Here is a 58,800-nt window from a genome sequence, read left to right as displayed (position 1 = left end):
ATCTATCAATCAAAACACATAATGCCACATCCCACAAGATCACAATTTCAACATTCATTGTGAATGGCTTGGCCATGCAAATAGAAAGAACAAAACAGGACACTAAGGATGACATTGGAAAGAGACCTACAGGACAATCCTGCATAAGATGGGCAAGGAATGTAGGACAGGTTGCAGGGAAGAAGAAGGGAGTGGATCGAGCCTTTTCATCCACTGACATGTATAAATGGAAATGATACCAAAAGAAACAAAAATTCTGTGCAGATATTATATGGTCCCCCTTCCCTGCAGAGCTTCAATGTTCACAGTAAGGTTGCAGGCACTGCAGTGACACACTGCTTTTCGTGATTTGCACCAGTATACGTCCAGACTGCACTAAACCTGTCAGATATAACCTCAAAGTCTTTACAGTGTTAACATTTTTGTAACTTATGACATATTAAACTGCTTTTATACAGGTTTTGTACATATGTTTATGACTGAGTACCCTACAAATTACATTTGGAATTGGACTTCAGATCTTATTGTACAAAGGGCTACTATGATACCCCAAAATCACTGAGGCGGTACTATCGTCAGTATTCAGGAGTCCCTATGTTTGAGCCCACCTGTTATACTAACATCAATGTACAACTTCAGGTTACAGGGCTTAGTTGCATCTTATGTTGAAGCCCTTCCATAGTTTCGGCACAAACTTCTGTTGCCATCTTCAGGGTATGTTATGTTGAAAGGTGAATGGATTGACTGGGTCATCTTCTCTGTCCTGCCCTGCACTCAAGCTGAAGATGGTGACTAGCAGCACATGTCAAAACATTGGAACAGCTTCAACATATGATCCAGCTAAATCCCTGCAAGATGAACTTAAAACATTAGGACACAGGCTCCCAAAACCTGAAGATGCGAACAATATGACGATCAGTGTTACCAGTATCTTATCAGTACTGCTATGGAGACTAAAACAGGGGATCACAACACTCACTGCCACCTTGGGGACGGGGTACCAACCTAGCAGAATGATCTCCTCGAGATTGGAGCACCTCCAAGCAGCCATCACCAGAGGATCCGGCTGCTCCTCAGTGGACGATTGCATGAGGGAGTAGGCAGCGGCCGACCCTAGCGAGTCGACCCACCACAGAGAGCGCAGGCTGTGTGTGTACCAGCTGGAGAGGCGATGCAAGGCACCACTGTTCAGCTGAAACAGTCACTCAGCTGCTCAAGAAATTACTCGCCTTTTGTGGAACCCAAAGGTTTATCACTACATTCATAAAAGCCATTCAACGGCCAATCTAATCTATTACACATTCTCACAGCCCCCTTCTCTAAGAATCATATTAGCATTAACCTCCCATCCCAGAATAGATCTCACAAGCTGTTTCTTTCTTTGTGTGTAACTTCTCATTTCTTCAAGGTGTGCCAGATGTCCTGCCCACTCCAGCCTCCTTATTTTGTAATTCTCTCTATTCTCCTGCTACTTCCTCTCTTTTAGATGCACATACTCTCGTCAGAGCCCTCTTTGGTCTTCTTCCCCTTACCTAAGTGACAACAATGTTCAAACCCCTTACACAAATACAGTTCTGTGCCAACGTACCTGCTCACAGAAGAAAGCCTTCAGATGGGTGAGTGGCATTGATGGTTTCAGAATGTCGGAATGCAGGATGTCCACAGCTTCATAAGAGTGGATGAGCGTGAGTCGCAGCTCACAGTTTGCACTGCAACAAGATGCTGCCTTAGGACTCACCAGACAAGGTGTTCACATCTAGGTTCAAGATTTGCCAGATCAGGCAATGATTCTCAAATACACCTTCCCTATCCTTCCGCGAATGTAACACCAGGTACCCACCCTCCGTTGTTCATAGTGAGAATGAACCTGTTGTAATACCTTTTATGACAAGTAAAAAAATAACAAATGTATGGACATGTTCTGTGAATGAGTGGAAACAGAGAGTCCAGAAGAATGTGCTGAACGTGTAAGTAAAAGGAAGATGCCAAAGAGGAAGACATACATCAAGATGAGGCAGAGGTTAGGAAAAATGTCAACACAGAAGGAAAGCAAAACATATGGGAAAATTGTGGAAGATGGAGATAGATGGACAGGTAGGCAGAAGGAAGAAGAACACACTCCAAACAGAAATTGGCCAGCATGTTGTACCACACAACTGACTGATTTACTGATGGGCTTACAACTTAACTAGTAAATAAGGCAGCTGTCCATTTATCTGCTCATACAATTAAAAGGTTTTGTGTGCCAATGGGTCCCCTCCAAACTAATGCCAATCATTCAGCTCAACTAGCTCAAGAGAGTGGAATCCACCTTGCGAAGCTGAAGAGTGCCTCGCTCGGAACCAAGAAATTCCAACCTGACAGTTCATTATAACATGTTCACAAGACTCTGCATCTGTACCCTATTCTGAGTTATGACACCGTGTTGTAGACTGGTAGGTGGGTACCCTGAAGATGGAGGCAGTATATTCCTTCAAAACATTTGTAGCCACCTCCCAGTCCACAAGACAGAATCCATAATTTAAAAAAAGTGCAACATGAATCTTCACTGTTATGAAATGTCAGCTCTTACAGATATAGTCCACAGCCCATTTCCTTAAGACTCCCCCCTGAGCAGTCCAACAACAGTACCTCATGATAAGTACAGATTATGGAGCTCCTCATTATGCTTTCCTCGACTCTTCTGTCACCTCCTCCCTTACTTGTTGGTCTATTTAATCAATCTGCTTCTTCTTATGAAATGAGAAATGGCATGACGATTATTAACAACAAACTAGGAAATACGTAACAGTGCACATACTTGCCAACTTCTGTTGATGTGAACTGAGGAATACCGTGATATTTATTCTAACAAACGTGGCAGTCCTTTGTTAAGATTTTGCTAAATTCGTGCTCTAGCAACAAGGAATATGCACAACTAATGGCCACATGATGGCTACTCACTTTTGGTGCACAAAGTTGGTCCATCCTCCATCAGAGGTCCCAGGATGAGTTTCCTCAATCCCGTGAACATGAATGATGAATCGAACCAATCGAACTTCACTAAGGGCTGCCAACATACTATCACTCACATAGTCATAGTCCACACTCAGAACCTAAGATAAAAAGGCAAATATTGTCACTAGGACCAGTGCCAGCCCACGGCACATTACATGTAGTTTCATGCTGGCACCTGTCATGAATTTACTTTGCAAAGATGGGAAGGAACGACCGATTCTTTTGTTATGAGATCTGAAGCTGTAACGATATTAAATATTAAGATTATGGTCTCTGGGTTGTGACATCATGTTGTATGGTAGATGGCTGCTACAGTTTGAGAGGGATCTGCTGCTTCGATCTTCAGGGAGGAGGCAGTCTTCCTTGAAAACTGTGTCAAAAGTTGTACCAAATGTATTTGTTGCCATTTTGATATGTCACTGGTCTTGAAGACAATTTACTGCAATTAATGATCCACTGTCGCAAGCAATCGCATCACAGATATCACACTGGACAGTTGGAAATTGTTCATCTTCATATTCCGTTAAACATTCACCACACTGAAACATGGTGTGGAAATGTTCCAAGTTCAGTAAGCTGTAAATTTTATTGTGTGATTACATTTTTGCATGACATGATTTCATGAGAAAACTTAATTATATTTGAATTTTGTGATAAATATACCTGAACAACCGAGGGAGAACTACTATGCCCGATGTTGCAGCTTATCATCTTGTTGTTGGTATTAGAATTTATTTTTCAGTTGTTTGCCATCTACCAAGCAAGAGTATCAAGATTTAAAGTTTATCACTGCATGAAAACACTGACTGCAGTGGTGCAAAAGGCCAAGCAGCTCCCGTGAATGTAAATGCACCTGATAATGGCCACATAACCCAAAGCATGTAGTGCAGTGAGATATTTTAAAAGGACTTAATATTAAATGTTGATATTGTTGCATGGTGGACAGTAAACAAGTGAAAAATAAATTCTACTACTGCTTCCAATCATGTTCTGTATAGAACTCAATTGTGCACTGTAAGGGATGTGATGTTAAGACACACATATACAGGTGCAGCACAAGTCCCAACGTTATGCACTACGCATGAAACAGACATATAAAAGTGGCCCCAGGGATCTAGTCACAACAAAGAACAGCTACTTGCACTGCAAGAAGCCTACCTGCAGCATCTGAAAGGAGCGGAAGAGAGCTGGGTCCACATCCAGCAACAGGTAGTCGTCAGGGTCGTCCTTAACAGAAGCAAGACCCAAGGAGCGCAGTGAGCAAGCTTGGTGGCGGGCCAGCAAATCCAGGAAAGCACCAACGTATACCGTCAATTCCTCTGAGCAGCCCAGGCTCAAGGCCTCCAACCTCCGACACTGCTCTATGAGCATTCTTACTGGCTTCAGCACATGTCTGCCAACATAATGTAACAATGGAGTGACAGGTTACAGACACATGCAAATTTTGAGACAGCTACATTCATTTCCAGTTTCACCTGGGTTTTCTTGGACTTTCCTAATGGTATATTCTAAAGTAAATTAAAAAAGCAATGACATTAAAGCATCCACTTGTTTCAGACTATTCTCGATTGGAATCGTATCAGACAAATTTTACAAGTATGGAATTCAATAAAGGCTTCATTTCAATACATTTTAATTAGCATAACCAATTTCATGGGTATACCAACATAAATGAATACCATACATTACTTCATTCCTAACTGAATGATGGGTTTTCTTGAAATCTATGAATAGTGGATGTGCTGTCTCACTGTACCCTTATTTTTCTCTGGTATCTGACAAATCTAAAGAATTTGATCAATAGTTATCTATCATATCAAAGCCCGTGATGATGATCCCCATTATAACAACAATAATAATAATTTCATCTATGCATGAACTTAACCTTCAGCAAGGGGCACTGAAAAATGATGCATGAAGCTGTTTAAGTGATATGTCTCAATAATTACTGCACTCAGTTTTATCACCATTTTTGTAAATCTGTACAATAACAGACTTCTATGCTGAGGCAATTTTTCCCCAATTCCAAATAGAATTAAAGAGTTTATGGACCTCAGAACATAATATTTCACCTCCTGCTTGAAAGAGTTCTGCTGGGCTTTGATAAGCACCAGGCTATTATACCCTTTCAACATTGTAATAGGAATTTCAAGCTTAAAGGACGAGGCGCAGGTACTAGTGGCTCGGCTATATGTATTTTCTTCAAATGTGGAGGCAGGTTAGAATACCTCCTTCATCAGAGCCCTGTGATTCATAGAAGGCAACAAAAAAGGGACCCAATGCAAGGGTGCATAACTGTGCCATCCTGTCACTAGGGGCATAAATACAGGGACTTGGTTCTCCAGGTTGGGGGCTTCATTTCATTTATTCACCTTCCATAAATCCTGTCGAGAATACATTCTCATGCGGATGTGGAGATCATCCTAGTTACAGTCGCAACTAAGAATTACAGTTGTCATCCAACAGCATACACATTTGTAATAAAATACTGATAAACGTACACAATATAATAAATAAGCTAATTTTAGTAGTAAAAGTAATGGAAAACCATATACAATTTGTATAGTTGTATACAAGTCTATTAATTAAAAATTAAAAAATGAAGACAAAAACAACTCTGTCCAGTGTGACTATTTAAGTTTTACCACTTGAAAACTCAGCACCTCTACATGTTTCAATCCTTACGGATCATCTTCAGAGGAAACATCAATACTTATTCGGAAACCACTATCACAACAGGTGTTCTGACTGTTAAATTGCATATCCACACAATGCCTGAAATACACAATATACACAATATTCAACTTTTCGCAATCACACAAGTTCTTTAAAAACTTTGTTGTTTAAGTGCAAACAACACAGCAAGTCATGAACAAACACAGACAATACTAAGAATCTCCTTCTCAAGATAAACAGGCGACAAAGGTTCAGACAATAGAACCTGCTTGGTTTATAAATTTTAACTTAAACAACAAATTAAAAAAAAAAAACTTAAAAGTTTTAATACCAGGAACGCTGCTGTGATTGTGAAAAGTTGAATATTGTGTATATTGTGTATTCCAGGCATTGTGTGTGTATGTAATTTAACAATCAGAACACCTGTTGTGAACTCTAGATGATCCGTAAGGATCGATACATGCAAGGGTGCTGAGTTTTCAAGTGGTAAAACTTAAATAGTCACACTGGATGGAGTTGTTTTTGTCTTTGTGATTGTTAGTGTGACGGGACCAGAATGAAATAAAAAAAAAATTCGATAGTTAAAACACAATGTCATTAATGAGTTCTGTATAGCATACATTACTTATATAATAAATTGAAATAAAGACTAGTACACAGTGATATAAAGATTGTGTAATCTAAAATAAGCAACTAAAAACCATAACACAGACTGACAATCTTGTCTTCTTTTAATTGTAAAGCAAGACAGTTACTCGCATCTTAAAAAGATTTATAACCAAATTATTCCTATAAAGAATAAAAAGAATGTAAATATAAAAACTGTTTTAATTGTACCTCAAAACTCTTAGTGTCACTCGATATATCCTTAATATGTTGTGGTAGATTATTGTAGACCTTTGTTCCTAAACAGTAAACTCCCTTTTGGTATTTACTCAAATTTACAAGAGGCTGATGGATATTATTTTGCTGTCTGGTATTTATTCTATAAATCTCTGAATTTAATATGAATTTGTTTGTTTTTTATCACAAAGAGCATAAGAGACAGTATGTACTGAGATGTCAGAGAGGCTGGATGCAGGGATCTGCTTGAGAAAATAGAATTGCTGTGAATTGCAAGGAAATCAGATGGTCAATTCAACCTGGCAAACTAAAAGGCCTGGTTTATTTTGAATTGTTTCATTTTGGTCCGTTACACTATTATACATAAAATCAATACAAAGTCCGTCGAGTGTAACAATGTTTTTTAGGTCACTTCTTTCTCACTCTTGCCTTACATGTTTCGGTTTTAGTAAAACCATCTTCAGAGGCACATGGTACTAACAAGAAAACACTGGCATTGTTTAACTGTACACAGTATATATGCTGTGTGGGCACTGCTACAAATGTCGATGTGTAAAAGCACAACACTAGCTTGGAGTACTGAATGCACGTACAGAATGCACGTTCAACCTTCGCATTCAATCCGAAGTTGCCCTCGCGTTAAAACATCACTATTAAAATATTTAAAAAATATTTAAAAGTTTAAGACTTTTGAAGTAAAATATAAAAATGTTAGGCTGCTTCTTAATTTATCCCGATGTTGGGAGATGCCTTGAGGTTGTATTGGCTTGTAGTTGGATTATTGCTGTGCGTTGTGTGTTGTGTACTGTACATTTTTATATTTTACTTCAAAAGTCTTAAACTTTTAAATATTTTTTAAATATTTTAATAGTGATGTTTTAACGCGAGGGCAACTTCGGATTGAATGCGAAGGTTGAACGTGCATTCTGTACGTGCATTCAGTACTCCAAGCTAGTGTTGTGCTTTTACACATCGACATTTGTAGCAGTGCCCACACAGCATATATACTGTGTACAGTTAAACAATGCCAGTGTTTTCTTGTTAGTACCATGTGCCTCTGAAGATGGTTTTACTAAAACCGAAACATGTAGGGCAAGAGTGAGAAAGAAGTGACCTAAAAAACATTGTTACACTCGACAGACTTTGTATTGATTTTAGGCCTGGAATAGACTAATCTGGTGGAATTTTCTAAGGAAGGTTAAGGCTCAAAAACGGCTGTTTTGCAAATGATAATAATGATGATATATGTATTTTCATCTGCCTAACATCACTGATCCATGAATATTCAACATCTGAGGCAGCTGTCTCCCCTTTTATTAAAAATGTTGAGGGAATCTGCAAGAAAAGTAATTTGCCACCGCAGTTACTGAATAACTGACAGCAACTCGCGCTAACATCAAAGCACTTTAATGATTTTGTCGCCACAGCACCTTTACAGCCTGACATATGTCATGAAACAACTGTCAAAAACTTACTTTTTGAAGAACTGTTTTTGTTCATCAATTCTTCCAGGACATTCAAAACGACAGTGGCTGGGCATTAACATGAGACGTCTCAAATGATCATTATCACAAATCTTCTGCAAAACTCTTGTAGCTTCTTGAACACATAACGGGTCCATCGAATCAAAACTAACAATGGCATTGCGTAACTTCTTTGCAAAACAATCAGTAAGATACCGTGTCCGTGACAAACTATTCTGATCCTTTGTTTTGGCTTTGAAATGTATCGTTTGCCAAAAATTTGGGTGATATAATGCATATCTCCAATGCTTGCATGTTGACGACGCTCGAATTTTGTCTTCTTGGGGTAAATAAGAAAAGACCTCTATTAAAATAACACTAGGCAAATTATCCCAACAGCTGCCATCGGCCGCCATACTAACCCAGTGCTCACAATCGCCCATAATGCCACTGTAAAATTGTTGTGGTAGACTTGGTAGTTACCATGGATCACTGTATTCACGCAGAATTACACATAACTGTGAAATGGATTAGTTCAGTCCTTGGCCTTCGGAGGTATTTTCGTACATGGTCAATGCTTCTCATTGGCAATTTCATCGCCATCTAATGGCGAGGGCAAATCAAGGAAACTGGCAACCGCAACGCAACCGCAGCGGTTATCATTCGGAGTTGAACACATGTTACTGAATGGAGCGGTGCAAATAGAGAAAACTGCGTTGCCGTAACAATTCTCGGAAATTCCGATTGCGTTGCGGTTGCCAGTTTCCTTGGTGTGACCTCGCAGAAAAGCCATAGAAGTAACACATCTCTTCTACTCCCAAGCACATTCTCGAACGTTTGTCCACATTGAAAGTATTTTTTTTTATTGCTAATGGGGTGGGACTAAGTCCCATGTACTATGGCCACTTCTGGCCTATTGTACCAGCCCCATAAGATAGGTGAGGGTGATTGTGGAGCAATTGGTGGAATCAAGATTGACAGGGGAAACCGAAGTACTCGGAGAAAACTTGCCCCAGCGCCACTTTGTCCACCACAAATCTCACTTGACCAGACCCGGGATCGAACCCGGGCCGCCGCGAAGGGAAGCCACCGACTAACCGCTTGAGCTATGGCGTGGCCACATTGTAAGTAAGTATAGTAAAGTCTCGGTGTGTAAATATTTAAGTTTGCACGGATCTTGTGATGAAAACCAAGCAGCGCCAAATACGTCGGCAATGGTCAGGCCGCGGCAATACAGAAGTGGATCTTTCCCTTTTCTTCTCTCTTGTCAGCTGATGGCAGCAACAGCAGTGTTAATGTTTTGTGGAGTAGTGTCTATAAAATAGGCACGTGTGATGATTTTGTTTGGGTGATACATGGATGAACTTCAAATAGCTGCTTCAAGCTCCCACTAATTACAGATCGTTACAGATGGCAGTGGGAGTCGAATGTATTGGACGTTCGTGGAGAAGAAATGGCCTCTAAAAGGGCAAGGGGTATACAGCATCCCTTATGCTGCCACAACCGACACAGCTAACTGTCAAAACTACAAAATTATGTGGGCAAAGAGCTGATGACGCTCATTCACGCGAATTTAGTGATTGCAACAGTTACAAACCAACAGGTTTCTTTCCGAGTTTGGTGATGTGTTCCTTACATGCGCGGTGTACGTGACAGGTGGATGCGGTGTAGAGGCTTGACGAATTGCGTGTAGTTGTGTAAGAAGTTGATATTCCCGTTAGCGGTTATCTGACTAGTAAAGAAATATATGAAGAAGTGAATAAGATAAATGTTGAGAGCTAAGAAAAATGCGTTTGCATTCCGGGTACACAAATGTGATGTGGATAATTGTGTTATGTTTCTTGGTACAGTGTTTAATTATATCCGAGAACAAAGTTCATGGTAAAGACAACTCCGCAGAGGAAAAGACGGATGTTAAGAAGCATGAAACTGCAGCACAGAAGAAAAAGCAAACTGAAGCTGCAGTGCCACAAAATAGGCCAAGTAATGGCATTGAATCAACAAATCAGAGTGCAGGTTTGCCAGTAAATGGTATAGATAGGGCGAGGGTCACAAAAAATAGAACAAGCATTAATGCGGGAGTGTCAGAGCAGGTTGATAATTCATCTTCAAGGGCATATCAAGAGACCGTGCAGCCTTCTCGAAAAATTATCAGCACTGGAGCATTCGTCAGAGCATTTTATGTGTTTGTTGGTGTAGGAGCTATTGTTGTTATGTACATCGTTGTGAGAACTGTCAGGTGAGTGAATCCATTGAAATACCGCGTTCATAACAAAATACTGCTATCAGAAATGTTAGAATATTGTTCATTCAAATATGTATTCCAGTTTAAAGTTTTTAGAACTGTAGAAGTTTATTTCCAAGCAGTGACGTGACTTTAGTGCAGCGGTTGGATTAATTTTACAATTTGATTATAAACCAGTTGGGTGTCTAGGTATAGTTTTCACTTATGAACCATTCTGCTCAATGTTTTCAGGCCATGTGCCCATCTGTACCACAGTGAGCAGGATGTGCTGCGTTTTGCCTGTGACACTGTGACAGGAATTATTTTGAAAGGGGTTGGCTTTTATGCTTTTTTTTTGCATGTGATGGAAGAAGCATAATGCTTTACATAGTAAATGAGACTTCTTAACTCAGGCTTACTCTATAGATGATTTTACCTCTGTTGAAAAATTATTAAGGTTTATGAGTATCTGTATATGAAATGAGATTCTGTTTTTGTATTATGGGCTACATCTTTTGGTTTAACTGAAAGAAGGATCTATGAAATTCAACCTCAACTGTGCTCTATGCTAGCAATTTATGTGCCAGGTGATAGCATCTCCCTTGAAAATTTGTATTCCTTTGATGCCTGAAGTCACTGTCCTTTGAAAGGTTAAATACTTTACTATTTTTGACAAATATTATGATAGAATAGTACCCAATATTACATTGCAGCATCCTGTTGCATTGTGTAGATCCTGTGCTCAAACCAAATGACATACCTGTTACATTTTTGTAATACAGTGACTGACCCCTTACTTATGTCACTCGTGGTTACACTGCTAAGACTCGAGACGTTTGTAGTTGTATTACTTACATTGTAACAAACTTTGCTGTCATTTTGATGTACTTATATGTTTCTGTGGGGAGTCAGAATAGGTCGGTCAGTAAAGTGATGGGCTACAGACAGGACAGTCAGAAATTGAATCCCCACAGGGGCAAGAGTTTGTTTCTTCTTCACAGCATCCAGACTGGCTCTGGGGCCCACCCAACCTCCTATCGAATGGGAACCATTGGCTCTTTCCATGAGGTAAAGTGGCCAGGGCATGAAGTTGACCACCCAGCATCATCTGGTGCTGACAAGAATGTTGGAGCTATACCTTCACTCCCCCAAATGTTTTTATGGCATAGTGCTTAATTAATTAAGCACAGGGACAACTTTTTTTCAGATTTGTTTGAACAAGTAAGTTTGCTAAGTGGTAACACTTGTGGCTTATATCTGGAAGGTCCCCAGTTTGAATTTCACCTAGGACATTGAGTATCAGAACAAGTTTTTGTGGTTTCCTGAATCCCTGCAGGTTAATGCTGGGATAATCCTCATTTTAGGCTATGGCTGCTTCTTTCCAAATCCTTTCCTGTTTATTATTCAGCAGTCATCCCACCACTCAACACTGTACATTCTAACCTACCGACTGCATTGTTAAATAAGCCATGAATACACTAAAAATGTAAAGCTATTTCTGTAACAGGCCATGGAGGCCCATAGGGTTGTGAGACATCAAGGCTCCCACATTTTCTATACAGTTGGCTCATAGATGGCGGTGAGGTTGTCAGCCTTACGTGCTGGCCGCTCTTTGCCGGGAATGTTGCTGGTACCCAGTTCTGTTAGAGGCTGAGGTGACCCCAGAGGATGGTGTGGCTGGAAGGATTAGGTCAATTGGAAAATATAATGACTTCATTGGGAATTGAACCTGTGACCTTCCGACTTGTAGTATAGTGCCACAACCAACTACGCTACCGTGTGTGCTGCCATGAGCACAGTAAGTGAATTATTTCTGTAAGAAATGTTCATTCAGCATGAGGTTGAGTTAGGTTAGGTTATGTTTTGTTAGGCTCATGTTGTTTACTGAACGCCTCAGTGATCCGCTGTATTGCAGAGTTGTTCTGAAGCTTGAAGTGCCACATCACACTGAACTGCAGTGTCATTTGTACTTTCAGACTGAGACGTAGGAAGTCTGCTGTTAGAAAGTATGGGATCCTGGCGAGTAGAGAAGATGTTGAGTTGACGCCATTAGGGGCAGAGGAAGAAGAAGAAGATACAACTTTGTTTGAAATGTCTTCACACAGATCTCGACCTTGACAGTCAGAGCACAAGATCATGGCCTACCCCTAATAAATCTGCTTGCACAAACACAATGCAGGATGGGCTTTAAGCAAGGCATTCCAACATTGTGACCTACTTTGAAGATGCCTTGTTCAACGTGAATGGAGTTTACATCATCAGGGAAGCCATGAGAAAAATCAGATGCCCTCAGCACTTCAACTCTGAAGACAGGTAGAAACTGAGTGAAGTTTTATTTCACCAATTTTCCTCTAGCCCTTTTTTCTTTAACCGTATGGTCCCTTCTCATTGGTTTAGCACCACTTATTGTATATAAGACAGTGTTTTCCATTGGGCTTATTCACCCAGAACGTGGCAGCTTCAATTGCAGGAACAGCTTCAACACATGATGCAGCTAAACCTTGAAAGCTGAAGTGACATATCAGTTACAGGCCATGAGAAATGAAGCACAACCCCTTGGGCTGTATAAGTCAGGCATTTGTTTTTCAGGAGAGTGGCAAATTATGTGTCTGTGTCATTAAGTTTTGGGTGTGGGAATTTTGGTTGATTGCGGTATGTACATATTAAAACTGCTAACATACAACTGCAGGTGGCTCATGACATTACATTACATTGCATTCCATTCCATGGATCATTGGATGGTGCCGATCACATGCCTTCCCAGCTATGTCTCTGTTGTCTAGCAGTGTCACATCCAATATTATGGCTTTAATTGAAGCCTGTTTCAAAATGTCCACTTCTACAAATGGCCACACATGGTTTTATTTAGTTTCTTATTTTTTTACGCATTTATGCCTAGCAGCAATGTGATTCTTGCAATGTTTGCTGCATTTATTTACTGTGTACATAGCTTAAGTCCAGCGTTTAACACAGGGAAGTCCACACAAAGGAGAGATTGTGGCAGTGGCACTGGAAAATGTAATGTGGTCTCCAATTTGAACAGTAGAGAGCTTGAAATGTAGGCAGGTGTCCACATTCAGAATGTAGTGCCATGGAGCCTGTAGAAGTTCATGACTGTTTTGGAGAAATATACCGCTTCCATCTTCAGGTTGAAAGAGTAAGATGAGCAGAGTTCTGGTGGCTCCTTACTTGGGTCACCAGTTGGTCCTGAAGATGAAGGCCATATCTTCACAGCCACATCTTTTTTTTTTCTTTTTTGTAGTTGACCGAAAAGCAGAATTGTTTGTGTTAAACCTTGCTTTGATTGTATTTTTACACCAGAATTAAAATATCCTTTGTCAGTTAATTGGAGCTGACTGTGCTTTTGAGTTGTGTCATTTGTCCACATTCTCCTGTCTTTAATTATTTACTCAGACGGCTTTTGTGACAGTTCAGATGTTTGGTGGTACAGTGGTTCCCACAGCAGGCCAGTGGACCAATAAGGTGGTGTGTTAGTGGGTTTCCTGCCACAGCACCTCTCTTCCTTTATGCAGAAGAGTCCCCAAATGGGCTTAATTTGAACTATCCTCATGTGTTATATGCGAGTTTCTGCTTCATAAAGAAACAAATTGAGGTATAGGCGTGTCATTATTTAAATGTCAGAAAATCACTTCTGAAATTGTTCCCAGTCACAACAAATAGAGTGACTGGTTTTGTTTTGTGAAACAGACTGTACTGTGTTTGGATACTGTGTGATAGGAGAGGGGAGAGTCTACATCCTATGGTGGGGGGCTCACTGATACACAATTGGTAATGGCTGTGAGACTGCATTTATATTGTTCATGTGACTTGCACTTGCAAAACTTGTTCTTTGGATGAACTATATTTTACACAAGAAGGAATGTGAGATGTTATGTAAGTGCTGTTCTCAAGTATGGAAACATGAATGACAGCTACCAGTATTTTTGTTGATGTGCGAAATATGTAATAGCATTTCCAGTTTGTTCTGGAGACAGGCAAGCCATTGCTTGACCTCTGAATGTTGATCACACATTCATGCATTTTCAATTGCAGCCAGTTGATGATGGTGATGTATGAAAACTGTCACACTTTTATAAAATTTTCATCAGTTTATGAATTACTGCTTTTAAGAAAATTTTGGTAAGATGTAATGTATTAGTCTTAGACCTAAAGCCCTTATTTTGCATGTTAATATGTGTACGTCCACCTGCCCCCTAATATCTCTGTTGTCTGCCTCACATATATGTGCAGTTGTGATGCTATGTAGTCTGTTAGATTGTTACCATTTTTTGGAGCCATGTGCAGTGAGTTCCTGTAAAGCATTGACGATGATCTACCAGACATCACTGATGCAGTAACGCCACTGTGAGACCCTCAGATCTTGCAAGCTTTTGGGCTTGTTTCTGCTTCATACAGAAACAGTTATGGCACTATTTAGCTTGCTGCTTCCATCTTCAGGGTAGACAAAATGACCACATGGCATTACACCCCAGAAGACCCTGATCTTGGTATTGACCACTGTGGAGGGTAGACAAAATGACCACATGGCATTATACCCCAGAAGACCCTGATCTCGGTATTGACCACTGTGGAAACTTCAGCTGTCATGGGAAGAGTTGCCGGAAACCGGCGAGCCATGCCACCACAGTTGGTATTTCGTTCCACATTGGGAGCCCATGTAAATGTGTGGATACTGGGGTCCTGCCTCCACGGTTACCCCTTGCATGCAAGACCTTACCATATCCTGTAATACCCTTATTCAAGGGTTTGTGTTGTACTGTCCCGGTCATGTGAAAATGTTTAAAATAATTGTAGGCTAACCACACCAACCAACTGTTACTGTGAATATGCACCCTGATTGTAACAACTAAGTTACTCCATCAAGCAGAGTCCTACTTGGCAAGCTAATAGTTGCTTAGCTAGTCATATAACCCACTTCATGTGGAGTCTGAAGGTCCATTGCCCTGTATTCACAAGAGCCCACCATTGGAACCCATCCTGAGCCAGATGAGTCCAATTCAATCTGTCACACTCTTTTTCTTTGCAGTCTCTTTTAGTGCCATCCTGTTTATGCATGTTTCCTTCCTGCATTTCAGTTTCCCCCCATGCATGCTACATGTCTTGCCTAGCTCATGTCCCTTGATTGGATTATCCTGATAATTAATGAAATGTATAAGTTATGAACAGCTTATGATCAGTGTATCAGACAAGTGCGTCTTAGGAGACCCAGTGGTCGGCAGACAAACAATACCGGTGTAACGAAGTAGTGTCTGATGGGGCCCCAGACAGTGTACAAGGGTATACAACCCTTATGTATCTACACATGATCACATTTTTATTCTTTCTTCAGTTTTCTGTTCGAAAAGATGGGTTGCATTTGTTGGATCACTCGTACAACTATACAGGATGCAGGCCAGTTGCTTGCCTGCGTCTTTTTTTGCTTGTGCTGTTTTCAACTTGAAATTAAATGTTGTCTGGAATAAAGTGACTGAACGTGACTATGAAGATGGTCACTTTATTCAGCCAAACATGAACATGATGTGGTTCTGTTCTGTTGCTTCTTTGAACGCTGACATGTTCTCATTACTCGTATACTGCTTTACTGCCACAAGGTGCTAAAGCACGGTGGGTGGTGTACCTTAGTATGCTGATAATGGCGTTTGATACAGGTTTTGTCACTGGCCACTGAAATACATATAAGCATCTGTAGCCAAAATCACATATATACAGCATTTTTGTCATGTGGGTACAGCCCTGAACCTGACACTTCTTCCATACGTCTGTATTCCTTCTTTACTTGCTTTGATTACTCTTATACCTTGAAGATGGAGGCAGAAAGTTCCTCTAGAATGTTAGTGCCTCTCTGCCATACTGCATGTCCTCTCTTTCCGCGTGTTCTCTGGAAAGTTCAGTTCCCTTGAATGGCCGACACATCCTGTGGCTGGCAAGCAGAATGTTGATTTAACGTTGAAAAATTCAGTTCCTGTGTCACAGGAAACACACTGCATCTCCATAACGAAGACTAACTGGTTAATGCTGTTTAGGGAAATAATCAATTTTTACTGTGAGACTCATACAGAATACATAAATACACTCTATGGTAAAAATTCAGATTTTTTTTTATGTTAAGAGTGTGGTGCATATAGTTACCAACAGTGTGCTTAAATGGTCGCAGGAGGGTGTGAAGTCTTCGCAGATTTGTACCATGCATGCGATCCAAATCTGAGATTTACCCACGGGATATCTGCAGTGGAATCTTTCATGTTGGCGTGTAGAAGGGACATCATCCAATGTTTCGCAATTTGGATACTTTATTACTTCTGGTATATCATATTTTCAGAATATTTTGTGTGTATTTAGTTGTTGATGAAATTCCCCATTGTTTTGTGATCCATTTGTCACCAGATTACAGAATGTCACCTTTGAATCCAGTCCTACAAGCTGTGATTTTCTTTGCAGCCTACTCCTTGTAGGATTCATGTTAATATCACCCTCCAGTCTATGCCTGTAACTAACTCCAGCAGAGCCATTCTTGAGAAGCAAATAGTCAGATAATCGAGGTTTTACTTGGCTTCTGTGGAGCCCAAGGGCTCATTATTGCATTGCCTCATCTGAATGTTCCGTTTGCATGGAATTATGGTCAGCATACATACTACAGACTTCTTGATTTAGCTATTCTGCAATATTAGGTAGAGTTCTTCTGTAGAAGCTTGTAGTTGCTCAGGGACTTTCCAGAATTATATGCAACTGAAAGGCCTGTTATTGTGCTTACAAGAATGTGCCACTGGTCTCTAATCTGTGCCAGCTGAATCCAGTCGACACCTTCTTATCCTTTCCCTCAAGGATCCTTTGTAATAGTACTCTCCCATCCATGCCTAGGTCTTCATAGTAGTCTCTTCCTTCCTTCCTTCAGGGTTTGAACCAAAATTTTATGTGCATGTCTCCCACAGGTATGCTATATATGTTTACAGTGCACACTGCCTTACATGGCCTTTCTCATACTTAACACTGGACTGGATTCAGCTGGCTTAGGACAGTACAGTTTCCCGCTGTTCTGAATAAGGTATTGAACCTTCTGGTTCTATAAAAGGTGGACATTTTCTTGACCAACGAGCAACTGGTGACTGCTGAGGAAGCTCGTGGCTCCGTGCAGAGTTCACAGTATGTATCTCTGGTATCCATTTCATTATCGCCCAGTGTGCAGACTGATGCAAAATTGGCATTACAGAAATGTTAATATATTTATTTATTTGCTTATTCATAAAGTTTAGCAAAGCAGAAATACAAAATTACAGTTCACACTTATCCAGAGGTGAGAATCGCTTGCTTCAAGCAAAAGATCCACCATTGTCTATTTACATTCACGCAAATGTTTAGAAGCACTTTTTGAAGTGTTTGTTACAGAATGTCTGCAGTGTTGCCACCTTGCATGTCTGACATGCTCTTGCCAGCTCCAGGCAGCACAGACTGTTATGTTGGCAGCAGCGTGGCCATGCACTAGCATGCATCTCATGGCAGTAGTCGCAACCTTCACAGTCTCCTGGAACATACAATACTTCTGTTCTGTACTGTACTCAGGCCATTGGTGGTGAGGATAACAGCATTCAAGGCTTCCACCATTCTGAGTTATAATGCTGTCTAGTCCACAGAAAGTCAAGTCGGATACCATTTTGGAGGAAGAAGTTACCTCCGCCTTCAGGGTCAGAGAATAAACCAAGCAAGAAACCAGCATGAAGCAGGTTGAAGGTTGACTTTCAGTGGACTCCATGGTATTATATTCCAGAGGATAGACCTCTTCATAACCACCGCTGTGAAAACCTCAAATCAGACAATGAATATTTGTGTTCTGTAAATGACAGAATTTCTTGACTAGCAAAGCAACTATTAGTTTCTCAAGGACATGGGTAGATAGTTATTGCAAGAGAGTTTCATAGCTTGTTAATAAAAATACTGCTAAGCATCGTTAGCTACTTAAAACCAGTTTTATAGTGGTTTCAACTCTCGAAATGAGTCAGTCCTTCAGAAGAGGGAGGTGAGTATAGGAGATGGTTACTAATGAGGAACTTTGAGATCTGTAGTACCTCCAGCTCAGTGGAAAGGTAAAGTTGTCCCTGTGCTTAACTATTTAAGCACTACACCATGAAGGCGTATGGGGGAGTGGATGCATAGATCCATATTTTTCTTGACGTCAGCACTTGTTGGAGGTGAGTGGTCAGCTTCATGACCTGGCCGCTTTACCGCCGAGGAAAGAGCCCCCGGTGCCCACTGAATAGATTGGGTGGACCCCAGAGCCAACCTGGACGAGATCTAGAAGTGAAAATTTTTGACCCTACCGCGATTCGAACTCCAGCCCTTCGGTTGTGCAGCCCGTAGCCAGTCGCTGTACCGACTGCGCTGTCCCAGTTCAACGGAATTGCTTGGTATGAAGTTCAAGAAAGGATGGGCCGAACATGTAGGTCGGAGGGGTAAAACGGAAAAGAATGCATATAGAATTTTCGGAGGACATTTCTGGGACAGATGTTGGTAATCTGCATCAGATTTCCGCTCCTGTTACTGCAGTCGCTATCTGCCTCCAGAAATGTGTGGAGTGGCCAGTACACTAAATATTTCATCGAGTTTTTTTGACACATTTGATCGTGAGTACGTGTCTCATTGCACACCTTCAGCTGCTTGAATTACGCCATGGCCTTCGAAACCCGTTACTCCAGGGCTGTGCGTATTCCGCAGGTGTGCCAACGGCGTCAGATTACGATGCATCGTCACCGAGCTGCACTTCTGAATTATAAAGCGACGTAGCGGTTGGCTCAGCAGAGGTTCCGGGTTTAAATGCCGACTCAAACACGAGCTGTCCTGATGAGATATTTTATGGGGGTTTCCAGTCCCAAGGGACATAAGTGGCGGTACTGAGACCACAGGCGTTACGTTGATTTTCGTATAAAGTGTTAGAGAATCCGTTAATTAGTAACGGTAGATTGAGAGGTGTGGTTGAAACGGACACAAAAACCACAAGCATGCCCTTGCTTCTTCAGAATGCTAAACGTCTATTAACAAATTTCAATTTCAATGACGGAAAGAAAATTTTATGTCAGTAACATAAGTGAAGTGTGAATATTGGTAATAAAATTGAGTTTTGTTAAATATTTTTAAAAATAAACCCCCAAAATAAATTCCGAAATGTGCTTCCAGTTGAAACTTACACTTCATCGCGTTAATAACGACCAAGCTATCTNGGGGGGGGGGGGGGGGGGGGGGGGAGGCGAGAAAGTCTTACTGAAAGGAAGAGACGTCGAGGAAGAACTAAGAATAGATGATAGGCTGATGTTAAAATGTATATCAGAGATAGGATGGAAGTGTGTGGATTGGATTAGTCGGGATTAGGTTATGGAGCAGTGGCGAGCTCTTGTGAACACGGTATTAAACCTTTGGGTTCCGTACCATATAGGGAATTTGTTTAGTAGCTGAGCAACAAACAGCTCCTCAAGACGGACTCCTTAGCTCCATGCAATTTCTTACCGAGTCCATATTCGGCAGGTCCTCTGTTCAAATCTCGACCGAAGTAGGTATTTCGATTTTTTCAGCTCTCGCAGACAAATTCACCAGTCGCATTAACTTACAATTACACGTCACAGTTTATAATCTGAGCCACTGCCACCGAAATGAAATGAACCGTAAGTGAATAAATCAAAATAAGCAGACAGAACTGGCATGCACTGTTGCGTGCCTTGGGACGCCCCTGCTGCTCTGGTATCCCGTGTTTCAAGTGACTTAAGGTCACGGAGCCAGACCGGTCTGACAGGCCCCGCACCAGGGACAGACCCAATGCCACCGAGAGCAGCAACCTCATTCTCGGTTCATACATCACCTGCTTGTTGTCCCAGCGCGCTTAAGGCGTATAGGGGCATGGAGGCATACGTAACAGTGGTACTAGATGGAAGCGAATGGTGAACTTCACGCCCCGACCGCTTTTTCCTGGGGGAGAAGTCCCCGGTACCCACCGGGTAAGAGCCTCGGTCTGCCCCACAACCGGTCGCGATCCAGTGGAGAAGAGATAACTCTTGTTTCTGTAGGGAATCGAACTCAAATCCCTCCGTTTTCCATCGCATATCCTAGTCTCTTTACTTCCATCTCAAGAATGTCGTGGCTGGTCCCCAAAAACCAAAAATACATGGAGAAGTTGAGTCAACCTTGTGAAGTTGTATTCGCTCACGCTGATTGGGAGCTGCCACGGCGGAGACGCATGCATCTGAGATGTGAGGCAGGCCTGCCAACCCACGCGATTTTTCCCCTCGAAACCTCAATACGTACTTTGCATTCTGTTCGATATTTCCCAGCATCTTATGGAACCCGAAGGTTCATTACCGTGTTCACAAGAACCCTCCACTGGTCCCTATCCTGAGCCAGATCAATCCAATCCATACCATCCCATTTTATCTCTCTAAGATCCATTTTAATATTGTCCATCCACCTACGCCTTGGTCTTCCCAGTGGTCTCTTTCCTTTTGGCTTTCCCACCAATATCCTATATGCATTCCTCGTCTTCCCATTCGTGCTAAATGCCTTTCCCACCTCATCCTCCTCGACTTGATCATTCTAATTGTACTTGGAGACGAGTACAAGTTCTGTTCGATATACCCCTGGAAATTCCATTGGTTGTTGTGATTTTCTGGTTTTCTCCTAACGTTTGAGGACAGAAGTTCGTTTCATAACAAACCCATTAAACAGAGTCGTTCAGAAGCTAATAGTTGCGTAATTGGTAAAGAATTTACCCAACTTTTGTGGAACCTGAAGGTTCAGTGCCATGTTCGTAACACCCTCCCAACTGGTCCCCGGCCTTAGCCAGATGAATCCACACCCTCACACTCTGTTTCTTTCAGATCAGTTGCAATGTTATCCTGCTGTCTGCACATTCTAGGTGGTCCCCCCCCCCCTTAGTGATCATACTGTACTTATTTCCGTGTGTGCTACATGCACCGTCCACCTCATCCTCCTTGATCTGATCATCCTAACAGTATTTAGTGGAGAGTACAAATTATGAAGTTCCTAACGTAATTTTCTCAATTCTTATGTCAGTTCCTCCTCTCTTAGTTGCAAACATTCCCCTCAGCACCCTGTTCTCAAACAGCCCCAGACACGAGTTCGCCTCGTTATACATGCAGTGAGTGTAGCGACTACGTTATTCGCTGGACAGTCGAGGACTCGGGCTTCGATTCCCAGGTGGGGCAAAAAGGTGCCTCTTGTCCGCAGCGTCCATGCCTGCTCCGAGACCCACCCAACCGCTTATCGTATTCGTACATGGGATTCTTTACTCGTGATAAAGCGGCTGGGGCTTGAAGCTGACCACTCACGTCTACCGAGTAGTAGTAGTAGTACCGAGGCTAAGATTGCCTGGAGCTACTGTTCCACTTGTCCACACGTCTACGTGTTACTGTGCCTGATTAAGCCCTGGGACAACATTACTTACCTCCTGGACAATTGTCAATGACTCGCCTCGCCTCGGCCTGTCGGCAAGTCAGCCCCTCTTCACCCAATGGACATGACGTCACTTCCGGTGGCGGATCGAGCTGTCCGCCAAATACAGAATGTGTCTGAAATAATGAACACGACTGTACGAGGGCTGTTCTAAAGCGGCTGGAGTGGCGGCCATGTTGGTGACCGATCTGAGATATTCATATAACCCCCTGTAGCATGTCCCTCATGCAGAATGCTCACCTTGTTAAAGGCGCCAGGTCGAGACAGGGCGAGGACGAATTTGGCGAGCAGAGATGATTCTGCTGGAATATTGTCGCCTTCCGAGCAGGCTGCCAGCGCCGCCGTGGCCAATATCAACAGTGCTTCTGCCCGCATTCTTATCTGCAACAACGCAGAACTGCAAGAAGTTCTGTGAAGAACTAAACGCCCACTTTAATTTGTTACGACGCATAGAACACGAACAAATTAAGGGGGTGTAACACAGCAAGGTGATCCCATAAGCCTCCAGACAAAATTTATAAGGGGATATGCAGATAGACAGCAAGGTGATCTCATAAGCCTCTTTTTTTTCCAAAATAAGGAAAGTAGGGTAATGAACATGGTGTCTCGGCAGTGCTAATTAGCTGTCGAAACGATCAGCCACACAACTTGTCTAGGCGTGTCGTGTTGCTGCGACACATGTCAGGGCTTGCCCACCGCGGTCGCCTTCACTCCGGCCAGCTCCATCCAGTGCCGCTGGCATCATTGAACTTTTGCGTGCTATGTGTTCCGCTCATCTCATATTTTCTTGATATACTTCCCCTAACAAACAGGATGAAGAGTTCGAACTATGGAATGGATATTTGGCTATGCAGTTCTCTCCATTTCTTTATCGTTGCCAATTTTCTTTTTCTCAGAGAGGCGGGAGGTTATGACGTATGTCTACGTGACAAGCTGCCTCCGCATGGCAAGTGCCTCTTTACACTTACTGAGGCGGGGGGGGGGGAGCTTCAATTTGTCTGCCGTCTCTAGGAGCAGACCAAACACCAGCAGCTGGAAAGATATACGTTTGTTACTTATCGACACTGAAGCGGCCTCCGTGGTCTAGGGGTAACGTTCCCACCTCATGACTCAAGGTACGCGGGTTCAAACCCGGCGAAGGTCGTGGAATTTTTAAGGGCGGAAAAATTCGGGGAACAAGTCCTCCGGGAGGGACTTCAAGCCGTGGGTCTCGTGTCGTAGCTTTACGGCACGTAAAAGAGCCGCACCAGTACCAGTAGGGTATAGAGACTGGTAGAATATCACAGGGGGACGTACAATAGATCAAACTGGTCGCGGTGCATGGGGAAACCCACCCCCTCCAATAATAATAATAATAATAATATCGACGCTGTGATAGCGTTGATGATAGGATGGTCGATGGACACGTTAGCAGCTGGCGGGGTGAGAATTGGTAAGGGAAACAGAATTACTCAGTGTCACTTTGTCCACCACAAATGCCACATGACTTCACCTGGGATCGAAACCGGACCGCCGCTGTGGGAAACTGGCGAGTAACTGCCTGAGCTGTGACACGGCCTGGAGGTACGGCCCCACTATTGCCAACGGATGTGAAATCGGCAAACATTGAATAATTATGCAGATTAGGGTGAAAACTGCGTTTCGCATTGTTTTAGTGGGTCGTGCTGATGTGAAACCATTCGGCCACTGTACGCCGTCTCGGCACCCAACCACAGTGGTTGTCCCCCTGATTCTGAATTTCGTGTTACTGAGGCATTCAAGTTTGGGAGGATGGCCAGTTCCACGTTCTGTCTACCTTGGCGCCTCGGATCTCTATAAATATCAAGCGACTTGTGTAATCATGTGTTGCGCTGGACTCCGCAGACCTCTGAACCTCTGAACCGTCCGGAAGTTCGGGCAATGCGGAGTTTCATCCGCGCAGGAGGCTCAACACGACTGTCGTGAACGGAAGAATTCTTGAAATCTTACACGGAAGAATTCTTGCCGACGCCGGGAAACGAATCCCGGCCGTCCTGCTTCACTTGTTCGATTCCCTGGGAAAGCTGTGACGTACACAGGTCGCCTAGTTTCAGGGGCGGAGTGCTGGGGGCTGGTTGTAGGCTTCCAAGAATACATGCTTACAGAATTTTGATGAGGAAACGCCTTCGAAAATTGCCAGATCGAAGGTACAGCGTTTCTAGTCGAGATATCTCGTGAGCAGCATGGAACTGGTTAAGAAGCTCCATGCAGCGAATTTTAAGCCAAGTTTCAAGAGTTCTCCGTCTTGTAGACCCTAGCTGTGTGTTTGGTGTGAAGTGGGGTCCTTGGGCAGGTGAAAGTGAACGCGATCCGTTACTCGCTTGTTTCCCGACAGCCCTCCCACAGCAAGCGCGCGCGCGCCTAATTGCTGCTCCTTCGTGTTCAGCAGGTATCGGGTTCGAACTCGGTCCGAAGCCGGCTGGGGTTTGTCGTGGATTTCTTCAGTTTCTCCAGTGACAGTGCCCAAAATTAGGCCACAACCGCTTCCTTCACGTTCCTTCCAGTTCACAGTTCACTACTCGACGCTACACAGCTGCGCTACTGACAGCGGCAAATGCGAAGCTGTCTCCGTACCGCGCAGGGGCGGTGGGGCACGCTCCGGCCCCCCGTATCTATTGGATAGGAAGCTGGCTGCAACTTTGATTCGCTCTGAACTCTGAGGAGAGAAGGAAAATGGCTGTTCCTTTCGGGAAGTGAACTCGGTGATCCAGCAAGTAGTCTGATTACTATACTGACTGAGCTATCCCGCCTTTTGACAGCGTCAATAAATAAATAAATACAAGCAAAGTGACCATGCTGGCACTGCAGTTGCAGGTCTAGCCCTCAAGCCAGAGGTACGTGGTTCGGTTCTCAGCTGCCCAGGCAGACGGACGTGGACTGGTTGTTAACATTCGCAGTCGCTGTACAGGCGGCCTGACCGCACAGCCATGAAACAGGGCGCAAACATCGCCACGTACTCCGGACGGCAACAGTAGGCACAGCTTCGCGGTCCGGCTGCTGCAGCCACAGAGCCATTCTGGACACAACTGTTAAGTGCAAGTGGCCAACGTCCTTGTCAGGATGCGAATGCCGGACACCAAGACCATCGCTAGTCATTTCATCGCCTGAACGGGATACGAATTAAGAATTATCTGCCTTATTTTAAGAAACCTAGCGAAGCACAAGCCGGCCGCATGGCCTGCTTCGTTTCTATGTTTCTGTAACGCAATCAGGCACGGCACAGACACAGAAAACACTGTCTACACACAAGACATGATAAGAAGTCAATCAGTAATCATAGATCTGAAGCCGTGCAGTCTGATAGATACATGCTGTCCATATCTCTACACCCTAGAACGGACGCAGAAAGCGAGAGCCCCAAACTTCACAAACAAACCTACAGACCAAGTAAGCAAAGTGTGCTGACAGCAGCGACCTGCCGCGTGGCTTCATGCACTTGGCAATGAAAATTCAACCTTTCCTTTCAGTTCCACAAGAAGAAGTTAATTAACAAGAAATATAATTCCGTGTTTTGAATCTCTGAACACATATTGTAGCCGGAAATATTACGTTTGTGCTTACACGCAGTTTCCGCTGTTCCTGTGCTTCCCATTTGAGGTAAGAAAAGAGTAACAATGAATGGAAACCTACTCACCGCGCGCTGATGTTCTCTTGTCAACGGTCGCCGGTACACTGAGTCTCTGGGCACGCGAAAGTCCTCGGTTCACTCGGGACTGGTCAGCGGCTCGGCAGTGAAGAAGTCACTAAGAGTACAGAGCGTTCCAGTTTACTCGAAACGTCCAATGTATTGGTAGGCAGCACAACAACACAGTGCGGCAGTACCCGGGTGTAAGGTGTCGCGAGGAAAACAAGGAACGAATTCAGAGTGTTGAATCAAACTTTAACTCCTTAGGAAAGTCCTTACTGTTTGCCTCCTGTTGTGTATCATGATTTATGGTATTCTGACCCTCAACACAACAGTAAAAATAAGTCGAATTGTTTACATTGGTTTTATTTAATAACTGCGATATGTTTCGGTCCACAATTGGAACCTTCTTCAAGCAGTTTCATGAAATGATTCTCATGCTGTTGAAACATCCTAATATTGATCCATATTAGTGCTAGTCATTATAATCATCATAATACATGTAACTATTATGAAATTGAAGAATGCCGTCTTCTGTGATGTGACGCCATGTAGATCCTGTGTGAACCGACCTTACGGAGGACCATATCGCCTCCATCTTCAGGGTAGAAAAATCCGCGAGCGAGGAACCAGCTTGAGGAGGTGGCTGCCGTCACCGCCGTGAAAACCTCAAACCTTATTACCAAGTTGTAAAAGTATTTCTTTAAAATCTTAAAAAGTCTTAATTATTTTTAAATTAAAAAATTAAAATTAGGAATAGTTTTTCAACTTGTAGTAGCTACCTGTGTTACATGATTATAAAGTTTCACGCTAATAAAAGTTGTTTAATTCTGTAGTGAATTCGCGTGCAAGAGTGGAGTAGACTGCATGCCGGTTGAGAAGTAAAGCGATATGTTTATTTGGAGGTAGGCAGGAATTGACAGCTTCCATGAGTAGCTGTGGTTTCCATAGAAAACCCTTCGAGAGAAAATGAGACCACGCTTTCTCTGAATACTCACGGCAAATCAGCACAGAAACATTGCTTTTATCTTCTGGTTCTGTTATTTATTGCTACAAATGGTCCATATCCGTGCATAACACACAATGTCACTCACAAATCATACCTTGTTACCGAACGGACATTGGCGCTCGGCGCCACTCTTGAATCGCTTAACAATCTAAGAAGCCTTGCTATTAGGCTACACATTTGACACGTACGTCAGAGGGGTTGCCGGATGAGCAAGGTGTTCCTCCAACAGCGGCGCAGCTACCACACGAAACTGAGGCTGAATATCGTCATGTGCGTCAGAAATGGTCTTACGTTGTGTTGATTTACAACAAAATTGCATATTTGCATAATTTAAAGGCAGGCCTACCGGTGTTCGTCAATGCTTTTTATTAGCTCCTCGTCAGTAATGACACACGTTTAAAGCCTCAGTATTCGTCTGCACGTCCCGTGTTCCCGTATTGCTGTTGTTATGAGACATCTGTCAGTGAGTCGAGAACAGTCGAGAGCCAGTCCGTACGCGGCCCCGCGGAGAGCGCTACGCCGTCTCAACTTCCGGTTCCTGTCGCTGCCTGCCTAACATCTGTCGCGTAGTGAAAGTGACTTGTAGAAGTTCCTAAAATTAGGAGATTTCGAGATGCTGTCCGGGACTAAAACGGAAGGAGCGTGAAGCTGAGACACGAAATTCATTCAGTGTGTATGTGGTTTCACTTTCTGCCTAGGCAGAGAAGCTCCATTCCGGAAACCGAGTGCGTGACGGGTGTTTTTCGTGATTGTCCTTAGACCCTCTACGCAACTGTAGACCACGACCTCTTGCTTCCACATACCTTACTTCGTTACGTGAAGTATAAGCAAGTGAAATGAAACACAGGATGGTTATGCTGAGGGCCGGGGGTCGCCTGAGTGTGACGACAGCTTCAGCTGAAGCGGGTGCAGGTTCCTCTGAACACGGCAATGAGCTTTCAGGTTCCGTAAAAGCGTGCAGTTTCTTGACTAGCTCAGCGTCTGACAGCCTCTGGTCCATGACATCAGCAAACCGGCGTCTCCCTCCCCGCAGGATGCCGGAAGTGTCGTCAGGATACGTTTCAGTTCTCTTAATCATCATGTCTTCCACTTTTCTTCATGATTTGTTTTTGTTATGGCTGTAAGCTTCCACGCCCCCCACATACGATTTGGTGGAGTGGAACATGAATATATTTAGTATTAATTGGATCTAAAGTTAGTCAAAATGACCCTAAGATGTGGAATAAGCTATAAAATGTAGAGCTATTCTTGTAATAGGCCGTGGAGGCCCATAGGTTTGTGAGACGTCGAGGCTCCCACACTTCTACACAGTCGACTCACAGATTGTGGTGAAGTTGTCAGCTTTACGCGCCGGCCGCCCTTTACCCCAGGAAGAATTCCTGGTACTGGACACTGTTTGCCCCTCCCGGGAATCAAATGCCGATCTTCCGGCCCGTAACCACGGCGGTTCGCCCGTTGAGAGCAGAAGTTTCAACACTTCTGGAGGCTGTAGCATCCGTCGTGGCCGGCAGATATGTCACTTAGTACTGAATCTTTGCCTCACATCGGACGTAAGCCACTGTTGTCCTGAAACGGAGCCAAGCTGTACAAACAGCTGCAAGGAAAGTGCGATTTCAATTGTCATTCCTGCCGCCTGGAGACGGCGCAGAGAATTGTAATGACCCTTGCGCCATGTGCACATTAGAGCGTGCGCTTTCTCTGCACACTCATCGGCAAGGGACAGGATATCCCGCACAGGTTGTCCACAATTCTTATTAACTATTTGTAGGAACTATCTTCCATCAAAGTATTCATAAATGTCAAAGTGACTTTATAGGACGCACCGTGGACATGTAGTTCCATTTGCAACATGTGGGCGACACAGTGGGTCTGTGGTGCGTTTCTCTCTGCGTTCGTCCAAAGAAAAACTACCTTGGAATTCAGTACCAGCCAACATTTTTGCATTGTAATCGCACAAACAAACAAGGCTATAGCGTCCGGATCATGCCAGTATTTCTAATTTGTGAAGGAGCAAATACTACCGGTGTTCCAGCTGAAACTCGAACCAGGCCCTTTGAAATAAGAGTCAAGTTGCTGGGTTAGGGAGAAACAGACGTTATGCCTGTGAACTCAGTGAACCATCCGCCGATCCAGATCTGTAGCATCTAATCAACACAACAAATTCGTAATCGGACGCTAGTAGCTTTACTGTTCCCATTATGTGGGCCTGTTTGTACCAGTATACCCACAGAAGGGCAACAGCCGCTAGCCGCACCCCTATGCAGGATAACTTTACCATCATAACATAATTTCATATACATGCGGAAACCCGCAACGTAATATGCACGATGAATTGAAAAACAAACGCAGATTCCCAGAAACCCCCATTAATATTTAACCACGTTATAACGTTTTACATTGTAAGACTGATATCCAAAATACAATGAAACAGGTACTGTAATGAAATTCATATTAATGATTAGTAATATGGATCCTCATTAGAAATACATATAAATACAATCCAATAACGAGCACTATACGAGTATTTCATGAAAAATTTCCTGATGATGATCCAGCTGAATCGAAACACGTAGCAAATGTCCATAGTAAAACGAATAATAATACAATAACACTGACTGTTTATTACGAATTTGTTGTGTGGACGCCTGTATAATAATACTATACATATAAAATGCACAATAGGACGTAAACAGTAAAGATGATCCAGATCTATTTCCATTTTATAATCTTGCAAACCAAAGGCAAGAATAACAACATGACAACTTATATTTTACGGCGTGAAAGTAATTCATTACTGAAATACGTTTTACATGACTGAAAGGCGAATAAGTCGCTCGTGTTCCAGATGCGGCGAAGAATTATGAGTTTCAGTTGCGGGCTTACTTACAGATGACAGCACTTACCGCATATCATTGTGCTGCCATCCATCCGCCGCGAACTCGACCGCTCGATCCGGCTCGACCGGCTCGACCGTACTTCATTTAAGCGTGAAATGTGAAAATGGCGTCTTCACAGGACGCTTGGTATTTGTCGTTACTAGGTTTAGCAGAAAATTTCAGGACGTCCAGTCCACCAAATATAAAGTTGTGTATACAGTGTTTACAAGCAGTTTTTAATTTCAAACCTCCGCCTAGAGTTGAAGCTCGGACACACCTACAGTTGGGAAATATTTTGCTGACCCATACAAAGAACATCGATTTGGCTAGGACTCATTTGGAACAAGCGGTATGACGTTTTGACATATATAGTCATTGTTTTGAGTCTTATAAATGCAGAGTTGCATGAAGTGTTATTCTAGCTACAGTCTTCGTCTTATATTCCATAATTTAGAATGATTTTTACATGGTGTACAAGTCTGGAAACTAACGTGCTTCTTGTGTCGAATGTTTGACAGTGGCTGCTTTCGCAAGTGATAAACGCGTTTGACGACGTGAAGTTCGAGGCGGCTAGTGTCCTGGCGGAGCTGTATGAACAGCAAGCACAGTCTAGCTTGTCAAAACCCATCCTGAGGAAGGCCATCGAATTATCGCAACACAGCGTTTACTGGCATTGTAGACTTATCTTCCAGTTAGCAGTGAGTTCACGAATATAAATGCCGTTACAGGACGTGACTCATGAAAAAACTTCAGAGTATGGTGATAAGTGCACTCCAGAAAGTGGTGGGAATATTGACATTAGAAGTGTGATTGTAGTAGAGGTCTCATGCTGAAATGTTGACCTGACATGAAACTAACCTAACCAAACCCTTGTTCATACCATATATGTTCAAGTTCCAGAAGGCCACCATGTGGCTAGGGTTAGCTTGATTTGTTTTATAAGTTACCAGTGCCATAGTCATGGCCCTGGTGCTTTCTAGAGTGCAGGGCACCATCCTGCTATATATTTTAAAGACTTTGATGTCAGATATAAAGATCTTATAACTTTGTTGGATTTGAGGTTCTCACAGCACTGACATCTCTTCTGGCATGTAATCCGGTAGTTATCCACTGATGTTCCAGAGGAACATATTGTGTCCCATCTTCCAGTTCAAAGATGAAACTGAGTAAGCAAGCAGGAATAAGAGCCTACACACCTTAAACTAAGCCACTGTTTATGTTGCAGCAAATTCATGCGAGTGAACGGGACTATGAGCTCGCGAGCAGTCTGCTGGGGGTTGGGGTGGACTATGCCCATATTTCCAATGCAGCGTACACCAGGGTTCTGTTCCTACTCAGCAGAGGCATGGTGAGTCCACAGTTAACTTCTGGGCCTTGTCAGGTGACATCCCGTATGTCTCGACTGTGGCTGAAAGACAGTTCATGTTGCAGCTCCTGCTAATTGACAAGAAGTTCCAGGAAGTGCACCCCCTTCTGAACCAGGCCGGCCACCTTGTGGACGGCTGGCAGGGCAATCAGTTCCAGAAGGAATACCTGAAAGTGTTCTTCCTTGTGCTGCAGGTGAGCTCATTTCTCCCGCTTCACCCACTCATGAAGGAAGTACCCAGTATAGCTGAGTAGCATGGTTCTAACATGTGGTTTCTGTTTTGGAAGTTACCTCGTTTAATTTATAGCTTTTTGTGATGAACCGTGTATGTTGCAGGTGTGCCACTACCTCATGGCGGGGCAGGTGAAGAGTGTGAAGCCATGTCTGAAGCAGCTGCAGCAGAGCATCCAGACAATCATGCAGCCCACTTGGCCGTCAGATGAGAGTGAGTCCGTCATGCCCAAGTATCTCAGACAGCTTATATTCAGTTTTTCATTATGGTTGTATCCAGCCATATGTGCTGTAAGGAGTTGCTTCCCTCAGGAGGCATTCACTCCTTCAGCTTTGAGACTGGAAAACTGTCTTTAACTGCAAGGTCTTCCTTGAGAGCCAAAGTATCCAAAATCTGAGGGAACCTGGAAGTGTGTTGTTATATTCCAGAACACCCACCAGTTTAACCCATCCTGAGTCAGTTGATTCTTCTATTCTCCCCACCCCATTTTTCTAATATCCATAATCCTTTCATCTACGGTTGATTTTCGAATGTTCTCTTCTTTGATGTTTTATGAGCAAGCTTTTGCATTTTTTTTATGTTAAAGGATTGGCCAAAGTCCAAAGCATGTTGTGACATTTTATAGTATCCTGGGTTTTGTGGTGAGGGGTGGTTACCTCAAGGCACTGAGGCACTGTTACTGTAGAAACTTCTTGAGTAAGTCAGGTGGCACTCTTGGCTCTAGAGGGGGTGGTTACCTCAAGGCACTGAGGCACTGTTGCTGTAGAAACTTCTTGAGCAAGTCAGGTGGCACTCTTGGCTCTAGAGGAGGTGGTTTAGCTTTTGAAAGCTGCAGCGTCTCAGTGTCTTGATCTTCCTGTGATGTGCGGATGGGAGGATGATTCAGTCTTAGCAGTCATCACACCCCTGTTACAGGTGTGAGTGGTCCGAATGTGGGGGACATGTTCATCTGGATGCCAAAGGAGCACCTGTATGTGTTGGTGTACCTGGTGACAGTGATGCACAGCATGCAGGCCGGCTACATGGACAAGGCGCAGAAGTACACGGACAAAGCTCTCATGCAGATCGAGAAACTTAAGAGTGCGTGTCTTGACTGAGATCGGCACAGTGATTAAATTATCTGATGACGCTGTCAGTAGCTGAGACTATATTGACTTGAATGCTAGGATCATTAGTGAATAATGTATTGGAAAGAAAGTGGTTTGTCCCAGCATTTGTCTGGAGGGGCTGTGGAACATCACAGGAGTCCCCACTCAGCATAACCAATTTTCAGACAGATTTTAACCCAGGACCTCCTGAATACAGAGCAGGAGTGCTCCAAACTTCACTGCAGCATTCAGTGTCTGCACTTTAAATGTTGCTGAATAAGCAGTCAGTCAGAATTCATATTGTGATGAGAAATGTAGGTAGGATGTCTGTTGGTCCGCTAAGTGTTTGTTTAGAGTGGTCGTTTGTGTTGTTCCAGTTGTGGACAATAGACCAATCCTGTCAGTATTCCAGTTGATGCTACTGGAGCACATCATCATGTGTCGGCTTGTGATGGGCAACAAGTCCTTGGCCCTGAGTGAGATTTCGCAGGCCTGCGGTCTCTGCCAGCAGCAGCCACGACTCTTGCTCGCCCACCGGCCCCAGTTGCATACATTGCTCGGCCTGTACGCCATGAGCATGAACTGCATGGAGGCAGCCGAGGCCCAGTTCACTGCTGCACTTAGGGTCAGGTCACTGTGAGGCATCCAGTTCCACTCTGAATTTCCATTACGAAGACCCCTTATTTAATGCTGTTCAGGGCGATAATTGCTGTTTATTGTGAGGATCATTCAGAATGTGTGGACAGAAGCAGAGGTATTTTGGTGTTGAAGTAGGTGGTACACATATTTACCGCTGTGCTTTGAAGGGTTAAGTCGCAAAATTCAGCGTCTCGGTATGATGATGTGGCCCTCTTGCTGTGTATTATATCTACCTTTTGGTTGAGTTCAGGAATTTGCCATATCATTCATATGGCCTGTGTTAGGACAGTAATTACAGGAGTGACTGAATTCAGTCAAGTCAGTCAAGTGTGATCGACTAAGGTGCTTTAAGTGCAGATTATTTTTTTTCGTTTGAGTGAGGGAGATGATCTGCCATTGCAGTGTTTTGTGTCACACCTGACTGCACGCACCTCACTTACTGTGCCCGCAGCATTTGTCAACAAGTAGTTATACCGTATTTACGCATGTATAGGCCGCACATTTTTTGCCAAAAATTCAAGAGGAAAACTGGGATGCGGCTTATATTCGAAATATTCGAAATCACACTTCATTAAAAAAAATGATATTCATAATTAGTAATACAGAGTGTAATACTCCTGAAATAATATTCCAAGAAAATTATTTTTTCTATAATTTCTGTCTGAAAATTGTGCTGCAGCCTATACATGCGTAAATACGGTAATTTTTTCCAAAAAGCAGTGAGGTGTGCAGATGGACATTTTGTATTTATGTAATTCTGTGGCGCATCTTGTAGCAGAACTGTGGAAAACTTGAATTTCAACAGATAATATTTTCTTTAGGGAGTCAGGATAGCTCAGTCAATATAGTAGCAATGGGCTGTGGGCTGGAGCTCTAAGGTTCAGTTCCTGACAGGGACAAGAGGTTTCTCTTTTCCACAGCATCCAGGCCAGCTCTCAGGCCCATCCAACCTCCTGTCGAGTGGGTAAAGTGGCCTGGGTGTGATGCTGAGGTCAGGAGCAGTGGCGCTATGCCTCCACACCCCTGTACTTGTTAATGACGTAGCGTTTAATAAATGAAGCAGAGGGACAACTTAACTAATATTTTCTTTGTAATTCATGAAGAAGGCTGTGGTCGAGATGCAGTGTGTGCATGAACAGGGAAGAAATTCTCCTTAATACATCGCAGACCCACACAATGGACTGTAAGCCATACAGGCAGAAACTGGATCCTGAAAGGATTCGTTGCTAGGATATTTATTGCACTCCTAAGTGGGAAAAGTTATTATTTCAACTTGTCTGGCCACTGAAGCAGACCCCAAGATGATGACCAGTAGAAGGAGCTTAACAGTTTTGTGAGCACTTTGACCACTCATTCAGGCATGCTATTCCTTACATTAGTGTAATCTGGGGAGTGACACCATCCAGTCTGGTTGATATTTACCAGTGTTTTGAAAGAATGCACTGCCTCCAGGATGGCAGCATCACCTTCATGAAAACATTGGTAAATATCTACCAGACTGGATGGTGTCACTTCTCTGAAGACAGTGATCTTCATAGCCGCCAATGTGAGAACCTCAGTGTCACGCAGTGTAGGAAACCAGAAAGGCATTTGGTAAACCCCACACACAATGTTGCCAGTCTTGAACCTAAGGCTTCCGACATGGAGGTCCAGTTCCTTAGTCTGGCCATCAGGTCTCCTTAAGTACAGATATTTTTTTTCTTTCTAGGGTAGACTTCAGCCCACATAATTAACTGCTGCAGAATTTTGTGGCTAATATGCATTTCAGTTGTCATTGATGTCTGACTTCCAGTAATTAAGTAGATGAAGAAAATTGGGGATGAAATTTCAGAGTAACCGTCATTGCATTGCAGACATCACAGGAACGAGAGCTGTGGACATTTGCAAACTTAAATCTGGCCATTGTTTACCTGCGAGCAAAGCGTGAGCAGGAGTTTTCTGCCCTTCTGGAGAGGATCAACCCTGAGACCTTGCCATCTCACTCACACAGCCTGCGGGCTGCGGCATACTATGTGCAGGGGCTCCAGTCATTCTTCCAGGCTCGTTACAATGAAGCCAAGTAAGTCCAGAATTGTAGCTGAATGTGAAATGCAATACAAGTGTCTTGTGTTGGATCTACACATGAATGGATGTTTGATGTTCAACCCCGCAGGCGGTACTTGCGAGAGACGCTCAAGATGGCCAATGCAGAGGATCTCAATCGCCTGACATCATGCTCCCTAGTGCTCTTGGGCCATATCTTCCTGTCATTAGGCAACAGTAGAGAGAGCATGAACATGGTGACGCCTGCCATGCAGCTAGCAAGCAAGATTCCCGATGTGCATGTCCAGCTGTGGGCCTCTGCCATCCTGAAAGGTAATAGTGAATTCCAGGTTTCAGACCTTAGGTGGAGGAACGTCTGTTTGTACTGATTACTTGTCATTTCAGATGACAAAAAAAATTCACTTAGTGGGGGGTGGAGTCCAACTGGGTCCACTTGGCACGGCGGCCACTCATTGGCCTATTGTAGCCTGCCCCAGGTGACTATGATGATGGAGAATTTGGTGGAATGAAGATTGGTAGGGGAAGCCGAAGTACTCGGAGAAAACCTGCTCCAGCGCCACTTTGTCCAAGATAAATCCCACTTGACCAGACCTGGGATAGAACCTGGGCTGATGCGGTGGGAAGCCAGCGACTAACTGCTTGAGCTGTGGCGTGGCCTCAGACAACAAAACCCTGGCAGGAGATCCTGTGTTCAGTCTAGTTCAGTGAAGAGTGTGCGCACTGGCACTCTCATCTCTGTGTGCACGCTTCATCTACTCTGTTGTTTGTATCTTCCTTCTCTTGGTCTTTACTGTGGTGGTTTATGTCTTCATTTGTGATCCCCTTGGCTGCACTGTCTTCACAAAATCTTGACTTCCTTTATGTCAGGTGCACATTCTTCTCCTGTCTGGCATCTGTTAGTTTTCTTAACATGTTCCCCGTGAGGTGAGGCTGTTAGCCTCACGGTGAGCCTTGGGCCTGGAGAACCAGGGGCTACCTTTCATCTGGCCCCTATCCTTCAATCCATCTAGCATGGATGGTCCTAGTAGGAGCAGGTTACACTCCCATTAGCGTAACTCCCCAGGTATTCAGGGCATGCAAACCTGCTCTAGCTGAAGGGAAGCATTATATTGTCACCCATATGTCTGTAACATGTGCACCTCTCCAGTCTTAATTTGACTGGCTCTTTTGTGAGTTTTGAGATTTTGGTGTCAGTTAAGATGTAAACTGTGGTCCTCTGTGGTGTGACACTGGATAGTCTGGTAAGTAGTTGGCAGTGTTTCAAAGGACGATCCTGCCTCTGTCTTCAGGGTAGGAGTTCTTGGTGCCAATGGACCGCATTACACGCTGTCACCCTCACCCATGTGAGGCAACTCTGGGCAAGACTCGTGACATGTAATGGCGATCCACTTGGCAATGGGGTATCTCACCCATAACGTGTTCAGTTTTCCATGATGTTTCATTATCACATCATTATGGCATTATTTAACTGCAAATGGGTTTTTACCCAGTGGCAGTGGTACTACAGTAAGACACAACATACAAATAACACACCATGCTCAAAACACAGAACACAGAACTACACAAACAATAAAGCACATGCTATACACAATGAATATAATGCAAATACAGGTACAGCTACAACAAATACAGGTACAACTGAAATTATATAAATTAATATTAATAAAAAATATACCTACTATACAGTAAACAGTAACAGTAATGAAATATGTAATGTTATGAACTGATGCACTCGCATTTCAACGTGACCTTCCCTTCATTCCACTTCACTACACTTGCGTACCCTTCACATCCTCACCACAGTTTACTTCACTCGATGTGTTGTATCTCGTGTTTCTGTTCTTTGATTTTTAACTTCATGTGCTAACCACCTATGAAAATGGTGGTTCAAAAGCCATAGCATAGACAAAGGCAGTGCACACATAGGGGGTCAATATTCACTGCTGTGAGAACATTACATCTCACTCACAGACCTGTACCGGATGTGCGGCGACCCAGTTCGAGAAAATGAAGCTTTCCAGATGCACTGCAACTTCTCTCAGATGCTGCTGAAAGACCACTTCCAGGCCTCGCAGATGGCAGAGCACAATCTGATCCAATGGACAGAAGGTAGCTTCCCCATGCTGGTTGGCAACCCTCCCAGCACATCTGACACACTGCTCTGAGCTGCATACTTGTCTCAGGTAGATCAAAATGAGCATTGATTCTGTGGGAAGTGCTGCACAGTTAAGTGATAGTAACGAGGCATTATACCTCATGACTTCACATTCAGAGTTAAAATCCCAGGAGTAACCTGCTGTTATAATTTTGTTTTTTTTCCAGGTGTGTCCGTGCATCCCGACTGAATGACGGGATAGAACTTAAGTGTACAGGTGATTACGTACATTGGTTCTGTGGATGAGGGCGCATGACCTCTCTCAGGACTCTTTCACTCTAATGTTCTGTACATTTGTTTGGACCAGAATGCTTGCAAGTCACCCCTTTCAAAATCCTATCATGGGACGAATGTGCAGGGGTGAATGTACACAAATGAAAACGTTGCTTGGGGTGGGCACAGTGCAGAAAATTACTTTGTTTATAAGAAGGCTACTTCAGAAAAAGGAACTGTCCAGCACAGTGAATTGAACTGCCTCTGCTTTACCCAGTAACAACTCAGAATGGTCTCTGTATTATATTTACTGAGGAGGAAATCCCTGTATTAATGTGCATAATGAAATATTTAGGCTTTCCTAATGGTTTGTTGAGATGTGTGCTGTGTTGGGCTGATTTGCCAAGGTTTCGGAGTGGGGTGATCAGACTAGCAACAGGTCTGCTCCCACACCAGTGACGTGGAGAAATCTTATGTGCAGGCAGTTTCATTGCCTCATCACTCGGAGTGTCAGGGTCCTGTCTGCAGATAGTAGAAGCTGCCCCACATGCACAGTGAGCTGTGTAGGCAGTTTCCCTGACTTGCCCCACAGAACTGAGGCAGTTAGATCACCAGTGTTCTCCAGTCAGTTAATGTAACAGCTGTGAAAACCACTTGTTTTTGTGTGTGCTTTGTTTTACAAAGATTTGTATCATATTGGTACTAATATTATGAAGGCTTATCTGCTGGTTAGAAAATACTGTTGCTCTTGTGGCAGCCATGTTGCAGCAGAGTAGACTAATACAGGTTGCCCAAGTACAGTATAGATCACAAGTTAAATTTACTCTGAGCATGTGAACAAATTTGCAGAAGGTTGCCTGTCAGTTTATTGCCAGCATGAGGCTGTGAATACCAACACAATTTATTGCAGAGATGTTACTACTTCTCTGCAGATTGAGGCTCTTGAAATGTATAGCTTCCAGCAGCATTGCCTGCAGTCAGACATATATTTCTCTTGCAGTTTTTATCGAGAATATGGTTTGAATATAGAGCTGGGGCTGCTTGTTCAGTAGAGTGACTAGGCTACAGGCTGTAGACTGGGGAATCTTGGTTCAATTCCTGGCAGAGGAAAGCGTATCCAGATGAGCGTGGGCCCACCCAGTCTCCTAGACAATTCTTCGCGTCATCAAAGCTTTATCCTTGGTGGAGGTTAAGATTTCAGCCTGTGAGAAGATAAATCCACACACAGATTGAACTGGGGATCAAAATCACCACAACCATGTGAATGAGGGTCCAGCATTATACCTCAACACAAAGACCCCAATGGTTGAATCAGGGGACAGTCCTAGTTTGCTGTAGTAGGCTTTCAAACAAATATTCCTCATTCATAACCCCATGTCTGCGGTTGGCTGCATCACCCTGAAGATGGAACTTGCTACTACTCAAAAATGTTGGCAGACCAGTCCACCAGTATACTTTCATTATTTAATGCACACAATGGTTCCCTGAACTACAGCGGAACCCCTGTTAAGATTTCTTTGTGGAACAGTGGATTTGAACACTAGACTGAGGAAAGGCATAGATGGAGTTTCCACTATGCTCTGCAAATTCTGAGGTGAACGGAACATGCTGTGATGTGAGGGTTCAGCGAGATGTACTGTGTCTGCAGACTGCTGTGTGTGACAGTGAACTTGTGCAGATAATAAAGTTTTATCATTATTTGACTGTCATTTCTGTTCATACCATTAGATCCCAATCATTTGTGTACCTGTATGGACATTATGAGCTCTATTTGGCTTCCTGTTTGTCACGAACATTTTGTGGTTAAACTGTTCCCTTCAAAATAGATTTTATCACAGTTTCAAATCAGGTGAGTTGGCATAGCAGTAAGGTTCTAAATTTCTAATCTGAGCCATGATTCTGGTTATCATGACTATTTCATGGCTCTTCGCAGTCCCTCCGGGTAAATGGGATAGTGCCTTGATTAGGCTACGAACACCCTCATACAAACCTTTCCCGATTCATCTGTCATCCTGCTGTTTGATGCTAACGGCTTTATTAAATACATGACACCAAAAAGGAAAAGAAATTTGAAGACCTGGTGTGTATCTGTCATGAATGAATAATGGAGAAGGTGAAATGTGAAATATATGGCATTAAAGCCATTGACATTTCAGTGGGAAACTGCTGAGCATAACATCAACTGAAAAAAGCAGATGCATGTACAGCATTTTTCCCTTTAAAAGCAAACGTTTTCAGAAACTCCAAACTCTGTAAAGCAAGATTAAGGTGCTGTGAGTTGTAACACCATGTTCAGAAAGAGCTGGAAAATGCCTCTATAGTTTCGGGGTCAAAATGGAGGCATGTGTTTTTCCAGGTGCTGTTTCTTGAGTTAATCGTTTAACCTGAATATGGGGTCACATGTTCTGAAATGTCTGCCTCTGTCTGAACTACATGGCATTACGGCCTGAACCGTACCCTTCAAAGTCACCGCTGTGAGACACTAAACTTATTGCAGTACAGACAACTGTTGGGTACTTTAGTGTACTTAACTGTTGCTATATTGTGTTCCTTTTTGTTACTGCTATCAGCTTGCAACATAAAGAAAACAGCAAGCATTTGGTGCTGTCTTGTGGCTCAAATTGTAACCTCTTGCTAACCTACATGCTGAACAGGCACAGTGACAGAATAGCAAGTCATAGGTGCTTGTATGTACAGACAGACGTGGATATTCATAACAGCAAAAAAGTGGTACATCAAACCAGCCTACAGGCCACACTTTGAAAACTCCAGACTTAAGTGTGGTGAAGCTGAAGTTGTCTGTGTGCTTAAATAACCATCCTGCCAGGAGGGTGGAGGGAAATGGAGGTTTACTTGTGCATATTCCAAATCTGGGCACTAAATGGAGGTGAGTGATCAGCATCATGCCCTAAATGCTTTCACCACATGGAAGGAGCCCCTCTTACCCATCAGATGGGAAGCTGTGTGGGCTGAGCTGGTTTGGATGCTGTGGTGAGGGGGGGAATCTGTTCTCCCCCCCCCAAAAAAAAACATTAGCATGGTTCCAGGTTAAAATATAGTTTTCTTGAAGTATACATAAAGGGATGGTAATGCTCTAAGACAAAATACAGAATATACTTCCTCCAGGTTGGAATTTGGGTGTGGGGCTAATGACCCAATCCCAAAAAGACTGTTCTGAAACCATGGAGGAGGTGGCAAAAACCCACACAGGATTGTAGTGCCAGTAAAGAAGATGCTTCTTGGAGTTGCAGTCCTCTAAGAAACTTGCACTGCTTTATGGCAGATGCCCATTCTTCTCTGTTGGCCATTTGCTTCCATCTTTACATCTTCAGGTCTCTTAATTCATGCGCTCCATCCTCTGGCCATCTCAGTATGGGCCTTTCCATGTTTCTTCTCCCTTGAGGCTTCCTTTAGAAAATTTTCCAGTTTAATCCATTCTAAATACATTCCTCACTGCCTCCAACTTTCTCTTTTAAATATTAACTTCCTCGGTTCAAACCTTGAATGTACTCATTTATAGTTCTGTTTTGTCTTCACACAAATGATGAATACACATATGTCATTTATAATTTATCTTGTAATGTTTTTAAATATATTTCTACTAATTACTCTTTCATACTTAATACCACAGAAAGATATGCACATGAAACTTGCAGTATTGATTTCAGTTCTGTGGATTACCTATTTAAGATTTATGTTGGGTAGCAGTGGATTTTAAGCATTGAACTGAGGGAAATTTAACACTGAGACAGCTGAATTGGAATCATTAAAAGTGAATGCTAATTATAGCTCAAGAAGGAATTTATTTATTTATTTATTCACTTCACATCCATGGATCATTATACATGACATAGGACAAGTCAAAACACTCTATAATCCAATACGATACAATAAGACAATACAATGATACAATAATAGAATAATAAGAACAATATAATTTTATACTAATATAATAATTAAATGATGAGCACTATATTTATCAGTCACAACACATCAAATTTGAGAATAGATTAACAACATGTTTCGGCTATTTGGCCTATTTAACCTATTTGGCAGGGGAAACCGAAGTACTCGGAGGAAACCTGCCCCAACGCCAGTTTGTTATCACAAATCCCACTTGTTCAAATCACAGTGGTGGGAAGCCAGCGACTAATCACTTAAGCTCTGGCACGGCCTATAAATTGATGTTGGAGAGTATGGTCATCTGTCGTTATCCGGGTAGTTCCAGCCAGCACCTCCTGCTATCCTGTTCTCTGCAAGAGTAAAAAAACAAAACAGAGCAGAAGGTATTCCCACATATATGTTATTGTAAAGATGTAAGTCATTTATTCATTAAGTATATGATAACTAGTAATTATGATTTGATTTATCCCCAACCACGAAAAAGTCTTCTACCCTATAAAAACAATGATCCAGCAAGAATGTTTTCAGAGTCTTTTTGAATTTGTGTAGTACTGGTATCTCTTTAATATATTGTGGTAACTGATTAAACATCCGACATCCTATATTACTAAAGTTGTTTTTGCATAAACTCGTATTACATGGTACTGTATATAGGTTATCCTTTCTCCTTGTATTGTATGAGTGTATTTCGGAATTGATTGAGTAAGCACTTAAATTTGCCTTTATGTAAACCAACACTTCATATATATATAGGCATGGTAAGGGTAATATATGTAACAGTTTAAAATATTGTTTGCAACTAACAGTTTTCGGGATTTGTATCATGATTCTAATAGCTCTTTTTTGTAGCTTAAAGATCACTTTTGCTTCTCCTGAATTACCCCAGAATATCAATCCGTATATTAACATAGATTGAAAATACGCATAATATAAAGTACGAACAGTCTCTGGCCCAGCTACTCTACTGATTATTCTTAGGGCAAAACATATTTTACAAAGTTTATTTGCTAGCTGTTGAGTATGTGTACGCCACTTTAGATTTTTATCCATCCAAACTCCTAGGAACTTTGTATAATCTATATAACTAATGACTGTATCATTAAGCTTTATTAGAGGGTATTCAGTTTGTATTTTTTGGGGTTGATGAAATGATATTGCTACTGTTTTTTCTTTATTAATAATTAACTTGTTCCTTTCAAACCAGTCTGTGAGTGTATTTATTGTTTTATTTATTTTTCTTTGAGCATCACTAGCATTTTTTGCTGCTAAAAATATGCTAGTATCATCAGCAAAAAGCGTTGGTCTTCCTTCTTTAATGCTGGTTTCTAAATCATTGATATAGATCAAAAACAAAACTGGTCCAAGCACAGAACCCTGTGGAACTCCATATTTTATGTGTCTTTTTTGCGATAGACAACTAGTTAAATCATTAGTTTCTATACATCTATATGCTATCTCAACTCTTTGTTCTCTATTTTCTAGATATGATTGAAACCATTTCAATGCAACCCCTCTTATTCCCATTCTTGACATTTTCCTCAGTAATATATCATGATCAACCAAGTCAAAAGCCTTTGATAAATCCAGAAATATCCCTATACTTATTTCTCTTTCATCCAATGATTTGTAAACCTTTTCTATGAAATCTGCAATTGCAGTATTTGTTGATCTCCCTTTCCAGAAACCATGCTGTTTAGTGCTAATTATGCCGTATTTATTCAGAAATGATAGTAGTCTTTTCTTTATGATTTTTTCTATTATTTTTGAGAAGCCAGAGAGTAATGACACTGGTCTATAGTTTCCTACTTCTGTTTCAGGTCCTCTCTTATATAAGGGTTTAACTTTTGCCATTTTTAGTTGTTCAGGAAATTGTCCTGTCGAGAATGACAGATTAATAATGTATGTTAAGGCAGGAGTTATTTTAGGATAACATTTTTTTATAACATAATCAGGGATATCATCTATTCCTACTGATTTTTTATTTCCCATTCCTTTAATTACTTCTATCACTTCCTCGTTTGTAGTGGGGGTTAGGAACATGCTATTGCTATTATATTTTACTATATTAATATCTATTTCATTGGTTTTTACTATTAGATTTTTGCTTATCATCTCTTTGGCTACATTAGTATAGTATTCATTGAAAAGATTGGCTGTAGTTTTTGGATCCTGTATGTGTACTCCATTTACGTTTATTTCAATATTCTTAGCTGTTTTCCTTTGATTACCTAATTCAGCCTTGACTATGTCCCACATGGCTCTTGATTTATTCTCGGATGATCTTATTTGTATGTTGTTTGTCAGCTTTTTTGCTTCACTAATAACTTTGTTGTATATTTTTTTATAATTTCTATAATATTTTCTAAGACCTTCTGATATGTTTTTTTCTTTCATTAGGCTATTAAGAAACCTGAGTTTTTTTCCAGATATCCTTATTCCTGCCGTTACCCATTTATTTTCCTGTTTCATTACTTTTACCCTCTTTTTAGGCATTGCTATATCGTAGTAATGCCTCAAAGTGCCTAAAAATTCATTGTATGCATTATTTACCGAGTTTTGCTTAAGAACCAGTTCCCAGTTTTCTTTTCCTAGTAAATAGTTTAAGTATTGTATATTTTCTTCTTTATAAGATCTAGTTATTCTAACTTCCTCCTTTAGTCTATTTAGTCCTTTTTTATTTTTACACTGTGTCTGTATTTGCAATATCTGTGCTTTGTGGTCAGAAAAGCCTGTATCAGTCACCTTAAGATTATATTCCCATATCTCTTTATTGATTATTATTTGATCTATGGCTGTTTGACTCGTGAGTCCTATTCTCGTTGGGGCCTCAACTATTGCTTGTAGGCCATACGAGTTCAGCATTGTTTGCAGTTTTTGATTTATCCTTTTCCTTAGAAAGTCTATATTGAGATCGCCTACTATAACGATTTGCTTCCCTTTGTTTATCAAATTATTTATTATTGTATCCATGGTTTCAATAAATATATTAATATTACTATTTGGGGTTCTATAGACACAGATGATAATTATATTATATTGGATAAGTTCTGCTATACTAGCTTCAAAGTGCTCTTCTTGATTTAATTTATCAAATGAGTTGAGAGGTTTTGCTTCTAAATTAGATTTGACGTATATACATGAACCTCCATTCTTCTTGTTTTCCCTACAGAATTTTGATATAAGAGAATAGTTATCAAAATTATAGTAGCCTATTTCTTTTTCAGATAACCAGTGTTCTGTGATGCATAGTACATCCGAATCTAGTTCTTTATCTGATAATAGGATGTCGATATTTAGTTTTTTATTATTTAAACTTTGCACATTTTGGTGGAATATCTGAATACTATTATTATCCTTTTTGATACCAGTACTATACTTATTCATAAAAAATTTTTACTTAACTTTGTGGGAGGTCTCCTTTTCCTACTTGATGTACGAGTTCCCTGCTGCTGGTCTCTTTTAGTTGGTACTGCCCCGTTTCGGATGCAGTGCACAGTTCAGTTTGTAAACATGCACAATAAACATTTCCTGTTTTCTTGGCAGCTACTGCATAGTGTCTGCTATATTGAGGTCATGAATCAACTCCTGTTGCATTTGAACCTTGTACCCCACATCTGTATTCAATCCAGACTGTTCCTTGCTAATGCTGGCTGGCAGATAATGCTACCCTGATGATGTGCTAAGTGTCTGTCTCCCACAAGGTAAAAGTTTTTGGGTGCTTTCTATAGACAGTGACTGACAACTGGCATTGTCAGCATTTTTATTTAGGTTATTTAACAGTGCTTCGAGCATATCAGACTCTGTAATATAGAATGATAAGACGGCTAATCAATAATGAATTGAAAAGAATGTGGAACACAGCAGCTATGGCCTAATTTGTGGTAGTATCCTCGGATTTGCTGGGAGGGACTTAAAAACAACGAATAACCTCAATATTGATGGCTAGTCCCCATGCAGGACATTGATCACGGGCCTTCTGAACCCAGAGAATGAGTAAGTATTGTGACTAGGTTATGGGCTGAATGATCGAGAAATCGGGGTTCGATTACTGGCAGGAGTAAGATTCTCTTCTCTTCACAGTGTCCTGACCAGCTCTGGTGCCCATTCAACCTCCTATACAATGGGTACGAGAGGTAAAGCGACCGGAGCGTGAAGCAGATCACCCGCCGCTATCTACAGCTGCGGTTGAGGAATGAATGGTACGATACATCGATTCCCACATTGTCTTCATAGCGTGAAGCTTAATTAAGTACAATGAAAAATTTGCCTTCTTAACTTCAAACAACTGCCATGAAATACGATAACCTGTGTATCTGGAAACCAATGGAATCGTACATCCGCACGAGTAACTTAGCAACCTAAAATATCTTCCCAATGACATAACCTAAAACTGTAACAGAATTGCCAACGGTACAAATGAACGTTTTAACGGTGGGAGGAAGAAAATCAGTAACTTTCTATGCTGACATGAACTACAAAAAAATTGCATTGAAACTAAATCAATGATAACTGCTAACAAGCAACTGTGAAAACCAATAATACTTCATGCTTTTGACGCTTTTGAAAGTCAGGTTTGGGAACTTTGCATAACACAGCAAAGCGTAGTGGGATTGAACCCTCGTGCTTTTTATTCATTCACACGTTTTGAAAACAAAGAATCGCAGTTAATTACTTACCAGTTCTGTAATATGGATCGTTATTCTCTAAATGTGAAGGAAAATTCTGTTTCAGGAAAGTTTCCTGCTTACAGTAAGCCGAACGTGATTGGTTATTATAGCATTGGTCCACAACGTAATTACAGTGGAGATTTAACCCAGTTAAAGTACATTCACTTTCCTACGAATCGCAATGTTAAGTTTAACCTGGACGATGGACGGACACTTGCGGTAAAGAAAGATGACAGCTACGATGAAAAGATAGATAATATTTTAAGATGGATGCTTCAGAATTCAAACAATGGAGACTGGTATGTTTCAACATGCCTTCCAGGAAACTAGTTGGTATGAACAACTTGTTGATGTGTTACATATTTATACAAACTTTGCACTAGGACTGAATTGGAGTTCTTGAGGGCAAAGGTTATATGGATTGCTTTCCAGTTTATTCTTTGCTTGTTACATTGCTTAATTTGAATTGTTAAGTTATGGGCTTCATTCCATGTAGATGGTTGAAAGTATGGATTATGTCGTTTTGTATTATATATTTTTGAAAACAGAATTCCGATTTCTTCATTATACTACAGAAACTCAAATGATATTTCAAACATACATTGCATCCGTACAATTTCATGTAATGAATGTATGATTGCTAAAAGAGGGGAAGGCCTCTGTTTCTGCCTCAATTTGTTCTGTGCAATTGATTTCAGGCTGCCGACTGACTTTGTGTGTTTCCGTGGTTTGCTGAGGATGTTGATGTGCACACCATATGAGAAGAATGATGACTGGATTATCTGTGCAACCAAATGGAAGGGAATTATCTTTTTGTGTGCTAGGGAAACAGACAAGAAACTTTGTTATAAGGAACAAATGACTGACAGAGATAGGCAGTTCACTTCATGGGGCTACAAGTTTGAGCAATACATGAGTTCAGGTAGCCATCCAGAGGGTTGAGAGCTCCATTTTTATGTATCATTGATGGAAGAGTTCATAAAGAAATGAAGCTTATCATACTATGGGACTGTAAGTCTAAGTAGAATCTGACCTCATGAATATGAGTCAGAAAAATTTATCAGAGGTATTGCAGACAGTGTATTCAATCTCATTATCATTATGTACCCTATCATCATTGCTATGCTCTGTAGTCTTGATGCTGACAGTGTTACCACACAGCCAATGAAGTTTTGCATTTGTGACCTCCCAAATATGACACAAGTGGTAGCCACTCAAACAGGATGTTTGGTCAATTACAGGCAAAAAAGTGGATAAGGTCAAGAGAGGCTTTTCCCCCTTTTGTACTTGAGGTGTCATGCTTTGCCAGCTGTCCCTGGAAATATTATTAGATTACATTTATCTGAATTCTTTTTCAGACAAGCCAGATCGAGTACCTGATGTGAGGAAACCTGTGAATGAGTCGGAAGAACTGTGTGTGATGTTCAGGACAAAACTGAATAACCATCATTTGCTCTTTGGGGCAGAAATGGATGGAGTGAAGAGCAGGACCAAGATTAACAACTGCTCTGAGTTGGCCAAGGCCGAGTTCATAGAGTTGAAGACAAGCCGACAGATTGAAACGGCCAGACAGGATCATATCTTCAAGAGGTAAGAGTTCCGTGTGTGCACTGGCTTAGGAGTGGAAGGACACAGCTTGTCTATTTGCTGTACTTTTGTAATTCATACAGATAGTGATGTCAGGATAGCTGTAGGGAGCAGTGGTCTGTATTTACAAGGCCCTCAGGTTTTGTCCTCATGTGGTCATTCTATCACCTGTAAGTGCCGATCTCTCAACAAATGTAACTGTAAAAAAAATGAAGCTATTCCTGCACCAGGCCGTGAAGGCCCATAGGGTTGTGAGACGTTGAGGGTCCCGCATTATCTAGACGATCGGTTCAAAAATGGCGGTAAGGTTGTCAGCCTTACGCGCTTTACTCCCCAGGAAAATTATTTAATTAATTCTTGGTACTCATTTCTGTTAAGAGGCTGAGTGAACCCCTGGGCCATAGTGCAGCTGTAAGGATTAGGTCACCTGGAAAATATCCAAAGTGAGCCGATCTCTTCGGCTCATTGGATGTGGTGCCCTCTCTGAGCGATGGTGGCCGCGGCTCCCACCATTTGTCTTCCTACTTTCCTTACTACTTATCCTTATTCCGTGGCGTATCTTACGTCATCACCCCCTGTCTTTCCTGATTCGGCTGGGGTACAAGCCCTCTTCTGCCTGGAACGTCGTAGCGAACGGACGTGTCGCTCCGTAACGAAATTCTGTTTAGGCCGGCGCCTTGAAAAGAATTGGTTTGGCAGTAGACTCCAGGCAGGAGGGCCCATCTCCAGGTAATACACATAATGTTGCTATTTCATTGTTGATTCTTGGAAGGACTCTGTGAGCCGAGAGTCTGTATGTTTAGCTTTTCTTTGTATTGTGTGCCAAGGCGATTTTTTGGAGATGGAATTATGTAGCGCGAGTTTCTTGTAAATATGTTTTACACGCCGCCTGTGGCGGAGAAGGGCGTGGTCTGCGAGTTGAGTTAAGAGATCTCGTGCCTGGTTATGCCGAATTACTATTGTGTTTTCCTTTTGGTGCAATTTGTTAATCATTTATTAAATGTTATTTGATTTTATTGTTTACGTCTGTTGTATTTATTTGGTGGATTGAAATAACACGAGAACACCCGTCCCCCAGCTAGTAGGGTGGGGGCTCAAAAGATCTCATCGGGACTTGAACCCATGACCTTCCGCTTGTAGCATGGCCCCTCAACAAACTACGCTCAACAAATATAATTGTACACAACAAAAACATTTGAACAGTATTTTTATATGTAATGTGCCCAGCTTTGTGTCTTTGATTCCCATTCAAAATGTAAAGACACCCACAGTGAATGATTGTAATGTTGGTATTACTGAAGACGAGGAATCTGAATAGAATGTTATGATGTTCAGTTGGTTTTAAATGGCACGACTGTCCTACTGATTTTTATAAAGTCAGTCAGTTGGTTCTAATGTTACGAGGGAGTGTTCATAGAGGGGTGGCAGCTTGCATCTTCCTGAAATGTTCTTCCTTTGTGACCCTGACATAAACATCACAAAAGTCAGTATTTCTGAACACATGTAACGTTAGGGTGGTTCCTCCACATAGACAGTAAATAGTATCATGGCGGTGCAGGTGGCTAGCAATGTTCATACTGTTCCAGATTTAAACTCATCAAGTGGTGGGCACAGAGTTTCCTGGTCGGCACACGTCAAATTGTGTGTGGGTTCCGAGATGACAGAGGAATGGTGCATAAGTTGGAAAATTTTGAAGTGATTAAACTTCACAAAATGGCTGGGGTGAGCTGTTTTTTGTTTCACTTTACTGCCACATGCATGAAATGTTAACAGAAAGATGAGGACACATACTGAAATATGAATACAGTCATGATCCTTTCATGCCCAACATTCTGGAAACTGGATCATTTCCATGATCAGGTGTAAGGGGCTGACTTGAGTACCAATGGAGGCAAATGGACAGATGAACTCTGCCATCCCTGGGCACACTGTTCTTTCATCAGAAATCCTTATAGTCCACACTCCACTGATATTTCAGATCACTCTGCTACGGCCCCTAATTTACATGCACATCAGATTTAATTTCAACAAGTATAAAAATAGAAAAGAGTTGTTCATATCACAAATATGTCTCATTATAATCTGGATATCAAGTCTGCTCAATCATTTTGTGATTCTTAAAATATATACACAAGTCATTAACTTTTGTACATTNCTAGAGTCCGAGCGCCGAAAAGAACCGTGCCTCGCTTAGGAATTTCGCCGGTACGGACTGCTGGAAACAATCCGTGGGTTCTTCTGACGATTAAGGGGTATTGTTTACCAGCAATTTTGGATTCAGGTTCCTCCTCCTCTTTCATCAGACGAACCGTGTTTCAGCGCATCTAAAGCTTAGGCTTGCCGTCCTGGACAGAGGCCGTGAGCCAATCGTGTCGCGCTGCTAATGGCCAACATTGTGCGATAAGTCAGGCCGTTTTGCTGCAGATTAAGTTGCACTCCTTCTCATGGAAGTATTCCTTCCTGGTATTCGATGACTCTCCCGTGCCGTGCATATTAGGGGCTGATTTTCTGGCCTTTGCCAAAATGCAATTAGATTTTTCTACGATGTCTTACAAGTTTGCATTTGATCTCGCCTGTCAGTACGATTTCGAGCGATTCGAGTTCTGCTCGCAAGACTTGCAGGAGTTCCCGTGTTCCGAGAAGGATTTGTCAAGGTTAGCGGCCTACTCGTCTCCTGTGAGTCAGCTCAAGTCGCGGAAGCTCGACCAGCTAGTGAAGAGTTTCCCTAACTTGTTTTCGGGACGGTTGGGAACGGTCAAGGGCATGGTCTGCGAGTTGGATCTGTTGGATGATCGGCCGGTTCGTTCCCGCCCATATCAGTGTTCTCCTCCTCGGCTTAAGGCATTGAGGGACATTGTGAATGATTTGCTTCAGGAGGGGGTTGTGCGGAAAAGTATCTCACAGTACGCCAGCCCGGCCTTCCTAGTTCCTAAATGTTCAGGGGGCTACCGCATGGTGGTTGATTATCGCCTCCTGAATAAGAACGTTAGGTTCAATGCCTTTCCGATGCTGAGTATTGAACTTGCGTTCTCCAATTTTCAAGGGGCTAAGGTCTTTTCTATCTTGGATCTGAACTCGGCCTATTACCAGATCCCACTCTCGGCGAAGAGTCGTAAGGTAACGGCCTTCTCTACTCCATTTGGGCTGTTCGAGTTTACTAAACTCCCTATGGGCATTAGTGTGGGATGTCAGATTCTCTCCCGTGTGGTGGATTCCTTATTTGGAGACCTCAAGCATCGTTATGTTTACAATTTCATGGACGATTTGCTTGTGTACTCGCCCACCGTTGAACTCCACTTGGTCCACCTTGAGGAAGTTTTTCGCCGTTTGGAGAAAGCTGGCTTTACCTTAAACCGGGACAAAATGCAGTTGGTGAAATCTAAGATTAAATTTCTGGCTCATTCCTTGTCTGAGGCTGGAGTTGAAGTCTTACCCGAGAGGATAGATGCCCTTTGTGAGTTCCCTCCTCCTAAAAATTTGAAGGCCGTCCGAAGATTCCTGGGTATGGTCGGGTTTTACGGCAATTTTGTGAAGGATTTTTCCTTGTTGGCCGAGCCGCTTCATGCATTGAAGCGTAAGGATGCTCGGTTCGTATGGGGGGACTCCCAGAGGCGCGCCTTCGAGGCACTTAAGGATGCCATTTCTACGCCACCAGTGTTGCAGGTGCCAGACTTCTCGAAAGAATTCGTCCTAGTTTGCGATGCGAGCGATCTGGCTGTGTCTGCCATCCTCAATCAGTGGTGCGAGTCCGGATTGGCCCCCATAGCGTTTGCGAGCCGTTTGCTTTCGGCAACGGAACGTAAGTATTTGACCTATGAAAAGGAATGTCTCGCGGTTGTTTGGGGATGCGAGAGATTTAGGGCGTATTTGGAGCATAAGCAGTTTGTCCTCCACACGGACAACCAAGCCCTGTCATGGCTGCTGAAGCAGGTCAGGGAACTTGGTCGCTTAGGTAGGTGGATACTGCGCTTGGCGTCTTTTAAGTTTACGGTGGTCCATGTTACGGGAAAAGCTAATGTTGTAGCGGACTGTCTGACACGCCAATTTGAGAAGCCTACCTCCGATCAGCTATTTTCGGGGCTGGTGCTTCAACATTTGCCCGCCGCATTCTCATCTATAAGAGAACATCAGATTAAAGACTCCCGCTGCAGAGAGATTTACGATAAAATTAAACATCGAGACCCTGAGGTTCGAAACTACCAGCTGCTGAAGGACACCATCGTTTATTCTCCATTGAGAGCCAGGGCTAAGAGGTATTTGGTCCCTCAAGACCTTAGACCTATGGTCCTGGAGTATTTCCATGATTCGGCCCTAGGGGCGCATTTGGGTGTCGCCAAAACTCTCCTTCGTATATCTAAGGTGTTTTACTGGCCGGGCATTAGGTCGGAAGTTTCGAAATATGTCCGCAGTTGTCAGCCTTGCCAGAAGGCGAAACCTGCCCGAAATGCCCAGGTGGGTCTTCATCATAGCGAAGTGGTCACCAAACCCATGGAGCGCATTTTCATCGATTTTGTGGGGCCGATAGTCCGGAGTCGGCGGGGGAATGTGGCTATCTTGGTTGTGTTAGATGGCTTCTCTAAATTTGTGGCCTTGTACCCGGTCAGAAGGATCTGTTCTGAAGCTGTTGTCAAGGCCCTGACAGAGGGGTATTTCCCCTGTTTTGGTCTTCCCCAGACCATCGTTTCGGACAATGTGGCTGTGTTTAAGTCTCGCCGGTTTTATAACACCTGTTTTTCTTGGGGGATTAAACACATTACCACCTCTCCCTATTATCCCCAAGCCTCCCAGGTGGAGCGGTTCAATCGAAATTTGAAAGTAGCCCTTACCGTCTACCACCACTCTCAACATACCTTGTGGGACGAGAATCTCCCCATGCTGGCCATGGTGTTTAATTCAGCCTGGCATGAGAGTACCGGAACCCAACCCGCCGTGCTTTTCCTTGGTCGGGAACTTAACCATCCTTTGGGGTTACGTTGGGAGTTCTCTGAGCTGGACTTACAGCGACCCCCTGCGGATATGCAGATATATTGGGGGACGGCCTTACAAAATTTGAGGAAGGCTAGGGATAGGGTTGCCCGGCGTTATAACATACTGAGAAGGGAGGCGGCGTTTCAGGTGGGAGACCTGGTCTTGGTACGTCTCCATCCACAGAGCTCCAAGGTGCGGAAAAGGTCCGCGAAGATTGATATGCGATGGTCAGACCCCATGGTTATTTCTAAGTATTTGACTAATGTCACTGTTCAGTTGGCAAATCCAGACACTGGAGTTATCTTACATAAAGCTCACGTTTCTCAGTTGAAGAAATATTTTGTTCGGGACTAACTTATTAGCCCCAAGTATCATTGTTACGCTGTTAGGAATCATTTTGTTCTTTATTTTCTTTTTAGGCGCTTCTAGCCGAATCACCTTCTATTTATTCCCTCCCTTGGTTGCCGCCTGCCTCTTCAACATCGAAGCCTGCGACTGGACGCCTCCGTCGTACCCAGGGCCCGGGAAGTCGGAGGGGCTACTCCTTCATCTACCTGGCAAGAGGAGGATCGTGAGGAGGGGCCTCCCGAGTTATGCACCCCTGCAGACTGTGATGTGCTGTGTCGGGGTAGTGTGGTGCCGGTGCTCCGGGAGTGGGGAAGGAGTGTTAGCAGGGATTTGGACAAGGCTGTGTGCCGTCTCTTACGCCCTAGTGTTCCGCTCCCGTTGAGTTAGGTGTAGTAGGCAGAGGCAAGGACTTGGACTGAATTGTCGTTAGCCGCCTCCGTCGGATGTTATGTGGAGAGCCCTTCGCGTATCCCCTGTCGATGCTTGCCAGCAGCCGTCCTTGAGTGTCGAGTTTCTTCTGAGAGGGAGGGGGCGATCCTGAGCCGATCTCTTCGGCTCATTGGATGTGGTGCCCTCTCTGAGCGACGGTGGCCGCGGCTCCCACCATTTGTCTTCCTACTTTCCTTACTACTTATCCTTATTCCGTGGCGTATCTTACGTCATCACCCCCTGTCTTTCCTGATTCGGCTGGGGTACAAGCCCTCTTCTGCCTGGAACGTCGTAGCGAACGGACGTGTCGCTCCGTAACGAAATTCTGTTTAGGCCGGCGCCTTGAAAAGAATTGGTTTGGCAGTAGACTCCAGGCAGGAGGGCCCATCTCCAGGTAATACACATAATGTTGCTATTTCATTGTTGATTCTTGGAAGGACTCTGTGAGCCGAGAGTCTGTATGTTTAGCTTTTCTTTGTATTGTGTGCCAAGGCGATTTTTTGGAGATGGAATTATGTAGCGCGAGTTTCTTGTAAATATGTTTTACACGCCGCCTGTGGCGGAGAAGGGCGTGGTCTGCGAGTTGAGTTAAGAGATCTCGTGCCTGGTTATGCCGAATTACTATTGTGTTTTCCTTTTGGTGCAATTTGTTAATCATTTATTAAATGTTATTTGATTTTATTGTTTACGTCTGTTGTATTTATTTGGTGGATTGAAATAACACGAGAACACCCGTCCCCCAGCTAGTAGGGTGGGGGCTCAAAAGATCTCATCGGGACTTGAACCCATGACCTTCCGCTTGTAGCATGGCCCCTCAACAAACTACGCTCAACAAATATAATTGTACACAACAAAAACATTTGAACAGTATTTTTATATGTAATGTGCCCAGCTTTGTGTCTTTGATTCCCATTCAAAATGTAAAGACACCCACAGTGAATGATTGTAATGTTGGTATTACTGAAGACGAGGAATCTGAATAGAATGTTATGATGTTCAGTTGGTTTTAAATGGCACGACTGTCCTACTGATTTTTATAAAGTCAGTCAGTTGGTTCTAATGTTACGAGGGAGTGTTCATAGAGGGGTGGCAGCTTGCATCTTCCTGAAATGTTCTTCCTTTGTGACCCTGACATAAACATCACAAAAGTCAGTATTTCTGAACACATGTAACGTTAGGGTGGTTCCTCCACATAGACAGTAAATAGTATCATGGCGGTGCAGGTGGCTAGCAATGTTCATACTGTTCCAGATTTAAACTCATCAAGTGGTGGGCACAGAGTTTCCTGGTCGGCACACGTCAAATTGTGTGTGGGTTCCGAGATGACAGAGGAATGGTGCATAAGTTGGAAAATTTTGAAGTGATTAAACTTCACAAAATGGCTGGGGTGAGCTGTTTTTTGTTTCACTTTACTGCCACATGCATGAAATGTTAACAGAAAGATGAGGACACATACTGAAATATGAATACAGTCATGATCCTTTCATGCCCAACATTCTGGAAACTGGATCATTTCCATGATCAGGTGTAAGGGGCTGACTTGAGTACCAATGGAGGCAAATGGACAGATGAACTCTGCCATCCCTGGGCACACTGTTCTTTCATCAGAAATCCTTATAGTCCACACTCCACTGATATTTCAGATCACTCTGCTACGGCCCCTAATTTACATGCACATCAGATTTAATTTCAACAAGTATAAAAATAGAAAAGAGTTGTTCATATCACAAATATGTCTCATTATAATCTGGATATCAAGTCTGCTCAATCATTTTGTGATTCTTAAAATATATACACAAGTCATTAACTTTTGTACATTCCCTTTTGCTGTGAAAGTTCTCACAGACTGAAGTTACATGACTGCCCCTTTTATAAGAGTGGATGCTCCTTGTCAAATGGCTAGCACTGAAACATTCACTTCTATTGCAGAATGTTTGGGATCCAAGTGTGTGCATGAATTTCTGCGACCGGTTTCTGAGCTTCGTGCAGAGTGTGGTGGTGGAGGAGGGACCAGACACAGTCTGGAAGTTTGAATGGAGACCACATGAAGATGTGGTGGCAGTCAGGATACCGGGGCCCTCAGAGTTCAGCTTCCTGCCAACCTGGTTTACTGCACCTTAATTTTATCTATAAATTAAAAACGCTCTCTGTGGAGGTGATGTCTGTCCATGTGTGACATAGTGTGAGAGCCTAATTCGGTATGGGAGACTTTCGCTAAGGCATATTGACCACTTCCAATTTTAAGCCATATTGATTCATAATAAGGCCCAAGTTATGTAAGGCCATAAATGGAATTCTCCACATCCCATTAACCATTTCAAGAGTGTTGAATTTTGACATAGGAGACTCTCACTGTAAATTGTTGGTTCCAGTTTTCAGCCATTTTGATCCATAACAAAGCCAAGTGTATACAAAACCATGAACTGGCTTTCCCTTGCATTCCATAAACGTTTCACATGTTTTCCTAAAATTCAATAGAGAAGACTTGCAGAAGTTGTTATGCAGTTCTCACTGATTTGTTAGAAAGCCAAGTTTGTGTGGGACCATAAGTGGACGTTTCTGTGCATCCCAGAAACCCTTCCATAGATCTTGCTGAAGTTAGAAATGGGAGACCTTCACCAATTTGCATTTCATTATTCCCATATTCAGATTATTTAAATAAGCTTAATAAACTTCAAAGAGTGTTGTAATTCTGTGTACTTCATTATGTAGTCCACCATCTGCAGTGTTATTGGCAGAACGGTTGCTAGTTCCTGACTCCCAGGAGACAGAAACTCATCTGTAATTGTAAACATAACAAACTGTGAGACATTCAGATGAGATCCTTTTCTCGTTCCTAATCTTTTCACTGATTTTTTTATGCTTGTTGTCCTGTTGCAAATATGTACTCAGGGTTTCTGTACCACTGCACAACATGTGATATTTTGGCCATTTTATTGATATCAGAAGACAGACACAGAAATTACAACATTTACAACCAATGATCAGTAGTAAAATGGCGGCACATGAGCACCCAATTGTGCCCGGATACTTAAACACTTTCTTGGGCACAGAGCCCTCGTTTCATAGGAGTCATTAATTTGTAACAAAACAGAATGACAATTTTTGTAGCATTAGGTTAAGTGACAAATATTTGCTCTATTTCACGCATGTCGGCCTATCACCTGTCCTACAGCACTCAGCTCAGAACGGGTCAGCGGACTGAGCATAAGCCCAGGTACAGGTGACTGGAACTCCATGTCTCGCAGTCTGTTCACCTTCACCTTGAGATCACTGCGCAACTTGTTGATCTGCATGTCTAGCTGCACCTGATCTGTGGACAGACACAATGCCTCAATCCACATACTGCACAGGGTTACAAGTTAGACAACACTGATACTGAGAACATTTCATAGTCTGTGAGAAGGATGTTCAGTGTTCAGGAATGGAGCTGTTCCAGAACTCAGCTCTAAGGACTGAGAGAACTGATGAAAACATCAATCAAATTAGCGGCCACTCTGCTCACACATGAAGTGGGCAACTCTTTAATGCAAGTTGTATAAGTCATGACTGGGTAAATATGTTTAGTCATGTAACTGCTCAGGGTAGCTCACAAACCAGATACCAGATCAGATTCTTTGTGGTACCTCTAAGTAGTTGCAGGAAGTTGTTTGGGTAGTATTTCACACATTCTCCATGAAGTGGGGGAAAAGCTTGTGTCTCAGCAAACCTGAGAGTGATGTCAATGGGAGGCTGGCTGACACACCCTTATTGCTGAGGTGAAACGGGAGCAGTCGGGCTAGCATTGAGTGTATTGTCAATGCGTACGCTGCTAACCTCACATCTTAAATTTAATCATAACTTCCATCATTAACAACTACAGTATTTAGCACTTTGCACAAAGCAGTATTTCCATTTATGTTATAATCTACCTTCATCTTTCAAGGTTCCTGTAGAAATATGAAACATTATATAAAATACTGGGTGTTCCTAAAAGAATGGTGGGGTCTCAGATACGTATATATCGCGTATTTCTTACCATGTACAATCATAACATGTGTCAATCAGAAGCTTAACTGTCCAAATTTTGTGTGCATCCATCAAAGTGTCTCTACATGCACATCTTTCGTTACCCGGCACACATCAATGCGATAGTCGAATTCCTGCCACATCCGCTGCAGCATTTCAGGTGTGATGGTCTCCACAGCACGACTGATTCTGTTTTGGAGATCCTGGAGTGATTGGGGCAATGGAGGTACATAAACCATGTCCTTCATGTACCTCCACAAGAAGAAATCACATGGAGTTATGTCCGGGGACCGGGGTGGCCACCGGTGAAGGGGGGGGCATCTTTGCCTGCAGCACATCCAATCCATCGTTGTGGAAGAATCATATTACGCAAACTTCTCACATTGCAATGGAATTGTGGGGGAGCACCATCCTGTTGGAAAATGTAGTCACTGGAATCATTGGCCAGTTGTGGAAAGAACCAGTTTTCCAGCATGTCTTGGAAGGTGTTACCAGTCACTGTTGCTTCAGCGAAGAAAAAAGGCCCGTACACTTTTTGTTGAGAGACAATACAGAAGACGTTAATTTTCGGAGAATCACATCCACTGTCCACAAACTGCCGGCATAATCTGCGAATGTTGTTTTCATGTGGCGCCTCGTCCTGAAAACCTACACGAAATTCACGGCACACTGTATTGACGGATTTAGATATCTCAAATTGCAGCACGCGATAGGCCTTCTACTGGGTCGCCATCTTAAATTTCATGCCGCCTAACTGTTGGAAATGGAACTAGGAAAGAGTGTGATATACAAAATGAAAATTTGAGACCCGCATTATGAATCCGTATATGTTTTGCTTTCCATCACCAAAAACTGACGGAGATATACAGCAATGAAATCCCACCATTCTTTTAGGAACATCCTGTATATGGTCACACTTGCTGTGGCCAAACTGAACATAAGTGAAGTGTCCATACATGCCCGACCGCATAGTGTTACAGCTCTTGCGTTTGGAACTGAGGTTTTCATAGTTCTTCTCAGTCTCCAGGTAAAGTACCATGAAATACACAACAGAGTTCCATTCCATGTGACTGATCATGCTCTCTATTGAAACAGAATCAGTCCTGTCTTGGAGACAGCACACTCTATTGTGTAGACCCTGTCCCTTAGTATGGGAGATAGTGGAGACTTGCCATGCTCTAGAAGTTCCTTTGCCTTGTTAGTAGGCGTCTTGATGAGCAGCGAGCCAAGAGTGAGCCATGTCTTGCCATGATCAGGGCGGTGCAAGGCTCGGAGAGCTTCTCGGTTTTGATTACGCCGCCTGTCCAGTGCCACAACTTCCTGCTTGTCGCGCACTATCTCCTCCCCAAGCCTCTCCACTTCTTCCAGGTATTCCAGACTGTGCTGTGGGTTCTCCAGGAGTCCCAGCTCTGCAATAATGCAGCCACTGCATATATCCAGTAATGAATAAACCCCGCCACATCATGACATATGTCCATTAATATTACTTCACTTCTCACAACAGTATCCAGATATGATTTTCTAGAATGAGATAATTTGTAGTCTGGTATTGGTATTTCAGAGGAACCACCTGTTTCCATCTTCAAAGCAGAAGTGTTTTCTACCTTCAAGATGGAGGCAGCCGGTTCCTCTGAAACACTGGTGCCCACCTACAACATAATCAGATCCAAGAAGAATGGAGTCTTATTCATATTCATTCATATTTATTTCAAGTTCAGTTGATCCATACATGAGTTGAAAGTACAAACTGTTGGATATAGAACGTGTCACAAAGTAAATACTAGTCTAAGTTCCCAATCATTGGAACAGAGTCAAAATACCCGATAAGAACGATATATGATACAGTACACACATTATTAAAATTTCATTTAAATACAATAAGATAAAACCATAAATTAAAAGTACCAGTAACATATGTATTCAACAATGACTTTAACATGAAGTATAAAAAAAA

General features: G+C 42.7%; 5 protein-coding genes across 5 annotated transcripts in view; 2 read left to right on the top strand and 3 right to left on the bottom strand.

The window, feature by feature from the left end:
• LOC111863578 (F-box only protein 33) overlaps positions 1 to 8,404 on the bottom strand; it is a 14,067-nt gene extending 5,663 nt beyond the window's left edge. Inside the window, exons 1-5 of the mRNA XM_023850024.2 lie at positions 7,992 to 8,404; positions 4,156 to 4,390; positions 2,944 to 3,095; positions 1,589 to 1,709; positions 1,006 to 1,192 (exon numbers count right to left, since the gene is read on the bottom strand). Coding sequence (XP_023705792.1) covers positions 1,006 to 1,192; positions 1,589 to 1,709; positions 2,944 to 3,095; positions 4,156 to 4,390; positions 7,992 to 8,395 — 1,099 coding nt within the window. The 5' untranslated portion in view covers positions 8,396 to 8,404. The remainder of the gene's footprint in view (positions 1 to 1,005; positions 1,193 to 1,588; positions 1,710 to 2,943; positions 3,096 to 4,155; positions 4,391 to 7,991) is intronic.
• A 796-nt stretch (positions 8,405 to 9,200) lies between these two features.
• Positions 9,201 to 13,567, top strand: LOC111863571 (membrane protein FAM174A). The gene is made up of 2 exons (XM_023850004.2): positions 9,201 to 10,218; positions 12,180 to 13,567. Exons 1-2 carry the CDS (start codon positions 9,767 to 9,769, stop codon positions 12,319 to 12,321), a joined length of 594 nt encoding a protein of 197 aa, XP_023705772.1. The 5' UTR covers positions 9,201 to 9,766; the 3' UTR covers positions 12,322 to 13,567.
• Positions 13,568 to 17,227: 3,660 nt separating this feature from the next.
• Positions 17,228 to 25,446, bottom strand: LOC111863533. The gene is made up of 4 exons (XM_023849922.2): positions 25,325 to 25,446; positions 21,913 to 22,053; positions 21,665 to 21,788; positions 17,228 to 17,743 (listed from the first exon to the last, which is right to left on the bottom strand). The coding sequence occupies exons 2-4, from the start codon at positions 22,045 to 22,047 to the stop codon at positions 17,577 to 17,579; spliced, it is 426 nt and encodes a 141-aa protein (XP_023705690.1). The 5' UTR covers positions 22,048 to 22,053; positions 25,325 to 25,446; the 3' UTR covers positions 17,228 to 17,576.
• A 3,858-nt stretch (positions 25,447 to 29,304) lies between these two features.
• LOC111863560 (MAU2 chromatid cohesion factor homolog) lies at positions 29,305 to 38,634 on the top strand. The gene is made up of 11 exons (XM_023849986.2): positions 29,305 to 29,549; positions 29,719 to 29,898; positions 30,426 to 30,548; positions 30,632 to 30,760; positions 30,903 to 31,011; positions 31,714 to 31,878; positions 32,264 to 32,511; positions 34,379 to 34,584; positions 34,678 to 34,880; positions 36,540 to 36,751; positions 36,891 to 38,634. The coding sequence occupies exons 1-10, from the start codon at positions 29,325 to 29,327 to the stop codon at positions 36,731 to 36,733; spliced, it is 1,782 nt and encodes a 593-aa protein (XP_023705754.1). The 5' UTR covers positions 29,305 to 29,324; the 3' UTR covers positions 36,734 to 36,751; positions 36,891 to 38,634.
• Positions 38,635 to 55,755: 17,121 nt separating this feature from the next.
• Positions 55,756 to 58,800, bottom strand: part of LOC111863559 (p53 and DNA damage-regulated protein 1) — a 6,466-nt gene continuing 3,421 nt past the window's right edge. Inside the window, exons 2-3 of the mRNA XM_023849985.2 lie at positions 58,019 to 58,255; positions 55,756 to 56,151 (exon numbers count right to left, since the gene is read on the bottom strand). Coding sequence (XP_023705753.1) covers positions 55,982 to 56,151; positions 58,019 to 58,255 — 407 coding nt within the window. The 3' untranslated portion in view covers positions 55,756 to 55,981. The remainder of the gene's footprint in view (positions 56,152 to 58,018; positions 58,256 to 58,800) is intronic.

This window comes from Cryptotermes secundus, unplaced genomic scaffold (genome assembly GCF_002891405.2).
Source record: "Cryptotermes secundus unplaced genomic scaffold, Csec_1.0 scaffold184, whole genome shotgun sequence".
NCBI classification, from domain to species: domain Eukaryota; kingdom Metazoa; phylum Arthropoda; class Insecta; order Blattodea; family Kalotermitidae; genus Cryptotermes; species Cryptotermes secundus.
This window is presented reverse-complemented; position numbering and strand designations above follow the sequence as displayed.

Coding starts and splice junctions, on each gene's coding strand:
- LOC111863533 (XM_023849922.2), bottom strand. CDS start 22,047: ATGCGGGCAGAAGCACTGTTGATATTGGCCACGGCGGCGCTGGCAGCC. Junction 21,789..21,912: donor GACCTGGCGCCTTTAACAAG/GTGAGCATTCTG, acceptor TCATTATTTCAG/ACACATTCTGTATTTGGCGG. Junction 17,744..21,664: donor CATTGACAATTGTCCAGGAG/GTAAGTAATGTT, acceptor TGTATGTTCCAG/GAGACTGTGAAGGTTGCGAC.
- LOC111863560 (XM_023849986.2), top strand. CDS start 29,325: ATGGCGTCTTCACAGGACGCTTGGTATTTGTCGTTACTAGGTTTAGCA. Junction 29,899..30,425: donor GACTTATCTTCCAGTTAGCA/GTGAGTTCACGA, acceptor TTTATGTTGCAG/CAAATTCATGCGAGTGAACG. Junction 30,549..30,631: donor TCCTACTCAGCAGAGGCATG/GTGAGTCCACAG, acceptor TTCATGTTGCAG/CTCCTGCTAATTGACAAGAA.
- LOC111863571 (XM_023850004.2), top strand. CDS start 9,767: ATGCGTTTGCATTCCGGGTACACAAATGTGATGTGGATAATTGTGTTA. Junction 10,219..12,179: donor ATCGTTGTGAGAACTGTCAG/GTGAGTGAATCC, acceptor TTGTACTTTCAG/ACTGAGACGTAGGAAGTCTG.